Source organism: Schistocerca piceifrons, chromosome 7, assembly GCF_021461385.2.
Source record: "Schistocerca piceifrons isolate TAMUIC-IGC-003096 chromosome 7, iqSchPice1.1, whole genome shotgun sequence".
Lineage (NCBI taxonomy): Eukaryota > Metazoa > Arthropoda > Insecta > Orthoptera > Acrididae > Schistocerca > Schistocerca piceifrons.
The window spans coordinates 189,578,807-189,638,674 of record NC_060144.1 but is presented as its reverse complement, the minus strand read 5'-3'; the positions used below and the strand labels follow the sequence as shown (position 1 = coordinate 189,638,674).

The following is a 59,868-nucleotide window of genomic DNA, read 5'->3' as shown; positions in this document are numbered from 1 at the left end:
CATCTTCAAGGGGGTCCGTAGCTCGATGGAAGATCCAACACACCCACTGGCTCGCTACTGACTGCTGCTAAATTCCGTGTCCGCGCGCTCCCACGCCGCGACGTAACGTCACGTGTTTTGAAAACGTCAGTGCAATTGGCCGCTGTCCGTCGCCGTCGATCGCCGCTGCCATCACCCAGTAGTGGACGGGTGGTACACATCTTCTTTAACACCGGCATCCATATACCGTTTAATTTCACGCCCTCCTCCTTTCGGTTGAAATTATTTGGGTGTTTAGCGATTTCGATTGCCTCCCTGTAGAGCCTTTCGTAATATCCGCTTGTGGCCGCTAGTACTTGCGTCTCCTCAAAACGAATATTGTGGTTCCCTGGCTGGAAAGCATGCTCCGCAACAGCTGATCGTTCCGTTTCTCCTCTTCTACAATTTCCCTTGTGCTCTTCCAAACGTTTATAAACCGTTCTTTTAGTGGTACCCACATAAACATCACCACAGCTGCATGGAATCCTATACACTCCAGCTTTTTCCAATGGTTTGCGAGCGACCTTGGCAGGCTTAGGCTATTCCTGTATCTTCCTAGCACCTAGCAACAAAAAATCAACGTCATATTACGGCCCCTGTTGCCTCATGCAACATTTGTCCCACAAACTTTTCAGCTACTGTCACACTTTCGGAGTTATTCTAGATGGCAATAGTTAGTGACCCACTCTGTGTAACAAGAATACAGTGAGACAAAACTACATGTAAAACTAACTAAATGTCAGTATCTAGTTTTGTGACCCATAAAAGGGCTGTATTGTCAGCCTTCAAGAGTTTGCTCCAACTCCCCTGACAGGAACCCAAGGGGCATTTATCTCTAATGTGCTTGATTGCCTGGTTCAGAGCCCCAATCACAAACTGAAGACTCTGTAGCACACCATTTGTAAAGTGAATGTGGGCATCAACCGTGCCCAGTGCGAACTCCCCTCCACAGTAGAATACTACATGTGCATTCCAGGTAATGCTAAATGAGCTAGAACGAATGGGATCCAGACCAATTGTTGGATTTGCTGGCTACAAACATGCAGACAAAACAAAATAATGGTCATGACTGAGGTAAAATGATGACTATGGTTATGAGATGCTGTGGAACCACAGGTAGTGACTAAATGTCAGTGAGATGGTGAAGGAGAGAGGGGGGAGAAAAAGGAAGGATGCTTTGTGATGGAGCATTGTGGGTGGTTGGGAAAGAGGGGTATGTTTCAGGATGGGTTTCATCAGTGAGTACTGGGAGTTGATTTAAGTTCTACTGGGAGACAATGGAAAACGCATAAAGGTGCTTAGAAGGTGGAATATGTTTGTAGTGGTGGAGCAGAGTATCTGGAGTGATGATCAGTGGGTGGGTTATCAGGTACTGGCACTGGGTTTAGCGATTAATTTTTTGGATCTGATGGTGCTTTAGGAAGGAAAGAAGGAGTGAGAATTATACGAGTCTGTATATGATGTGGGTTTGCGAAGGTAACAGAGGTAGAAGGCATGGATATGTTTTCATTTCTTCTAGGATTTCAAGGAACTAATAGAGGTGGAGATCCAGGCAGTGTTGGCGTAAGTTGGGGCTGGGGGGACGAAGGATTTCTAGGTGACGATAATGATAGAAGGATGTTGAGTCCCAGTGGTAGTCTGCTGTAACAGTGAGAACTATCGAGTATTAGACACGAATTTAAGGTATTGTAGGTGAAAATAATTGTAGCAGTCTGCTTAATGACATTCCAGTCGCTATGTTGTTCCTGTGCATTATGCCAAATATGATGACTGTAATAAGCCAAACGTAAATAAAGCCCATTTGTTCCCAGAGATTTGTCTGCACACATCATATCTGCACAGACAGACCATAGTCCATGGACTGCAAATTTGTGCAGATATGATTTTTGTACAAACTTGGAAGTTGGAGATGATGGCACAGAGAATGAGCACTGTGACTCATATCACAGCCGTGTATACCTCCCATCAGTTCACCAGCGGAGCCACCTACAGGTATAGCAAAACCAAGATCGATAACAAGAAGGAAGGGTCGTATAAGACTGCGCCCAGAGGATGACAAATCTGTCATCAGGACCACCTGATGCTGGCATCGAGTCAGCTTGCGTGAATATCACATTGTTTGGATGACGCCATGCCCAAGAACATTTCTAAACCTTGAACCTTACGTGTTATTGTTTATTCACAAAGTCTATTTTTCTTTCAATACCTATCTCTCTCAACCAATAACAAGTAGTTTTCCTATAAATGAATTCCTATAACTGAATTTACCATTAGGATGGTGGTGGTGGTGGTTAGTGTTTAACGTCCCGTCGACAACGAGGTCATTAGAGACGGAGCGCAAGCTCGGGTTAGGGAAGGATTGGGAAGGAAATCGGCCGTGCCCTTTCAAAGGAACCATCCCGGCATTTGCCTGAAACGATTTAGAGAAATCACGGAAAACCTAAATCAGGATGGCCGGAGACGGGATTGAACCGTCGTCCTCCCGAATGCGAGTCCAGTGTGCTAACCACTGCGCCACCTCGCTCGGTTTACCATTAGGAGCTATGGTGGGAAGGTCATCGAGAGCTATATGAAAAACAATAGTATATTTCGTCACCAGTTGCTGTAGTCGAACAAAAAAGCTCTAACTTCTGCCAGATGCGTTCTAGGAAAGCAACCAGGCTTTTCAACGTGGGAAACGGGGGTTCCAGACGTTTTAATTTCTTGCAATTCCTTCAGATTCACACTAAGATCTACCAAGATGTATGACAGTAGTAGCTTGTACAGTGGAATGTCAGCCTGCATGATCTCAGCCACATCGTTTTTCTCTTTAGCTGTTTTATTGACACCATTAGAACCTTAGTCGATTTGAGTCAGGCCTTGGACAAAATCAAAAATCCTTTTGCATGTGAACTCTGGTCTTTAAAATTATCATTATGTCTAGTAAAAGCTTGGATATGTAAATAAATAGCATTTCAACACAACCACACAAAACACACGGCCCATTCACGTTAATGTGTCCACCGCCTATGTTCGATGTCAATGTGCAATAACCATTCATATGTGGCAGGTGGCAGTACTGGTAATAGAGGATATATAAAGCATTTTTTTGGGAGGGGGGGGGGGGGGGAGCGTGGAAGGCAGTGCAGTCGTTGTTGTACTGTTCAAATGGAACGATATACCTCACATCGAAAAAGGCATGATCATTGGTTTTGGGGTGCAGTCATGTGCAAGTTGTGGCTGACATTGGCACCATGACTCCTGTCACATGGGTTCTGAGGCCAGTCATGCGCAAGTTGTGGCTCATATTGGCACCATGACGCCTGTCACATGGGTTCTGAGGCCATCCTCAGTTCATATGGGCAGCTGATTGAGGTGCTGGCCTCATCTACAGAGTGCAAGGAGAGCTCACAATTTGCAGCATTGTTCCCAGAATTGAATGGAGGCCTTTGGTTTGGCGCCGTGTGGAGGGTCCCAACCAAAGGCTTCGTCGACTCTGTGACAGTCTTCACTAGGGTTACAACTACACTACTGGTCATTAAAATTGCTACACCACGAAGGTGATGTGCTACAGACGCAAAATTTAACCGACATGAAGAAGACGCTATGATATGCAAATGATTAGCTTTTCAGAGCATTCACACAAGGTTGGCGCCGGTGGCGACACCTACAACGTGCTGACATGAGGAAAGTTTACAACCGATTTCTCATACACAAACAGCAGTTGTTCGGCGTTGCCTGGTGAAACGTTGTTGTGATGCCTCGTGTAAGGAGGAGAAATGCGTACCATCACGTTTCCGACTTTGATAAAGGTCGGATTGTAGCCTATCGCGATTGCGGTTTATCATATCGCGACATTGCTGCTCGCATTGGTCGAGATCCAATGACTGTTAGCGGAATATGGAATTGGTGGGTTCAGGAGGGTAATACGGAACGCCGTGCTGGATCCCAACGGCCTCATATCACTAGCAGTGGAGATGACAGGCATCTTATCCCCATGGCTGTAACGGATGGTGCAGCCACGTCTCGATCCCTGAGTCAACGGATGGGGACGTTTGCAAGACAACAACCATCTCCACGAACAGTTCGACGACGTTTGCAGCAACATGGACTATCAGCTCAGAAACCATGGCTGCGGTTACCCTTGACGCTGCATCACAGACAGGAGCGCCTGCAATTGTGTACTCAACAACGAACCTGGGTGCACGAATGGCAAAACGTCATTTTTTCGGATGAATCCAGGTTCTGTTTACAGCATGATGATGATCGCATCCGTGTTTGGCGACATAGCGGTGAACGCACATTGGAAGCGTGTATACGTCGTTGCCGTACTGGCGTATCACCCGGCATGATTGTATGGGGTGCCATTGGTTACACGTCTCTGTCACCTCTTGTTCGCGTTGACGGGACTTTGAACAGTGGACGTTACATTTCAGATGTGTTACGACCCGTGGCTCTATGCTTCATTTGATCCCTGTGAAACCCTACATTTCAGCAGGATAATGCACGAACGCATTTTACAGGTCATGTATGGGCCTTTCTGAATACAGAAAATGTTCGACTGCTGCCCTGGCCAGCACATTCTCCAGATCTCTCACCAATTGAAAACGTCTCGTCAATGGTGGCCGAGCAACTAGCTCGTCACAATACGCCAGTCACTACTCTTGATGAACTGTGGTATCATGTTGAAGCTGCATGGGCAGCTGTACCTGTACACGCCATCCAAGCTCTGTTTGACTCAATGCCCAGGCGTATCAAGGCCGTTATTGAGGCCAGAGGTGGTTGTTCTGGGTACTGATATCTCAGGATCTACGCACCCAAATTGCGTGAAAATGTAATCACATGTCAGTTCTAGAATAATATATTTGTCCAATGAATACCCGTTTATTAAGTGCATTTCTTCTTGGTGTAGCAATTTTAATGGCCAGTAGTGTATTACTCGTGGATATGCAGTAAATCATAAATTTATATGTGGGACTTTGCAAACAAAAGTGGGACTTGCCTCCAAATGTACAGAAACGAGAGAAAAACAATTACAATACTCTTTTATCAGATTTCTTTAAAATTTGACACAAAATTAAGAAAATAATCTCTTCACTATTACAAAGTAATTATCACAAAAATGTTTAACAGAAATTAGTAAATAAATTAGTTATAATTTTTGAAGGAGTACTTGCCTTGTGTTTTGGCACATTTGAGGAATTTTTTGTTCTTCCTAACGTAATTATAAAAGTCTTTACAATTGTACTAAATCCTAATTTTTCTTGTAGTTCCGTCTTTACATGTTCAACACTCAGTATAGAGAAAATTCCCTCTCAGCATTAGAACATGGAAATGACACGATGAACTGGAAAATGTTTAATAAGTTTGATATATTCGAGTGATGAAATAGTTCACGCCATGATTTCATAGAGAGATTTTTTATTATTTGATGGAGGTGTTTGTTCATGCTCCTCAGTAATTTTATTTACATTTCCTTAACACTGCAGAACTCATAAAGTTCGTCTACATTTATGAAACTGGTGAGTGATAATTTTTTGCAGTACATAGAGAGACCTTAAAATAAATGTATTATCAAAACAAATATTCGCATTATTGCCAAATTATTATCTTCCAAAAAGTCAAAGTGATCGTCTAGGTATTTCAATGCATTTTTGTACCATGTAATCAAAACGATTCTGATAGACTCTCATTCATCAATTGTGAAACTAGAGAGGGCATTCAAGCAAATAAATCCAAAACTTTTGTTATTAACTCTTTGAGCTATGTTTTGGGCATAAATCTGTTAGGATGTTGTACGCTTCAAAAGATAGAACATTATTTTTCGAAAAACATGATGAGGTTTTGAAATATTTTAAAGCATTATCAAGAAATCTAAAAAGCATTATATTTTCTTTGCGCAGCTGTCATCAAAATATTTTCATGATACAACTGGACAGTTGTCTCCAAGAGTTATAAAATATGACTTCAATGCTGGAAATCCATGCAGAATTGTCCCTCTAGCAGGCTGCAATGATGGCCACCTTGTTTGATATGTCTTATAATATTTTGGCATTCTCTTACAGCATCAGCAAAGTTTCCTTTTAAGGTTTAGACTCTCTGTGCATGATAAGATAAGCGCCCATATACTTTAAGCACCAAATTTCTCATTTCAAACTCGCACCTCTTCATTGCGTGGCAGACAACATGGTGTACCACATGTGCTGAACACCCTGCAGGCAAGATGTTGGCATTATTTTGAGAAAGTAGTTTTGAAACTGAACTATTTTCGCCAAAATTTTTTATATAATGAGGATTATTCAATAATTAAAGAGACAGATTCGTCTGGAGATAAAAGCGTTTATTTTTACAAAACAATACTTTTTCTACTTTTCAACATAATCCCCTTGAACATTTATGCACTTGTTCCAATGGGATAAAAGCTTTTTTATTCCTACTGCAAAGTACTCTTTATCTTGATGTTTGAACCAGTTTTCCACAAACTTTTTCACGTCCTCGTTGTCCGGGACCCTCTTCCCATGTAATGCCTCCTTCAGTGCACCAAACAAATGGAAATCACTAGGTGCGAAGTCAAGGCCATAAGGGGGATGAGGCAGTACTTCCCAACCCATTTTGTTGAGCAATATTGGGATGTACATTGTCTTGCTGGAGAATCACACCTCTCCTCTGAGATCCACAACGTCTGTATCTTCATTATGTTTAAAAGCATATCCGAGTAGTATTGGATGTTCATTGTACGCTGCTCTGCGAGATAATCACAAAAAACTGGACCTTCAGCATCACAAAACACCGTCAACATGACTTTTCCTACTGATGCTTGGTTTTTGAATTTTTTCTTGACAGGTGCGTTGGTGTGCTTCCACTCCACACTTTGTCGTTTTGATTCTGGCTCATAATAGTGAACTCAAGTTTCATCACAAGTGAAAATTTTTTTGAGGAAGTGCTCAAATTCTCTTTTTAACGTTCCTTTAGCTCTGTGCACAATCTCAACCTTGTTTCCTTGTGTAGCCATATCAACTCCTTTGGGACCCATTTTGCACATGTTTTGCGGTACTTTAGCTTGTTACAGGTAGTGTTATGAACTTGACCTTTATCAACTATCATTTCCACAGTCACACCGCGGTCGGCATGAATAATGTGATCAATTCGACTTTCAAGTGAGGGAGTTGAAACTGCAACTAGTCGGCCAGAACGATATTCTTCAGTCTCTGAGTCGCGACCGTTTGTGAACTACTCTACCCACTTGTAAAAATTTGCACGATTCATAGCATCTTCACCATAAACTTTAGACATTCTACAGTATATATTCACCAGTTTCTCGCCTTCAGCAAGTAAAAGACGAATAACAGAACGTTTTTCAACTAATGTGGACGTTTCAAGTGGACTCGCCATCTTGAAATGTATAACGTGCTACGGATCATCAACAGAGATGCCTAGCGCAGCTGGCCATGGCACTGGAGTTGGGATGGCTCCAGATTCCTAAAGATACCTTCCAGAACCTAATTGAGCCTCGTCCTGCATGTTTCACAATGATCCACGCTGCAGAAGGTGGTTATTCAGGCTTTTTACAGGTAGACACATTAATGACGGGACAATGTACATAGGAGTAACGTCATCTACATTTTGCATGCAAGGAATGATTATGCAGTGGGTTTCTCATTCCAAAATCGCATTCGAATTTTTGGTTGTTTGTGAAAAGATCATGTTATGCCTCGTGTAAGGGCAGAAACATTTACAACATGGCGGAATTTGATTGAATTCTGGCATATTGAGACTGTAGTTCATTGTTCCAGAAAATAGCTACTATTTTTTTGGGTATGCCACAGTTATTATGCTAATAAGAAATCCATGGTTTCAGGATGGCCATACTCAGTGTTATATAGCATCTCAACACCCCATGTGACTAGCGTCTCAGAGGAGAGACACTGTTCACTCACCCTCGCAGGATCATACAGTCAGGTCAGATATCTTCAGTAAGGAAATTGAATTGTTGAGTGTAAGGCAGGAATCCACATGGGCAGTAAGATGACATTGAGAGCACCACCACTTGTCCGTGCTACAACCATTGTTGTGGCTTTCCTTGATGCAGCAGCACAGGGAGGTGTGCAAAAAGTGGTGCACCCGGAAGCAACACTGGACACAGAAATGGCACATCATCATCTTTTATGATGAGTTTCGGTCCTGCTTAGAGCAAGCATCATGATCAATGTATCTTTCTGAGGAGACTCCAAGAAGGATGCATGTTGTCAGGCAGCATTTGTCATCGTTATACATACCCACCACCTGATTGATATAATATGAGGCGTCATTGTGTACCCAATGCAGTCACCTCTGGTTCGCATAGACGGTAATTTGGACGACAGTTGTGTTAAGGCCAGAGGTTGTGCCCTATCTTTGAGGTCTCCATGATATTTTCTTTCAACAATGTCACCCAAGACCACACATTCCCCATGCTGCCCTGACCCTCTGTTTTCGCATCATCACGTATATTCTGCAAACCACTGTGAAGAGCATGGCAGAGGGTATGCAGCAGTGTATTAGTTATTAGGGCTTTTACCTGTTCCATTCATGTATGGAACAGAGGAAGAATGACTGTTTAAATGCCTCCATGTATGCTTTAATTAATCTAATATTGTCCTCACGATCGCTACAGGAGCAATATGTAGTGGGTTGTAGTATGTTCCTAAAGTCATTGTTTAAAGCTGGTACTGAAATCCTCGTACATAGGGTTTCTTGGGATAGCGTCTGCTTTACGTGTCTGCTGGCTCAGTTTTTTCAGCACCTATAAGACGCTCTCCAATGGATCAAACGAACTTGTGACCATTCATGCTGCCCTTCTCTGTAATCGTTCAGTACCCTTGTTAGTCCTATTTGGTGCACGATCCACATACTTGAGCAATAATTTAGGATGAATCCTAAAAGTGATTTGTAAGCAATCTCCTTTTTAGGCTGATTGGGCTTCCCCAGTATTCTACCAATAAACTGAAGGCCGCCACCTGCTTTACCCACGACTGAGCCCATGCCATTAATCCATTTCATATCCTTACAGAGTGTTACATCCAGGTATTTGTATGAGTTGACCAATACCAGCTGTGACTCACAGGGCGCTGAAGACCTTGCTGTCGTGCGCCCACAAACCCCTCTACTACTACTACTACTACTACTACTACTACTGTGACTCACTGGTATTATAGTCGTAGAATACTATGTTTTCTCATTTCGTGAAGTCTACTATTTTACATTTCAGAACATTTAAAGCAAGTTGCCAGTCATTGCACCACTTTGATATCTTATCAAGATCTGACTGAATATTTATGCAGCTTCTTTCAGACAGTGCTTTATTATAGATACCTGCATCACCCGCATAACATCTGAGATTACTATTAATATTGTCCACAAGAGCATTAACATACATATGAACAGCAAGTGTCTCAACACACTTCCCTCGGCAGATCCGAACTTATTTCTACATCTGCCAATCACTCACGATCCAAGATAACCAGCTGCATTCGCCCTAACAAAAGGTCCTCAATTGAATCATAAATTTCGCTTGATACTCTACACAATGCAACTTGATGATAAGTGTAGATAAGCGTAGGTGTGGCACTGATCAGGAACCCCTTGAGTGTGAGGTCACAAGTTCAATCTTTCGTAAGGCCCATTTGAAATTGATGACAGGAAAAATATTAGCTGCTGATGACTGACCATGTGCATCAGGAGGGTGACAGGAACAGAATGTCTGGGAGGTGCAGAGATCAACTTCACAAAAATGGACATTGTTGACATTCAAGAAATGTTCAAAACATTATTAACTCGCATCATGAACACCGAATGAAAAATGGCCTGTACAGTGACCACAAAGGTGTGCAACATCAAGATCAAAGGGGAACTCCTTGGGAGTTAACAAACCATGCAGGACATTCAGCTAGACATCCACTCTTAAAGAATGCATATACACTGATCAAACAGAACATTATGACCACCTACCTAATTACCAGTATGTATGTCCACCTTTGGCACAGTTAACAGCGGCAACATATTGTGGCATAAAAGCAGTGAGGCATTGGTAGGTCGCTGGAGGGGACTAGCATCACTTCTGCACACAAAAGTCATCTAATTCCTGTAAATTCCAGGGAGGATGGCAATGAGCTCTAACGCCACATTCAATCACATTCCAGATATGTTTAATTGGGTTCAGATTTGGAGTGTTGGGGACTCAGCACATCACTTGGAACCACTCCATCACACTCCTGGCCTTGTGACTTGGCGCATTATCTTCTTGAAAAATGCAAATGCCACTGCCACCGGAAAACGTGATTGTTGTGAAGGGCTGTACATGGCTTGCAACCAATGTTTGACCCTCTGGCCGTCATAGTAACTTGTACGAGTTCCACTGGATCCATGGATGCTCGCATGAATGTTCCCCAGAGCATAATGGAGCTGCTGCCAGCTTCCCTCTGTCCCACAGTACAGGTGTCAAGCAGCTGTGCCCCTGGAAGACGATGGATTCACACCTACCCCCCTTTCAGTATGATGAAGAAGGTATCAGGCAGGATTCATCAGACCATACAACGCCCTGCCACTGTGCTGACATCCAGTGCCGACAGTCATGTGTCCATTTCAGTCGTAGTTGCTGATCTTGTGGTGTTAACATTGGCACTACCCTGGGTCGTCGGCCGCGGAGGCCCATCGTTAGGAGTGTTCGGTGCACTATGTGTTCAGACACTTGTACTGTGCCCAGCATTAAACTCTGATGTTAGTTTTGCCGCAGTTCACTGCCTGTCCTGTTTTGTCCGTCTACCCGGCTTACGATGTTCGATATCTGTAATGAGGGTGGCCGTCCAACCCCACAATGTCTGGATTTGGTTTCACTTTGGTTTCGTCATGTGTTGCTATCACTCATCAAAGCACTCCTTGAACACCCAACGAGTCGTGCAGTTTCCGAAACGCTTGTGCTGAGCCTCCAGCCCATCAACATCTGCTCTCATTCACACTCAGATAGATTGCATGCCTTCTCCAGTCTATACACAAACAGCATGCTCACTGATTCTTCACACAACGTGCATGTGTCTGACTAACAGTCATTCCTTGCCAGGTGGTGTTGCTACCATCTGGAAGCATTTACATTTATAGTAGGTAGGTGATCATAATGTTCTTGCTGATCGGTGTAAAGTCATGTTGGCGTAACGGGGTGATGAGAACTGATACATTGTGATGGCTTGCAAGTGAATGCGAAACAGCCTGTTTTGGAGCTTATGGCAAAACTGGCTATAGTTGGAAATATTGCAATAATACGAGTTTTATAGGCATGGAAAAAACATTGCAGTGTCACACACCTTTCAGTAGGGATAATTAGCTCTAAAGAAACATGATTTTATATGCAGACCAACAATGAAACAAAAGCAAGTTATTTTGACTAACTACTGGTAGAAATCAGTGCTCATACCATAGTTGTAGTTATCTTTCGCCCATTTTCTCACTCCTGCTTGCTGTGATGTAAATATTCCTTATTGCCCTTGCAAGATCACACACATGAGAAAGAATCATAGGGAGCAGAGCATCTCCAGCTTCTCACAGCACAGTAAGTAACTTTCCGGCCAACTTACCATCCAGATTAACAGTCGGCATAATTGTATACGAATGTCTTAAGGCACTGATGTTAATTGATCTTGTTACAATTATCTTGGCAGCTGTAATTTCTTGAGTTCATTTCATATGCATTTTCTCTTCAAATCCCGGTTGGTCGGACTTGAACACAAATTCCTTACTGAACGATGTGATAGGTTTATTTATTTCATCTAAAAATTCTGAGAGCGATTCCGCAGTTTGCTGTGCATCTATGTTTGAAATTTTGCTATGTTACGTCGTCTAGTTCTGTAGCACTGTTTAAAGTTATGCAACCATCCACTGCTTCCCTTGAAGTCATTGTAATCTATGTCACACGAAATCTGATGTGTGTAACGTAGTAAGTCACTATCACGCACATCCTGTAAACTGTATCGAGCATCCTTGAAATGTGCAAACACTAGTTCCTGTAACAAGTGCGTCTTGTCCTCCCATGAACGTCGATAGTTTTTGTTATGAATTACAGTTATATTGCGGCGGAATTATTCGAAATCTGCTCATAATTGCTTTTTTTTACTATGCTGTAGATGGTCTTCCATGCACATTGTTGTGACTTGGCAAGACAGCCAAGTCACTATGAGATAGCCGAAGGGCACGCGTTTAAGCTCACGCAGGCTGGCGTGAGCTCTGGAACAGTTAAAGGAGTTGAGTCTAGTAAAAAAAGTACGTACCTTCTGGAATACTTAACTTTAATCCATAATTGGTGAACATCGGTCTGACGGTACATGCATCACAAGATAAATAACAAATGATAATGTCGCCTTGCTAGGTCGTAGCAAATGACGTAGCTGAAAGCTATGCTAACTATCGTCTCAGCAAATGAGAGCGTAATTTGTCAGTGAACCATCGCTAGCAAAGTCGGCTGTACAACTGGGACGAGTGCTAGGAAGTCTCTCTAGACCTGCCGTGTGGCGGCGCTCGGTCTGCAATCACTGATAGTTGCGACACGCGGGTCCGACGTATACTAACGGACCGCGGCCGATTTAAAGGCTACCACCTAGCAAGTGTGGTGTCTGGCGGTGACACCACACACATAATTACGTTTAGTATCCTCTTTTTGGACAATAATTGTCCTTTACTACATTTTACATTTCTGACAAGGGTGATGAGCTGCTTGGCTTGACACCTGTTTCAGTACCACTTCCACTTCTTAAGAACATATCGTCGTCATCGTACTCCTTACGTACATTGTCCACACACTCGAGCATATATGACACCACACATTCCACTGGCTCATCTTGCAGACACTCTAATATTTCATCTGCCACTTCTTTCTCACTCTGTGAAATTCCTTGAGTTCCTTTCTGACGAAATGTCAACTTCGCAACTGTTGTTGTAGATTTAATTCAGTGTTTGCTCTGTTTATCGTTGCCATTGTTCTGTTTTGTACCAAAAAAGCCTCATGTTATGGTCATCATTGGGTACCTCCAGTCCCGCCCTCTGTTGCCATTAGCAGCCAATATTGTGGTTGCATGGTAGACAATATGTGGGGCACCGAATGCCGTAAACATTAGAGGCCTTTTGTGACCTCACAGTCTAGACATTCCTTGTGAGTCAAATGTTTATTGGAAATCGAGAACTACTGCATCTTTTTGATCTATGGGTTTCGGCATGTAATGTGATAAAAGTGTGAGTTGGGTTTCACGTGATCAGTGTTTTCGGAATCCATGCTGGTTGGCATGGAAGAGGCCATTCTGTCAAAAATACCTCATTGTGTTTGAGCTCAGGATATATTCTAAGGTTGCACAACAAATCGATGTCAAGGATAATGGATTTATTTATTTATCTGTTTATTATGGCTCCTTGCATACATACTTTTTACCATTACAAATTTAACAAGAATTGAGAAATATAGCAAGGTAGCATGTGACATTCATCACACATGTATTTTAGGCAATACATTCGTAAATTTGTGTTCTGCCTGAAAACGTTATATGTATTCACTTTACTAGATACAGTTGATAGCTTACCATCTGTGTGTATTACAGCGGCTACTCCAGTTCGAGAACTAAGTTCAGTGGCCACCATTCGTTCTAGGTTTTGATGTCTTCTTGTGTTAAAAATATGGCCATGGCATCATATGCACTTCTGGTTGAGTCTTCAAGAACTGGAATAGCGGTTTTTCCGGTTTGGTTCATTTGGAAGGGTACGGCCGTCATCAGTCCCCACTCGTCCACCATATGCCTGTTCAGACTATTGAGGATACGATAACGGTCGAATAATCCATGAACATTACAGTTAAATAACGTAAAATATAGAAAGAATAGTGAATGCCAATTTGGATGATGGTTTCAGAGTATCTCCCTTCTGCTTGGCACCCAATACGGAATTCGAGAAGGAAGAGGCACCACTGGGAGACTAACTCTGTTACCTGTGGACACAGAACGTATTTAAGCTTCTAATGGCTACTTGATAATATCGCCTATAAGAAGTTGAAAAAAGATCGTACAATGAAAGTGTTAACAGTTACCAATCAATTAACAAAAAAGTTCTTCCACTCCTAAAGAGGATATAAAGTATCTTTGTAAAATAGAAGCTTACCCTTGTAGATTATATGGCCTACCTAAGGTTCATAAGCCTAATGTGCTACTGAGATCGACAGTGAGTGCTACTCAAGAGCTGGCTAGACATCCCGCCTCCTTGTTACAACCTCATATCAGGAAAACTGCTCATCATATTAAAAATTCTATGCATTTTATCAAAAAATTGAAGGAAATTACTATCAGACCAAGGGATACCCTTGTCAGTTTTGAAATGGTGTCCCTGTTCACCATGGTTCTGATTAACGAAGGTCTTTCTTACGTAGCTGGTATGTTTCCCACTGATATAGTAACTTTGTTTCGACATTGCCTATCCATGACTTATTTTCAGTATAATAAATAATTCTATGAACAAATTGAAGGAGTGGCAATGCTGTAGCTATTTTTTATAGATTTTTTTGAACAGCTGACGTTGCAGTCAGCCAATAAAAGTCCTTTTTTAAGTGGTGTCGCTATGTTGATGACATTTTTGTGATATGGAACATGGGGAAGAGGAATTGAATGGTTTCTTGGTGCATTTAAACAGTATCAATCCAAACGTACCATTTGCTATGTAGGCAGAGAGTAATGGACATCTCAGTTTCTTGGATATTCCAGTAATTAAATGGGCAGATGGGACTTTAGGTCATAAGGTATACAGGAAAGATACTCATAGTGGCTGTTACCTCAAAAAGGATTCGAGCCATCATTTCAGGCAGAAGACAAGTGTCATTAAAATATTGGTTGACAGGGCTAATAAAATCCGTGAGCTAGTTTATTTGCAAGAGGAACTAAATTATCTGTGAACAGCGTTTAAGAAAAATGGATATGCTAATAATAAGGTAGCTCAAGCACTCCATCCTAGAAGAAAATTATCCAAAAACATGCAACAACAACAGCCATCATCTGAGCAGTTAATATTGAGGAATATTACGGGCCGTACTGGGAAAGTTCTAGCCAAGTTTTGAGTTGAAACAATCTTTAGACTCACCAAGAAGATTAGTGAATGTTTAAGACTGGTAAAAGACTCACGACACCCTTCTGGAAACCCTGGGGTGCTTAAGATTGTGTGTAATTGTGGCATGGTTTATGTTTGAACAACGAAAAGAAAGATTAATTATCCGCCTAACTGAACACAAAAGGAGCTGTCATCTGGGACACACTGACAAATCGGCTCTCGCAGAACACTTTTCTGAAGATGGCGGTCATGAAATAAAATTTAGTATGACGAGCGTGCTAGCTAAAACATGTTTTTTTACGCAGATAGGCACAGAGAAGAGATAGAGATTTATAAACACCACAATAATTTTAACTGAAAAGAAGAAAGCTTCAAGTTAAATAAGATATGCTGATTGATTTTGTACCAACATGTGACAACCGATTACCTCTGGTCGAGAGTAATGACGTTGGTCAGAGATACACTGAAGTGCCAAAGAAAATGATATAGGCTTGCATATTCATATACAGTGTTATGTAAACAGGCAGAATATGGCGCTGCAGTCAGCGACGTCTATATAAGACAACACGTGTCTGGTGCATTTGTTAGATCGGTTACTGCTGCTACAATGCCAGGTTATCAAGATTTAAATGAGTTTGAACGTAGTCTTATAGTCAGCACATGAGCAATTGGACACAGCATCTCCGAGGTGGTGATGAAGCGGGGATTTTCACGTATGGCTCCAATGAATTTTCTGAAGCATATTATATAGATAGATCATACATATGCTACCAAAAATTCAGGCAAGTGTCCAAAAAGTAACTTTTACCAAAGGTTTAAAAAGAGTTTATTCAAAAGACAAATATTTTTTTCCAGGACTTCAGTACCCATATAGGCTAAACTAAACTTCTGTGTGTATTTTCAAGTATTGCACGTAAACACATATCAGTGTCAACTTTTAACTGGAAGATCCAAACTTTCCACAGTTTTCACTTGTACATCATCAACCTTAAAACACACAACCTTCCAACCTAACTTAGATCTTGGGTTCACTATATGTAATTACCAGAGACCGGAATATAAGCATTTGCATGTTGCATATGCATTTGAATATTTGGCTCCTCCTTTTCACCGGTTATTGGACGTTTTAACTAAAAACTAGTGACAATGCATATTTTCGCTCTGTGTTTACAATATTTTAAAAATTCAGATGGGCGGTTTCTAGCTCGATCTAGTTTGGATGTCTCATAGATTGACTGCGACCCAGAACTGCGTGCAATCGCTAATTGAGAGGCCACTGCCTAGCGAAATCATTGCACAAGTGGAACAGGAACAGGCAGACAGAGTCAATGCTCCTGCCCCCACGCCGCGGTTTAATCCCCTCCGCTGTCGTACCGTATGCGTTGGCAACAATTAAACTACCGAAGCTTTTAGTCGCACGTCCATTGTTTCAGTTTAGCTTTCTATTTACTTGGACGCAGTTGAACGTGTTTAAGACGTGTTGTGTGCCATGCCGCCCAAAAAAAGAAACATCGTTTCGTGGTTAGCTGACCATTCTGGAAAATTTACAAATTACGGAATTGTTTCATATTGTCGAGTTTGCAAGAGAAACGTTTTGTGAAAAAAAATATTTTCAATTAGACCAGCATGTCATGACAAGTCTTCATATCACAGGAATGCAGAAGCAATGACCACTACAACACCTTCTGACAACAGCAAGTTGCAGTAGCAGGGATTTGTCCAAAAGGTAACCAAAAATGTCAGTTTAACATGGATCTTTGTGAAGCATTCATTGCAAGCAATGTTCCTTTTCTCAGACTTACAAAATCCTATCCTCAAAGGCTACCTGCACAATTATTGCTTAAATAAAAATATACCATATAAATCAATATTGAGTAAAAATTACATACCAACAATTCACGTACATGTTCTGGAAGAAATATGCAGTGGACTCAAGGACAGCTTTATCTGGATTTCAGTTGACGAAACTTCAGACATTTGTGGCCTTCATATTTTAAATTTTATTGTTGGTGCTTTGAAAGAAGAGCCTTCTTCTTCCTATTTAGCGGCGTGCAAGGAACTTGGAAAAGTAAATCATTCTACAGTCGCGAGATTTGTGAATGAGGGTATTAGAAAAATATTTCCAGAATCTTCTGCAGATGAAAGGGAGTTTGTGTTTATTTCAGATACTGCTCCCTAAATGATCAAAGCAGGACAAGCCCTCAGAGTATTTTATCCCAGTTTGATTCATGTTATGTGCTTTGCTCATGGAGTACATCGCCTTGCTGAAGAAGTATGTTCCACCTTTGTGAATGTAAATAAACTGGTTTAATCCACAAAGAAAGTGTTTCAAAAAGCTCCTACTTGCATCAAGGCTAACAAAGAAAATCTGCCCAATGTGCCCTTGTCTCTCGAACCAGTGGTATCCCGTGGGGGTACATGGGTCGAAACCATGTTGTTTTACAATGAACATTTCGAGGCCATTAGAGGGATAGTAAACGAATTCGATAGTTCAGAGTCTTCAGCAATTTGCCAGTGGAAGGAAGTTTTTAATGATTCCGGCATTAAAAAAGCCATTGCTATGATAAGCACTCATTTCTCCCACATATTTGCAAGCATTGAAAAGCTTGAAACTCAAGGTTTGGTGTTGAATGGATCTATTCAGTTAATGAATAAAATTATTCTAGTGAACTACTCATTGCCGGAGGTATTCCTAAGAAAACTTAAAGAAAAGTTTGAAAACATTTTAAACAATAACCCAGGCTTTGAACCTTTGTACCAAATTGATAGTTTTATTAATGAGACAGGTGAACTAATGCTAGAAAAAAGATGTACCGGCGTAGCACCCAAATTCAAATACTCCCCAGTTACCTCAGTTGATGTAGAACGGTCCTTTTCAGCTTATAAAAATGTTTTGAGTGATTGAAGACATGATCTTACCACCGATTATTGGGATTAGTACTTGGTCGTTTGTATTTACAATAGTAGAAAAATGTAAAACAAATTGTAAATGATACTTTGGTTCTATAGTATTAATTAAGAGTTAATTCTGTTCAAAAAATCGTGATTGTATGTTTTTTTTAAATAAAATATTACTGAATTTTTGAGCGTGTCCCTCTGCCTGTGATATATGTCCAAGTTGGTCCTGTACATACCGGTTGTTCACTGCGACTTGGTGGTGGACTCACTCGCATCGCATCCGCTTGTTACCGACAAGGGTAGCATTCATCTCACGCTAGGTTTGGAGAGCTCTACGTCATAGTTACTTAAATAAACCTACATCGACTTCATGAGTACATATATCGATCTTTGCTGTTGTATCACGGAAGTTACACGGTAACGTGAAGGCTAAATGTAAATATATGTCTAGAAACGAAGTTACAGCTGTTGTGTGGTATGCTCATCCCAGTTGAATTACTTATTAAGCTTTAATCTCAACAATTTTGGATGTTATTGTGTGTTTCTTGATGTAATGAATGTCTGAGCGAAGGAACCATAACAATAACGAAAGTCAAAAATAGCATCTAGTCATTTTTTTAAAAAATCCAATCAATTTGCATAAGTCATGTGGATAGAAACGTGAAATATAGAGAAATTAAAGTGTTTCGTATTTTTATAAAAGCCAATGCATTGTACATAATTCTTCTGGGCGTAAACGTTAAACTGAGAAATTAATGTGGTTCCAATGATAATTCCGAATGTTGCTGGAATTTTAATTTTGCCTTCATACTGTAGATCCGCACAGAAACTTTTGCTCTTCCGAAATAAATTATTGCTGATTATTATAATGTACCGGCCTGTTATAACACGTCATTATTTTTCTTCTTACGTTGACATGCAAGTCACATTTACCAGCATTGGAAGCAACTGAAAGCAGTGAGTGCTGTTGCCATTTTCAGCTACTTTTTGTGTGACTCTTAGGCAATATTGAAATAGCTGTAGTAATCATGCCAAACACCCCCAAAATTTATACCATGTCTGTTGAGGGAATAAACAAACACAGTAGTCCACCATCGCATATGAAACATCACTTCATGCTGCTGAGGTTATTTTGTCAAGTAGCTCACCTATTGTGACAGTCAGTGTTCAACATCATTTGGCAACTACTAGGAAACTTACTTTTTTATAGCTGATACTGCTTAAATAGTAAAATTTGAGTAACAATTGTACACGAAATATCATTGTTTTTTCACAGTATACAGCGTATAAAGACAAATAATGACGTTTTATAAACAGGTTACACTATAATCACCAGCAATAATTTATTTCTGAAGAGCAAAATTTTCTGAGTTGATCTGCAACATGAAGGCAAAGTTAAAATTCCACCAACATTCGGAATTATCTTTGGAACCACATTAATTTGGCTAGCATTCATCTCACGCTAGGTGAGGAGAACCCTACGTCATAATGACGTAACGCTACGTCATCGTGACGTTAATAACCTAAATCGACTAAATGAGTACGTATATCGATCTTTGCAGTTGTACCGATAACGTCAAAGCTAAATGTAAATACATGTGTACAAACCATGGTACAAACGAAGTGGTAGGAGTTGTGTGATATGCTCATCCCAGCTGAATGAATTGTTAAATCCCAACAATTTGCGATGTTACTGTGTATTTCATGAACATAATTAATGTCTGAGCGAAGGAGCCATAACGAAATAAAAAAAAAGCTTGTCATTCTTTTTAAATCCGATGAATCGTGCATAAATCGTGTGGACAGAAAAGTTAAGTAATTAATTACTAAGCTGCAATCCAAAGAATGTGGGATGTTATTGTGTGTTTCGTGAACGTAACGAATATCTGAGTGAAGGAATCATAACCATAACGAAAGTTTAGAAAGTGTCTAGTCATGTTTTCAATCCGATTAATATTGAATAAATCATGTGGATAAAAACGTGAAATAGGAAGAAATTAAAGTGTTTCGTATTTTTATGAAATCCAATGAATTGTTCATAATTCATGTGGGCAGACACGTTAGCTGAGAAATTGAAGTGGTTCTGAAGATAATTCCGAATGTTGCTAGAAACATTAAACCATCCAGTTCCATTTAATTTTGCCTTCGTGTTGTAAATCAACTAAGAAAGATAGTGAAATCTTTCAGACTATCTTCATGGATCTGCTCGAAAGTTCTCTCATCTCCGTTAGAGCCCATGTTCAGAACGACGTACACGCTAGCAACACCGGGCATAGGACAATGAAAGCACATAAACAAATAACAATGCAGATTCAAGACGCACACAACAGTCGATAGGACAACTCGTGAAACTCATGATGACGCGTGGCTACGTCACTATGACGTAGGGCTCTCCTCACCTAGCGTGAGATGAATGCTACCCCATTAATTTCTCGGTTTAGCGTTTCTGCCCAAAAAAAATTATGTACAATCCATTGCCTTTATAAAAATACGAAACACTTTAATTTCTCCCTGTATCACGTTTCTGTTCACATGATTTATGCGCAATTAATCGGATTTCTTAAAGAAATGACTACTCGCTTTGACTTTCGTTGTGGTTATGGTCCCTTCGCTCAGATATTCGTCATGCTCATGAAACACACAATAACACCCCATATTCTGGAGATTAGAGCTTAATAATTAATTGGTTTACATTTCTGTCGACACAATCATGCACGACTTGCGGGATTTTTTAAAAGTGACTACAAGTTATTTTTGACTTTCGTTATGTTCATGAAATACCCAATAACATCTCAAATTCTTTGGATTACAGCTTAATAATTAATTATTTCACGTTTCTGTCCACATGATTTATGGACGATTCATCGGATTTTAAAAAAATTACTGCACGAGGTTTTGTTTTTTCGTTATGGTTCCTTCGTTCAGACATTCATTATGTTCAAGTAACACACAATAACATCCAAAATTGTTGGGATTCCAGCTTAATAACTAATTCAGCCGGGCTGAACATACCACACAACTGCTGTAACTGCGTTTCTACACATGTATTTACATTTAGCTTTCACGTCAACGTGCAATCTCTGAGGTACAACTGCAAAGATCGATATAGGTATTCATGAAGTCGATTTAGGTTTATTTACGTCACGATGACGTAATGTTACGTCACTATGACGTAGGTCTCTCCTCACCTAGCGTGAGACGAATGCAATCTTACCAACAACACGAGCAAAGATGGAACAATTCTAGAAATACGGTATGCGTCCCCATTTTACAAATTTTTTGAAAACAATCCCAGAAGGGCCTCCTTCCTGACCTCTGACAGAAAGTATTCAGAAAATTATATTAGCGTTCTAAATGTACCGGAATTTTCATTATTCACTCACAGAGTATTTCATATTTATTCATCATCCCTTTCAAATCGCATAAATAACTTCAATGACACACTGTTCCAATACTCATCTTGCACACTTGTGTTAAAAGTTATGGCTGTTTTAAGCTTGCGAGTTCTTCAAGAGTTGTCTTGAATGCTCACCATTATTTCTGCTACCTTTTCTGAACCAAAGAGCCCTGCAATAGGATGTTCCTATAGTATTTATTTCTGACAGTTTGATTTTGTGTCGTTTAATAACTACCCACATTTTCCCAGGAATTTCGTATTTGAAAGCTTGTTCAGTTGTATAGCCATTCTTCACATGGTATTGCGGATAAGCACAAAGAAAGAAACTTTGCCAAGACAACATTAAACCACCTCTTCTTCAAAAGTTTTACTCAGAAGTGTAGGTCTGGCTCTTTTTGTTTCTGTTGCTCCTTGAAGTGCACTGTACTTCTTGTTGGACAAGTTCGCAATCGTTATTTTTGGAACATTAAACTGCTCATTGGCCTTCTTCCAACTCACCTGTCTGTGAACTACATCAATAACTTTAGTCTTTTTAGACAGACCACTTTTTTTGATCAACCCTTCGTATTACGCTCTTGGAATCAGCACGAGAGTAAGAGACTGTACTAATACTGGAAGAATTTTTAACGTAAAAAAAATTATGGGGGTTCAGTTTAAGCAACTTTAGGAAGTCGAGATTACGTGACTAAAGCCTACATTTGGTAGAATAATTTTGAACCAAAGATCTAAATCAAAACGTAAAAAGGTCTGATACAACAAATGCGTCGGAGTACAACGGACATGCCGTACGTGAATACAGTATCAAACATTAAGACGAAAAATACCAATTTTCCACATAGTGCTATGCATTCACACTCTGTGTAAAATAACTGCACTTCATATAATTTATTTGGCGCCCATTTGATAGCATTCACTATACGGGGCTTGTTTCTACCACTGCACTGTAAAATACACCAAACATTTCTGATAGAAAACTCGAAATTATTCTAGGAGCTTCAGATTTCACTTTGTTCACGCAGAGGTTATCTGTTTCCACTGGATAAAACGGTAATACGAAAGAAAGACACTACAAATAATTTTCACAAACAAGTACAACTATCACAAATACATATAATTTTCAGAGGAAACATTTCCACACATCAGTAGGCAAATTTTCAAAGAAGCAGCAGTCGAAGACAATGGATATTCTGTGTGTGAATACCGGATCAAACATTACGACGACAAAAAAATACCACGTCTCCACATAGTGCTATGCGTTTACGCTCTGTATAAAATAACGGCACTTCATATAATTTATTTGGCGCCCATTTGATAGCATTCACGATATACGGCTTGTTTTTACTACCGGTACTACACTGTGAAGTACACCGAACATTTCTGGTAGAAAAACCAGCAACTATTCTAGAAGCTTCAGACTTCACTTCATACGCGCATACATTTGATTTCACTGTACAAAACAGCAATACGAAAAAGACGCTACACATAATTTTTCACAAGCAAGTTAAATTGTCGCCAATACACAAAATTTTCACAGGAAACATTTTTCAAACATCAGTAGGCATATTTTCAAAGAAGCAGCAGTGCTTTAGACTGTAAACAAGAATCAGCTGCTACCGATTTTCCAGTTCTGAGTTTTCATTGGTCGCTTGGTCGGAGCTGGGACGACGTGGTGGGGATAGTATCGTTTTGTTCTCGCGTCGACGGGTCCATTCCAGAGATCTCTGGAATCGAAACGCTCCTGTATATATACGGTGCGCCGGTGTTTCCCGCCACTGAGATTTCGCACTCGCTGGTATTGGTTGTAGAGATTAGCGTCGTCTACACTTTTCGAACCTGTGAGGGTAAGTAAAAGTTTACGTGCAAGTGAGGAGTTAATCAATTTAGCGAAGTCAAAATGTAATTAATTTCTTGTTCTGTGTTTGCAGATGGATTTTTGCCCACTTCGAGCTCTGGTGGAGGAGCACTTGCCGATAGCAGATCATGGATCGAGAATTTTTTCCGATGATATGTTTATTCCAAGAAGTATTACTATGCCTTTACGGTCGGGATACCTGCGTTCGTGGCGTCATCAGCCAATTCGTCGTAGCGGAAAATCACACATAAGAAAGTGGAAAGGAGGATTCGAGGTAAAGACTTAATCGGGAAACTTATATTTGCATGTTGGTGCAGCGAAATAGGGCGGCGTCTGTTGCTGTTTGAAACTATTGTAACTTTCGCATGTTCGTCTGCCTTTTGTACTATATATTCTCAATTTCAATTTGACAGTCTTGACAGCTTTTAGCATTGTTTAACGTTGACACGCGTATTGCAACGCGTTCATCTAGTACAACAATAGAACACTTCTCGATGCCAAATTGCCAAAACAACCTTCGTGTGTTCGGTACTAAGAAATAAGTCTCTGTTGCTGATATAACCCCGTTTCATTACTGTTAAAGGACAGTTAGGTGATTGGTGTTACACTTCGACACACGCTCCAACATAATGTGCCACACCTCCCATAACAAGAATAATCAAGGTGATGCAGTAAAAGTTTAACTGTGTTTCCTATATCTGCCGTTGTGCAACCTGAAAAACAGCAAGGATCATGAACACTTTCGGTTCATCGCCTATCTGAGACTTTGAAATCTATCGTTTTCAGTGGAACTCTCTCTGATGAGAATGTAGAAACCTACCACCCTATGTCAGCAACAGGAAAAACTGTGGTAACTAGCTGTTTGCTCTGCCCTCATACATTACAATGTAGTTCTCAGTGAAGAATCATCTTCCACTACAGTGGTCACTTAACCATGTGATTGTAGGTGACAGGTACCGCTATGGTAGTGTCTAAAAAGAATATGTAAACATTTGCTGCACTGTAGTTGACCAGCATTCACATATCTTCAGCAGACTTGCATCTAAGTCTGTTGCAGGGATGTGAGCCATGAGTGGGGGTGGGGGGGGGGGGAATGGATAGTGGGCAGGACATTTCTCATTTCAGAGCATGACGAGAAGTAGTTCAAACCCTTGCGGAGAATGTAATTCAGTTGCTCCTGTCCTCGGTGGTACTGAGTTACGAGGGGAATGCTACTCTGTGGCCAGATGGTGTGACTTTAGGACATGATGGGTGACTAGAAAGGTGAAGCACGGGAGATTTGTTTTTGTAGAAGTTGGGGAAGATAATTACGATCTGTGAAGGCCTCGCTGAGATTCTTGGTATATTTTGAGAAGTGCTGCTCGTCACTGGATGTGACGGTCATGGTGGATAGGTGCTACGGAAGGAGCTTCTTGGTATGGAACAGTTGGCAGCTATTGGAGATATTGTTGGTGTTTGGTAGGTTTGATCTGCAGAGATATACTGGTGTAACCATCTTTGAGATGGAGGTCAACAAGTACGAAGGTGGCTTGTTGGGTTGGGTAGGATCAGATAAAGTGAATGGGGGAGAAGGTGTTGAGGTTCTGGAGGAACGTGGGTGGGGTGCCCTCACCCTCGATCCAGATCACGAAGATGTCCTCAATGCCTCTGCACCAGGTGAGGGGTTTAGGATTCTGGTCACTTAGGATGATTCCTCTAGATGGCACATGAATAGGTTGTCATAGGATGGTGCTATGCGGGTGCCCATAATCGTCCACCAGATTTGTTCATAGGTAATGCCTTCAAAGGAGAAGTAATTGTGGGTAACAGGAACTGTGGAGAGTCAGTGGAAGAAGTGGTTGATATCTTTTGTATAGCAGGATAGGTTGTGGGTAGTAGGCTGAGGGTGTTGGTCCACGAGAGCTGAGATTCTCTCAATGGGGGTATAGTAACTGGCCACAATGGGGCATTTGGGGTGGTTGGGTTTATGGACTTCAGGAAGCACATAGAAGCTAGGTGTTTGGGGTGTGGTAGGGGTGAGAAGAGAATATGGGGAGAGGTTCTGAGATGGGCCTAATGATTTGAGAAGAGACTGGAGATCCTGCTGGATTTCTAGAGTGGGTCAATGTGGCAGGGTTTGTAGGTGGACGTATCTGACAGCTTGCGAAGTCTTTGTGCCAGGTAATCATTGTGGTTCAAAGCAACAGTGGTGGAGCCTTGCCTCACCATCATTCCCCAAATAACTCAAAATGCAAACTAACCTTAGATCCGCTTAAAAAACCTCAGTACATCAAGTACATCACCTAACAACTGATCCTGACCTTATAATCCTAACTGCTGACAAAGGGTCCACCACTATTTTTTTGAACTGCAAACGTTACCTGGCAGAAGAACTCCGCCAGCGGTCTGATGCATCCACCTACAAACCCTGCCATTGTGACCCCATTCCAGAAATCCAGCAGGATCTCCAGTGTCTCCTCAAATCCTCAGGTCCATCCCAGAACCTCTCTCTGGAATCCATCCCTCCCCTCACCCCTACCACTCCCTGCACTTGTATCTTCTGCATGCTTCCTAAAGTCCATAAACCCAACCACTCAGGACATCCCATTGTGGCTGGTTGCTGTGTCCCCACTGAGAGAATGTCTGCTCTTGTAGACCAACAGCCTATAACCCGCAACCCATCCTCCTATATAAAAGGTACCAACCATTTCCTCCACTGACTCTCAACGTTCCTGCTGCCTAACCACACGGTGCCACCTTCCTTCAACTAACATACCTAATGAACATGGCCTTACCTTTTACAGTGCCCAGTGGATCCCAAACTGCCAGCCTCCTTCCTAGTCGCCACCACCAACCATATCCTCACCCATAATTATTCCTCCTTTGAAGGCATTACGTACAAACAAATCCGGGATACTGCTACCCGCATGGCATCATCCTGTGCCAACCTATTCGTGGGCCATTGAGAGGAATGCTTCCTAAACACCCAGAATCCTAAACCCCTCACCTGGTGCAGATTCATTGATGACATCTTTATGATCTGGATCTAGGGTGAGGACACACTACTCACGTTCCAGAGAACCTCCACACCTTCTCCGCCATTCACTTCACCTGGTCCTACTCAACCCAACGAGCCACCTTCCTAGATGCTGACGTCCACCTCAAAGGTGCTACATCAGTACCTCTGTTCATATCAAAGCTACCAGCAATACCTCCACTTCGACAGCTTCCACGCGCCCCATACTAAATTTCATACAGCCTATCCACCTGTGGCCATCACCTCCGCAGTGATGAGCGGTCCCTCTTGAAATACATCGCGGGTCACACTGAGGCCTTTACAGTCCATAAATTCCCTTCCAACCTTGTACAAAAACAAATATCTCATGCCTTATCTTTTCAGTCATCCACCACCTCCCAAAGCCCCACTGTCCGGCCACAAAGGAAGATTCCCTTTGTAACACAGTATCACCCAGAACTGGCGCAACTGAATTACTTTCTCCACCGGGGTTTCGACTACATCTCGTCATGTCCGAGCCTACACAATATCCTCATCCATCACTGCAAAACACCTGCTCCCAACCCCTTGCCTCGTGGCTCATATCCCTGCAGAAGACCTAAATGCAAGACCTTTCCCATACATCCTCCCACCACCACCTACTCCAGTCCGGTCACAAACATCAACTATCCCATCAAAGGCAAAGTTACCCGTAAAATCAGTCATGTGATGTACAAGCTAAGCGGCAACCACTGTGCTGCATTCTATGTAGGCATGACAACCAACAAGCTGTCTGTGCGCAAGAATGGCAACCGACAAACTGTGGCCAAGAAACAACTGGACTGCCCTGTTGCTGAATGCCACCCAACGTGACATTCTTCATTTCAATAACTGCTTCACAGCCTGTGACATATGGAGCCTTCCCACAGCCAGCTTTTCTGAATTCTGCAGGTTGGAACTTTCCGTGCAAAAAAAATCCTACATTTCCTTGTTCCTGTTCCAACAGTACACAGCCCTCTATTCCACCAACCCACCCAGTCTTTTTACATCTATCCATTTCTGCTACCTCCCCCCCCCCCCCTCCCCTGCCCTCTGTATAACCTCCCAATAGCATCTAGCTACCCTACCCTCTCTCCACTGTGTCCCTGCATGCTCCCCAGCAGCACATTACCATCCCCCACCCCTAACCTTGTATCCCTCCCCACCCCAGCCTCCTACTCACCCTCACCCAGTTGCCTCTCCCATCATTTGTTGTTGCTGCTGCTGTTGCTCATAGTCTGGCTTCAGCTGCCAGAGACTGTGGTCATGTGTGTGTGACCCCAGCACTTTGTGTTCACTGCCCTCAACCTTTGATGGTTCGCCATTTCCTGACGGAATGCCCTTTTTTAATCACTTATGTTCTCTTTAAGTTTGCCTCTCCCTCCCCAGTTCTGACATTGGCATGTTTGTATGCCCTAAAACAAAACAAATCGAAACAATGTGTGTGCGCACACGGGCTCGTCATCTATTTTTGACAAAGGCTTTGTTGGCCAAGAGCATAATTTATGGTGAGTAGCAACTATTCTTTTCTTTTCAAAAATACCATAACCATCCACAGTTATGCACACACACACACACACACACACACACACACACACACACACACACACATACACATCATTTATCGGAGCCATTCTCAAGCGATGATCTTTCACAACTGATTTTTATTTTCCAAAAATTCTCTGTCATACTAACCTAGTCCTGGCAGTTACTAACATAACAAAGTCAAAATCAACCAAGTCTGTCAGGTCTTTCTTAACGGATGATATTTCGTATATGCGGCAGTTTATGTTAATTTCTGACTTTTCCATTGGGTTTTCCAAAACTTTTTGTTTATACGAACCTAGTCATCAGAATAACAAACACAGCAAAAAAGAAAAAATCAACCAAATTGGTCAAGATGTTCTCAGGTGGTGATCTTGCATACATGTGGCAGTTAAATTTTATTTATAATGGCATCAGTTTTTGAGGGTTCATTATGGCCTCATTCCATGGTCAAATAGTCATGGTTCACATGCTCTTACAGAACCTAGTAGATTACATTAAATAGCTAAACATTAAGTTTATTATCAGTTGAGTTTGTGAATGAGAACGGCTCAGTGAAGTATCTGAAGTGGAACAGTTCTCACCATATCTCTCATTGTTATTGTATCTACATAATGTAGTACCATCTGAATAGCGGAAAGTGTTAGTTTGAAATTATTTTTTGATGTGTGTGCATGTGCCAACTACAGTTCGTTGTTCATTTGCTAGAGCTGTGTATTGGGATTCATACTTCACTTATCCCTACTTCATCCAGCTCCTTCACTAGGAATACATAAAGGTTACCTTGTGAACATCTGAGTATCCAATTACTGAGTGCTTGCTATGCAATGTGGACCACTTGGAACCTCTCTCCTTTTTAAAGTAGCTGCATGTTTTAAATATTTTATGATTTTTTTATGAATCATTCCTAAGATTTTTTAAAATATCATGTTTGCTTTTAGGTGTAACTGTTTTATTGCAGTACTGTAGTTTCATCTTTTGTGCCATTTTTAAGGGTAAGGATTATGTTATCTTTCTGCATAAAATAGGGTAATAATAACAGTATTGTACAGCTGTGTTGCTCGTGGTGGTAATAAAGCCTGTTATTGTTGTTGTTTGTAGCATGAGTAGTTTTGTTAGTTGCATGCAGGTTGAAGTCTGTCATCGTGATCATGTAAATAAAAAACATACTCTTGTCATTGATAACAAACAGCGACACTATTACTCTCAAGAATGATACTTGTTATAATAACATTATTTTAACCTGTTCCTATGATATAATATAACCACACATATTATGCTTCAAAATAACAACTTTTGAGTTGAAACTGCAATTGTACAATAAAACATTTAACGCTGAAAATAAATGTGATGTTATTTTTAAAATGTATAAAAGCTGTGGACCTGTATTACAAGAAGTAAATGGACATTGCTAAACAGATACAGAGTATAACTTACTGTCGTTGGCAAGCTAGTTTGTAGCCAGCCCACGCTTACTTTCCATATTAAAGCCATTCTTTTGTCAATGTGGGGGCGTGTTGTATGCCCCATCAAAGGTAAAATATCTACATGGAAGAATGATTTCTGTATTTCTTGAACACTTTCTTCTATGAAAAAATATCAGTAACTGAATTCGGCCAAGTAATGCAAATTTGACTGACAGTCTGCAGTTAAATAATAATATGAGGAGGAAAAAAAATTAAGCCATTTGCAGATGTAAACCCTCCGTACAAAACAATGTACTGTATGCAATTTTTGTTAGGATTTTATGTTGACAGTTGTTTCTTTTGTAGGTAAATCTTGATGTCCAGCATTTCAAACCTGATGAAGTATCAGTGAAGATTAGAGATGATTTTATTGTAATTGAGGGTAATCATGAGGAACGTCAAGACCAACATGGTTTCATATCAAGACAGTTTACCCGTCGTTATAAATTGCCTGAAAATACTGACATAGATGCTGTAACATCAAAGTTATCATCAGACGGTGTTCTCACCATTAAAGCACCCAAAAAGGTATGTATGTACCTCAGTGTACATTCTTTTGGCATAAAATTCATAGGGCAAGCATTGTGATTAAAGCAAAATTGATTTTTTATTTCACTTCTAATTTATTGATCATCTGTTTACAAGCGGAGTTCGTGGTTACATTTTGCACAGATATCTGCTTTAGGTCCTCAGAACAGTGCTATGAAATTGGACAGACATTGTTACCTTTTCTGCCAGTTGCTAAACTAGGAGTGCCTGGGGAGACAGAAGCACATAATGAAGTTGTTGAGACTTCCTTCATTGATAGTGAACAAGATAAGGGTTCTTGGAGACAAGTTATGTTGTTAGTTACACAGTCCCTCTTACAACTGCTGTGGTGTAGATACCCTCTTGTTCAAAATTTGGTGTCATTTTCAAAATTTTACATGTGTTGAAATGCAAGAAAGGCAATGTTTAGAAGTGTCTGTAGCAGAAATGTTGCAGGGATGGGACAACTTCAATCAAGACACAGATGACAGAAAGGGTGGCATTTGCACTGAGGAGGAATACACACTAAAAAGTGGTAGTAATAGTATTAGAGCAAGTGGCAGTGATGTAACTGTTCCAGAAACTGGACATATTGAAATGGCTATATCAACAGGGAATGAGAAGCTTTTAGCTTTATATATCGATCTGTGGAGAGGAAAAAAGTACTTCAGTAGCTTAGAGATAGAAGAATCTGTTAGGCACAAGCCCCAGTGAGTCGACATGAAAGGAGCACTATTCACCAAACATTTGACTTAGACTGGCACAAATTAGAAAATAGTTGTTCAGCCGTAGAAAATCTTTTGGACCAAAACATTGTACAGAAAAGGAGTATTATATTGAAGTACTGTATCACGTAATCAAAGTGAGTCTTTTCTCGTGGAAAGAGGATTAGCTTTGAGTGGTGATTGTGACCTAGAGATCGTCAATGTGGAAATTTTTTTTTTTTTTTTTTTTTTTTGGTATCTCATAGAGTTTTTGGCGAAGTTCTGTCCACTTGCGATAGAGAATTTAAGTACAATTGAAATGTCTCAACAAGGAGGAAACCACATAGTTCATGATCTGTTACATGATGTTCAGAACGAGTAAGTTGAAATAGAACCTAACCTAACCTAACCTAACTGGATACTTTATTTGCTGAATTATTTTAACAGAAGTAAAACATAGTAAATGCTTTTGTTATGGTTGATTTGACTCCCAGTGAAGTGTGAAGAGAGCAAAATGTGTTTATACTGAGCTACATTGCCCACAGTGAAAAGTGATCTGGCCTTGCTTGGTGGTGAATCCTCCATCACTATGCATGCATCAGTCAACACATTAAAGCTTCATGGCATGCATGCTGTGGAAATGAGTGTGGATTTGCTTCAAAAATAAATAACTTTCTTCATTCTAGTCCCAAAAGATAGAAACTTTGGAAAGAAAATATCCATGGGCTGTCGGAAATGAAGATAGTCTGTGTGGATACCTGATGTGGGTCCATGTGCTAAGCATTTGGCAGGATTACAAAGGGCGATTGAATGTTCTTTTAATTTTAATTTGATTACAGAGCTATGTATATATCCAAAGGGCATTCAGAAGTATTTGAAATCATTTCAGAGTGTGTCATTGTCTTAAGTATGGTACAAAGTACTAACTTCGCTAAACATGTGTGTCATTGTGTTTCCAGCAAGGGTAGTTTTAAGCGCAAGAATCAAATGAATTGAGAAATAGTTGGGATAATATTTATGCAGAAAGTTGCAAGGTGGCATAAAATTTTGAAATAACTCCTGACTTGATTGTTACAATCATGCAACAGAAACACAGAAGGGCAAAAGAAAGCTCTTTGTAGATGAAACACCAGAAGAAGGTTTAAACCTCAGCTCAGAGGAAAATTTTAAACTAAATGTTATCAGTGTTATTCTAGATACAGTTGCAGGAAACCAAATTACAAAGTATGCTGAATAGGTAACGTGATGGACACATTTGATTCCTTATGGAACTACATAAGCCTAAATGATTCTACACTATCACAGCACATAGAGAACATGGCATCTTTGAGCAGCGTTTAGACTGGATCAGATGTACTTTCCGTTCCAATTGAACCATAGTGAGGAGGTCCTCCAGGATGTAGCACATGTCAGAAGAACAAGAATATACAATAAATATTTAAAATAGGAGCAAATTTGCTAATGTACCTTCCACACACCCCAAGTGGAATGATCGTCATAGATGTGAAAAGAGTCAAAAAAGTTTTTAAACATATTTTTATCCAACACACACACACACACACACACACACACAAACACACACACCCCAATTGTTTCTACTAAGAAATTCATCAATGGAGTAGAAAGAGTTGACCACAAATAAATCCTTTAGGCTCCTCTTAAACTGAAGTTTATGGCTACTGGCAAATTATTGAAAATTTGTGTTCCTGAATAATGGACACCTTTCTGGACCATTTAAGTGACATTAAATCTTTGTGAAGGTTACATGTAGTATTGATCCCATGAACTGAGCTGTTGGTTTGAAAAAGAGATATATTTTTAACAATATACAGGGTGAAAGTTTTTTTTTACAAACATTTGATATGCAAACCATGAGTGACCCGGCAGACATCAATACGGTAATTGAATTCTTGCCATACCTGTCCCAGCATCGCATTGTCGACTGTGGCAGTCTCTTCCTGTATTCTCTCCCAGAGCTCTGCTACATCACGTGGTAGAGGCAGCACATACACCAGATCTTTAATGAGTCCCTACAGATTAAAGTCACATGGAGTGAGATCTAGTAATCGAGGAGGCCATTTCATGAAACAGTGATTCCTCTTCTGTAGCATGGGCAATCCATCGATGCGGAAGCTCCGTGTTCAGGTACTCACGAACTTCGCGATGAAAATGGGGTGGAGTACCATCCTGCTAGAAGGTGAATGGAGAGTCTGTTTGCATTCGAGGCATCAGTCATTGCTGCAACTTGTCCAATTAGGTATATCCAGTGATAGTGCGCTCGGCGAAGAAGAATGGCCCGTACAGTTTTAGACGTGACAAAGCACAAAGAACATTTACTTTTGAGGAATCACGCTCGAATTCAATGCATTCCTGTGGATGCTTTGTACTCCAGATTCGACAGTTACGCTTGTTCATTTTCCCATTAGTGTGAAAAGTGGCTTCATCACTAAAATTTAACCGATCAGTAATGCCTTCCTCATTCAGTTGTTGCAACTGTGAACAAAACTCAAAATGCTTGCCTTTGTCGTCATCATTGAGCTTCTGCACTAGCTCCAATTTGAATGGTTTCATAAACAGCTTCTGTCGCAGGGCTTTCCACACTGTTATTGGAGCCATCTCGATTTCACGGGATCCGCAACACTCCAATTTCTTTGGACTCCTTATGAATGTCCCTCATACGTGCTCCAAATTCACTTCACTCATACTGGGACGTCAGCTTCTCTTTACCAGGCACAAGCAACCCGTCATAACGAATTTGTTGTGCCAGTGGTAAATGGCCTTCCTTGTTGGTGGCTTCTTACCATACTTGGTACTAAACATTCTGTGAACAGCTGTAGCACACTTGTTTTTGTTTTCCAATCTCCAACACACAGAAAGCTCACTCTGCTCTTGAACTTGCCACGTTTGCAACTAGCACTGACTATCAGCAAATTACCAAACTACACTGTGGCAGTATAAATGAAAAAAAACTTTCAGGGTTTCTCTTCAAAATGACATATGTATGATATCTGTACAACGTTTGGTTCTTGTGGAATAAATAATTGAAAGTGTTCCCAGACTTTATGTACAGCCCATATATTGGGAAGAAGCAGTAATATTCCTAGTTCCCTAAACAGAGTGTGAAAGAAGAGACTTTGCAGTTAAAAAAAAAAGATTCATGCCGCTAGTTTTGGGTCTGGCTTGTTTAGCCACTTCCCTCTATGTGCCCTCTCAATGCTCTTCATAACTGCAGTTTTAATAACGTGTTTCCAGATGTAATGGTAGCCTTATGGATTTTCTGCTTTTCGCCTGTTACTGTTGTACAAGCACAGCGGTCACGGGACATTCTTTGATAACTACTACGGGGCAAGAGCAGCTTGTTGAATTAACTATGATCACAATAGTCAGAATGAGGCTGCTCATTAGATTACACTGGGAAAAAAAGGACACATCTGAAGAAGCTAGAAAGAAAGTATAGATTTGTAAAGTATAGACTTTATGTAAAGTGTGAGCATTGATATATTGATTATTTTGTGCATTAAAATTTTTCAGGCTTTATCTAAACATCAAATGTTAAAAAGTAAAAAAAAAATTGGGAAGGGGCCTAAGAACACTTAACTGGGGCCTGAAAATCCAGTGCCGGCCCTGCTCGCTGCCTGGACTACAATTGAGTTCTCCTGGAATCAAGGCAATACTTGTACACATGACAACACTGTACAAAAACACCTGAAGAGTAGATCAGCCAACAAAATATTGTTTGCTAAAGGAAACTGTCGACCCTTCCAAGGAACTTCAAAACATACCATGAATTAATTACAGTATGAGAACCTCAGAAATAATTAATGTCTCATGGTTAGGGTTCACAGTTGTGTAGAATTTTTTGAAAGACATTGTGTTCGACATTGACTGTAGAAAATTATTTATATCACTTCACTACTACTATTTCGGCCTTTGGGCCACTATTCAGTCGTACTGCAAATGCTAGGACATATACAAAACATAAATCTCAGGGCCTATATATATATATAGTCACACAGACACACCGTCACTTACATTTTACTTCAACACATTTCAGATTTTTAAAATACTGAGACATGTATACATGTCATCGTCAGAGTTGAGCAGTAACATCAAATGATGCAAAGCTCTGTTAATTGTGAAATGATGTAAATTATGTAACCTTTTGCCAGTGTTACCATACTTAACACAAATCACTATAAATTGATATTCTAAGACACTATTTACACGTGAACAGAGGCCATTGGTGTAAAAATAAATTCTTCAGTCATATTTTCTGTGCTTATCAGAGATGGCATATTACAGAGATAACACTTGTAAGCTTAATATCAATGTCGTTTTACATCTCTTGACAATATACAGTTTCTATGTGATAATCTACATCTACATCCATACTCCGCAAGCCACCTGACGGTGTGTGGCGGAGGGTACCCTGAGTACCTCTATCGGTTCTCCCTTCTATTCCAGTCTCGTATTGTTCGTGGAAAGAAGGATTTCGGTATGCTTCTGTGTGGGCTCTATTCTCTCTCTAATTTTATCCTCATGGTCTCTTCGCGAGATAAACGTAGGAGGGAGCAATATACTGCTTGACTCCTCGGTGAAGGTATGTTCTCGAAACTTCGACAAAAGCCCGTACCGAGCTACTGAGTGTCTCTCCTGCAGAGTCTTCCACTGGAGTTTATCTATATCATCTCAGTAACGCTTTCGCGATTACTAAATGATCCTGTAACGAAGCGCGCTGCTCTCCGTTGGCTCTTCTCTCTCTCTTCTATCAACCCTATCTGGTACGGATCCCACACTGCTGAGCAGTATTCAAGCAGTGGGCAAACAAGCGTACTGTAACCTACTTCCTTTGTTTTTGGATTGCATTTCCTTAGGATTCTTCCAGTGAATCTCAGTCTGGCATCTGCTCTACCGACGATCAACTTTATATGATCATTCCATTTTAAATCACTCCTAATGCGTACTCCCAGATAATTTATGGAATTAACTGCTTCCAGTTGCTGACCTGCTATTTTGTAGCTAAATCATATGGGATCTATCTTTCTATATTACACTTGTCTACGTTGGGATTCCCTGCACCATGCGTCAATTCGCTGCAGATCCTCCTGCATTTCAGTACAATTTTCCATTGTTACAACCTCTCGATACACCACAGCATCATCTGCAAAAAGCCTCAGTGAACTTTCGATGTCATCCACAAGGTCATTTATGTATATTGTGAATAGCAACGGTCCTACAACACTCCCCTGCAGCACACCTGAAATCACTCTTACTTCGGAAGACTTCTCTCCATTGAGAATAACATGCTGCATTCTGTTGTCTAGGAACTCTTCAATCTAATCACACAATTGGTCTGATAGTCCATATGCCCTTACTTTGTTCATTAAACAACTGTGGGGAACTGTATTGAACGCCTTGCGGAAGTCAAGAAACACGGCATCTACCTGTGAACCCGTGTCTATGGCCCTCTGAGTCTCGTGGACGAATAGCGCGAGCTGGGTTTCACAGGACCGTCTTTTTCAAAACTCATGCTGATTCCTACAGAGTAGATTTCTAGTCTCCAGAAAAGTCATTATACTCGAACATAATACGTGTTCCAAAATTCTACAACTGATCGACGTTAGAGATATAGGTCTATAGTTCTGCACATCTGTTCGACGTCCCTTCTTGAAAACGGGGATGACCTGTGCCCTTTTCCAATCCTTTGGAATACAGTCATAAGATACAATGGAGGCAGGATATGAAAATTTATTTATAACAGAGGACTGTGAATATACATATACTTGTTTAATGAACAAACTGATTTAAGAAATAGAAGATTTTTATGTGACTTCCAGTCCTTTTATGTGCAAATGATAAAAGTAACATTGCATAAGGGCAAATGACCTTTTCCTATTTAATGTAGGTATACTGCCCTAACATTTTGTAGATATGTCTGTTTCTTTATTGTACAATATGTTTGATGCTTAGGATGTAATTATTAAATAACATCAGAGACTGATACGTGCTACCACTTTTATTTTCATCTTTATCTTATATTTAGAATTTCTTATCTTACGTGATATATTAGCTCTTCATAAATTCTGTGTATCAAGTTTTGTAAGTGTTTCTAAAGTTTTCTCCTGCCTTGCAATTTGTATACACTGTAACGAGGAATAATCAAGTGCTCTTCGATGCATTTTATTTCTGTAATTTAATTTTATCTTTGGACCAGATTTTGTCTAATCTATTTTAGTAGTGCATCATAATATGGTTCAATAACTTCTTACATTGTTGTTACTAATATTTTAAGTACATTGGTTTTGTGTTATTACATTTACATGTGGTTCCTATGTAATTACATTATTTTTCTGATGTTAGAGATCAGTAAAAAGACATACCCTGTTTTTATGAGGGTGACATTTTGTTACATGAATTCTCAATTTGTTGTCCCGCACTCTAGGCTGTTTTCACAGGCAAGCATTTTGTGCCTTCTGTACTTTTCCATCTGTGATGTTTAAGATTACTATTCCCAGGTTCTGCATGAGCACCCAAGTCACTGTGAGACCTTTGCAACTTGTGACTATATCATCACATAGAAAGCTTTATACTGTCAAAAGATGTAAAAGGATGTTACGATATGAAGCTTGTAGTTGTTATCACTGGAATGTACTATTTATGATAAGTGCACAAAAAGATATTACATGTGAATGTATTTAGATGCCAACAGCCTCGGTTTACATCTAAACAGTGTGTTAGGACATTGGTTTATAATGTTTGTGTTAAGGATGTTCACACTGGCAACTGTTTGCGTAATTTACATTATTGCGCTATGACCAGAACATCGCTCTTATTTGGTGTTACTATATCCCTACAGTGAAAAGACTTAGCTTTGACGATGACGTGTACACAGGTCTGAGGATTTTAAAAGTCTGACATTTACTGAAGCAGAATGGGATACTGTTTTCACTTTTTTTTTAAATGTACTACTGTCTGATGGCCTGTTTGTACGACTCCTCATTTTTTTTAAACATACTACTGTCTGATGGCCTGTTTGTGCAACTTCATATATAAGCCCTGTGCTTAATGTTTAGGGCATCTTTTAGCTTCTGCAGTACCATTTGATAATAGGCCAAATGCCAAAATTGCAATAGTGAAGTGAAATAAATAATTTTATGCAGTAAATGGCAAATGTGATGTGCTAAAAAAAAATCTTAAATAATGTTGCTGCTCATTGGTTTGTTACAGGCACCCTTAAAAGACTCAACTGAGCGTGTAGTGCCTATTGTCCAGACAAATAAACCAGCTGTCACAAAAGCAGGACATGAGAATCCAGATGATAAGCAGGTCCCGACAAATAAACCAGCTGTCACAAAAGCAGGACATGAGAATCCAGATGATAAGCAGGAGAAAATGGAAGCATAAATAATTAACTTTATGTGAAGTATTACTCCATTTGAAAGATTCCATTTTCTGGAATAAAAAGACTGATTGTACTTTTCGTTATTTACCTTTTTATGTATTTCTTCTACTTCAACTGTAAGACTGGCTTCACCAGATTTGAGTAATGTACTTTTTTAAGGACATTTTATGAATAAAGCACAGAGAATTAAAGAGAGTGTTATTTTTTATTTTCTCTGTTACACTTATTGGGCATATTAAAAGCAGGAAGAGAGAACTTCAAAACTGAAACCTGTTCATGACATTTTACTTGTAACAAAAGTATTTAAGAAGAAATTTTCAGTGACTTGCTGGAAATAATTGACACACAAATATTTCTGAAAGGAATTTACACACAAAAGAAACATTTTTGTACTATCAAATATCTTCAGTTGTATCAGTACAGGACATTACTTTAGAGTACAAAGTAGGTAGGAAATAACAGGAAGATTTCTTAAAATTTTCTTTGGTTTAGTGTGACACTGAACTGAACTGTCTGAAGAGAGCAATTTCCAAAATGCATAGACTTTTGTTTTGTCAGAATTCATGGTAGACATCTTAACTGAATCTAATGTGAAAATAAACATTTTCTCTATTTAGAAATACTACTTTTTGGCAATTCTGAATGTGAATGTTGTTTTCTATCCAACTACTGATGTTCTCAAGATTGATTTTTTTTTAAAAATTTTTATGAGGTAAATCTTTTATTCGTGTAAATGACGTAAAAAGTCCTATATGCCTAGGTCTTATGCACGTAATGCATTGTCCCTTCACAACGAAAACTAAAGCCATAAGAAAAATTAATCTATTATGCTTACCTATTATAGACTCATAAGTAAAACATAACAAGTGGTGAAACTGCATTGAAACTCAACACCTGAGGAACCTGGGGTGAAGTTCTTTCGTGAACAAACATTTGTAAAGGCAGCAAGAATGTGACTGAACAAATACAGCAACACTGTGACACAGTCAATGCAGCAACAATTATGTATAACAGTCTAGTATTGGTATGAAGAAATGATTGCAGTGTCTGTATGTTAACTTACGAATTAGTCCTGGAGGCCACAAATGTTGAGGGGAAAGTTCCCGTAGATTAAATACAGGGTTAAAGGAAACCACTCATCGAAAAGCAGCAAGGTCCTTGATAGGCACCCTCTGGATCATCAAATGATAACTCCGAAAGTAGCAAAGTTTCTTTTGTGTTTGCCAAACGGCAGCTCAATGCTTCTGCTTTTTGAGGACTTGTATCCTGTACTCCTCATGTAGGCAACAGTTCTTTTTGTTGCATCAGACACTTGAAATCATTACAGTTGTTACTGCGAAAATGTTGCACATTTACACTGGGTGAATTGAAGAAATTTAGCTTGGATGTTTTAGGAATGTATCTCAGAAATTTTAAGTGGAAAAATAATCATTGCCAAGGTTAGCGGAGTTCATAAAATTCTGAAAGGACATCTGATAAACAGTATTTGTGGTCACCATGATAAGACACAAGGTGGTTAGCCAGTTCTTGCTATTAAAGAAGAAGAGGCTTTACTGATGGGACTTCTCAGTTGTGAAAACTGGGAATTTTTGCTTTCTGCGATGGATGTATTCTTTCCAGATCCAAACTCCAAATCAGTATGAATGGGTGCTAGTTCAGTACTGCTCCAAGAAAACAATTAAACACAACATCAGAAAAGTTCTTACAAAATACCAAGGACAACTTACATTCCTGCACAGAAATGAGTCTTTTTTGGTGTCACCAGTAATTAATGATGATGACACAATTGAAACCTGACAATGCCAGTAATTGCTGGAAAGGGTAATTTTTCTTTTGGTGTTGACATTTCAGGGTTCATTGTTCAGTGATAATGTTTTTTGTGTGTTTCTTTGGAATTTCATAACAACTTCAGGTGAAACACCCTTAGTCGAATAATATAGTTAATCGAGCTAGATAGTCAACAACTTGCAAACAGTTAGGGATGGGTTTAACACATTTTGAAACTAATGAAAAAAAGAGTACTATTGTCGAGAATCAGGGTTTTCACCCTGACTAGAACCGCACCTGAGTGACACAGCTCGTAATGGTTGCTTAAGTGTGTTGTTAGAGCGGATTGTGAGTCTTGAATGAAGCCAATGGTGACATCAGCACCCAAAGTGAGCTAGGTATGGTCAAACTGAATGTTATAAAGATGGTCTAGTGTAGTCTGTTGTTGCCCCTGGGGGTAGTGAACGTTGGCTGAGTAATGATGTACAAAGAATAACGTGGGAGTGCATGTGAGAACAGAGTATGGATAAACGTACAGAAACATCAAACACATCACACATTATTACTCATAATACCATGCGGGAAAACCGTTGGCGTTCTTAACAGCGTCTCAGAATGGATAAATACAGATCATGTATGATTTTTAAGAGAATCTTACACCATTCTTCCTGCAAAATAATGGCAAGTTATCCTAATGTTGATGGAGGTGGATAGCAATCACACACCACAAAGGATCAATAATATTGAGATCTGATGACAGGGGTGGGCAGGTGAGATGCGACACTTCATCCAAGTGCTTACAAAAACCAGTTCTGGACGATGTGAACTTTGTTAACAGGAGCCCTGTCATCTTGGAACACTGCATCTCCAATGGGGAACCAATATTGTTCCACTCGATGGAGCTGATCAGCCACAATGGTCACATAATCCTTGGCTGTAATGCAGCCTTTCAGAGTAACCACTGGGTCCATGGAACATCTCAATATGGTTGCCAAAATCATCATCGAACCCACATCATGTTTCACTCTTGGATCGTCACATGAGATGATGTACACCAGTCGTAAACTCTGTCAGAAGTTGGAAACAGTGCAAAACAAGACTCAAACGACGAATTGATGTCCTTCTATTGCTCCGTAGCCTAAGTTTCCTGACACTGGCATGAGGTTATTCTGTTACAGTAATTTGCATTACTGCAAATGAGTGGTTTTGAAATTCCAGCTCGCCATGCAGTTTGCAGCTTATGGAGCTTCCTTCGTGTTATTTTCGTGTTGACAGAGTTCGCAAATGTGAATTCAGTTCTGCAGTGACTTTTGCAATTGTTACCTTCTTACTTATCGTCACATCCTCTCAATGTTCTTCTGTCACGATCACTAAAACGTACACTGGTATCCAAAATTAAAGTAGCAAGTTTTTGCGAGGTTGCGTTTATTTTGCAACAAAACAGTAGTAACAGGTGATAGTAAAGTAGAAACGATGTAAAGAATACAGAACATAAACAACTGCAACATGTGTAACGATAGACGAAAATGTTCTTCATTTTTCCAACTTAACGGATTTGCACACACATTTCGACAACTGATTAATGTGTTCAGTATGGGGTATGACCACCTCTGACAACAATACAAGCATGACAACGATGGAGAATGCTATGAATGATATTACCAGTCTCATGTTGGGGCAGTAACTCGCATTCTTTCTCCAGAGCTGCTCACAAATGTTGGAGAGTGATTGGTGGATGCTGACGTGATGCAACCTGTCTCCCTAGTGCATCCCTGACGTGCTCTATGGAATTCAAATCAGGAGAGCGAGCAGGCCACGCCATGCATGCAATATCTTCTGTTTCAAGAAAACGTCAATCTTCTGTGCTAGGAGGTCGAGCATAATCGTCCATAGTTACGAAGTCTGGGTCCACTGCACCTTGCAACAACCACACATGATTTTCCAAGATCTCTTCACTATACCTGTCAGCATTTAAACCTTGCTGATTCACCCACACAATTTCATGAAAGGGGATTCGAGTGGTCCTTGCCCACACCATTATAGATCCTCTTCGTTATCAGTTCTTTCTACAATGTTTGGGACCCGAAATCCTGTTCCACATTCCCTCCAGATGTGAATCCGTCTAGAATCACTCACCAGACCAAATCGGGACTCATCCGTGAAAAGAATATTGGCCCACTGTTCGACCGTCCAGGTAGCATGTTGACGACTCCACTCTAGACGTTCCCTCCTGTGAAGAAGCGTCAGAGATACACATACAGCAGTCTCCAACACCAAAGGCCACTCTGCCGAAGCCTTCTGTACACAGTTTGTGTTCAATGATGGCGCAAGGTCAGATGCCAGTTGCCGTCCAGTGCTGAGACGGTACCGTCGTGCCCTTACAACCAAATGACGACCCTGTCTTTCGGATGTCGAACATGTTCAGCCCTGCACTGGCCTTTAGGATACAGTTTCAGTCTGTATAAACTGTCGCCACATACGATAAGCAACAGAACGATTCACATTAAGCTATCGAGCCACAGAAGTTTGCAGCTTTCCTGCTTCCATTCTTCCTATGGCCCCCACTGCACTTCTCTGTGCCATACTGCACCGTCTGTGACTGTGTACACAGTGATTGTGGATGTGGGACTAGGTGGCAAACCCTGCCCCCTTTGATATGTGTGCTGACGTCATCGATGCCGTGGTTGTTCGTTGACCGTAATGCCATCTTCCGTGTAGAACATCTACTGACAGTGTGTATGATTACATCGTGGATTAGACACAGGACGTGGATAAAACGGTTTGTTACTTTAATTTTGGACACCAGTGTACTTTCGTCCGCGTTGTGACTTAGTGATGGATGTTTTTTCACTTTCTCTGTATGTGGTTTAAATCTTCTATCAGGTGTCTCTTGGAGCAACAAACACTTCGGCTGCCTTGGTTATGCAAGCACCCACTACACGAGCACCAACAATTTGCTCGTGTAATGTGTTCACAGTTTTTCGAACACTTGCAACATACTGAGCACATGCAACAGGTGCCACTTGTGGTCAAATACAACAGAGAAATCTAGAGCTATAATCTACGTTTATGTTCAGGCATGCATTTCTCGTAGTGTTGCCACATTTTTGAGCAACCCCTGTATAATGAGGCAAGATATCAATGATGAAAGCACGTCGTGGACGGTAGAAGGACGGAATCATCGGCAAGTCGAAGGATAGATTGTCAGTGAGCGAGGAGTCAGTGGAAACGATGTAGGTTGTATATAGGAGGCCAGCCTCGTGACTGAAGCCTAATTAGGTGACGAATATTTTAACACATCACCGTGCCAGGCATGACCGACACTTACAGGAATCAGTGCTACAAGATTTTTTTTTTTCTTTTAGCCACTCACGGTACAGAATCAACGCAATGCGTGTTCTGCTGGACAGTCCTAGGTTCGGGACTGACGGGCGCGGACCGCAGAGGGAACATCTAGAACTGCAGCGGACCGAAAATGGAACGGCAACGCTCCAGCAGATCACAATGAGCGGGAGAGGACCACAGGGGGAATGCCAAGTACCACAGACGGGATTCCAAACGCTCCAGACCGAAGATGGAACATCCAGGAGTGTGTCTGGCGGCCGCGGACTGCAAAGAGAACACCCAGGACTGCAGTGGACGGAAAAGGGAACGGCAATGCTCCACAAGATCGTGGCCAGCGGGCGCGGACAACAGAGGGAGCGCCTGGTGAAAGGGGAAGGCCACAGGCATAAATACTGGACCAGGTCCACTCGATGAGTTCATTCCCGCTCAGGCTGCGGACAGTTACGCATCGCTGTTGTCGCTGTTACCACTCGAGATGTCGGGTCGTGGAAGGGGACGCAAAGCTGCTGCCTTGGCGGAGTTACTGCTCACGCTAGCAGGAACATCCGGCAAGAAGAAGAGGAAGACTGCAGCGCAGTGCTTTCGCTGCCAAAAGCTTGACCACTTCGCCAAGCACTGCAGCGGCACAGTTGCGTGCTTGAAGTGTGCGCAAGCACATGACACACGCGACTGCAAGAAGCAGGACACCCCCTGTACCTGCGTCAACTGCGGCGGCGCACACGCGGCCAACGCCCGTTCCTGCGCCTACAGGAGAAATTGGCGCGGACCGGAGAAGAAGAAGACGCAGAAGCAAGTGACCACCACACACGAAGAGGTAGTCTCTTGCACAAAAGACGTCGTCCACAGGCGTCTAAATGACGGTGTACAAGAAGCCATGTCCGCCTTCAAATCCGCCATGGCGGAAGAGAGGGCAGCCATGTTGGCGGAACTGGGCGAGAGGCTCGGCGTCAGATTGCTGTGCCGACGCAGGAACTTCGCTCAGCCAAAGAAGACTCCGCCACAAGAGAAGACACCGCCACCCAGACGACTCCTGCACGAGAGAAGGAATTCGCAACGGCGGCCATGCAGACCGACCAGCCTGCCGAAGGGGAGGCGACACAGCACAAGAACAAGGACACCGAAGCAGCTGCACAAGGAGAAGAAGAGTGGGAAGAAGTCCCATTCCTCCCGCTTCCAGACACGTACAGTGCAAGTGCTGTAACGAAGAAGATCACTGGCCCGCTTCGAGATGGCACATACCCCCACCACAAGAACCCCTATCCTTTCGTTCCACCAAACCATCCTAAACCTCCACTTCCACATCAACCACTTGGCTATCCAGAAGGCCTTATTGGTCTTTCCTGGGAGGATTTAAATCTGATTGATTCCTACCTTATCTTCACAGAATTGCAGATGCGCTGTATAATCATTTCTCTGGTTAACGGAGAATATGATAAAGCAGGATACGTTACGCACGACATCCCCCTCAGCAACGAGTAAGAATAAAAAGAAAAATCGTCACATCGACAAGCACAAGAAATATATCATTGGCACACCTTGCCAGTCCAGATATAACCAACAGTCCAGAAAGAAGATTCAACAAGATTCTCAGGGGAGTAAAGGCCAACAGGCCACAAACTTCCTCACAGTGAGGAAAGTCATAAAGGAGCAGCGACTCGATGAGTAGGTTCCAGCTGAGCAGCGGAGGCGCGCGCATATCTGGTGAAGCGCGCTACCTGCTCTAGGCGTGAAGAAGAGCTGCGAAGCCGTGTTCTGACTGTGACGCAACGCTAGTACAAATTGTCGTGTGTTGTTATTACGACTCTGCAAATTTGTCGTGTTCTCTAGCGTCACAGTATGGGCAGAAACGCACAGAAGAAGAAGACAGTCGTTGAGAAGAAGCCGCTGACGCCGCAACCCAGTAGGATTGCGGACGGAAGCGTGAAGAACATCATGTAGCTGTCCCCCCTCTGTACATCCAGTGCAGTAGAGGGTCGTGGACAGAGATATATGAAGTTATAGGCAGCTGCTGCAGCGAAGAGGTTGGCGTCGAGTCACTTGACTCAGGCCCTATCATTCAACTGCAGGCAGCGAGTGCGGCTGACCACCTCGCACTGATAGGCGCTGTGGCCGCCCACATTGTGGATCCACCCAGCGTGGAGAAGACGACCGCGCCAAGACAGCGCGAGAAGCAATCCGAGGCCCTGATCAGGGGGCTGCCTTGGATTTTCGACGAGGAGACAGTCCAGGAAGGGCTGACGCGACCAGGATTCCGGGGTGCAACTATCAAGCTGCACAACCGGACGAACAGGAGGAGGCCGCCGTTGTTCAACGTCGTAGTAGGTACTGCGACGGACGGCGGCGACATCTTCGGGTTAAGGAAGCTTCTACGCTTCCCCGTGACAGCAGAAGCTCTCCCCCTGGGCATGGACCCTAAGCCACAGTGCTTCAGGTGCCAAGCCGAGGGACATGTGGCCAAATGCTGCCGCAACTCACCACGGTGCGTGAAGTGCGTTGCCGCGCACGACACCCGCGCCTGTGACAGAAGAAGAGAAGCAGCGTCGACCTGTGCTCGCTGTGGCGGGTCATACGTGGCCAACTGGCGTGGTTGCCCGGCTTTCACCGGTGGTGGCTGCGCTGGCGAAGCATGGAATAGCACGCTCGCGAGTCTTTCCGAACGTGCAGAGCAATATCTGGCATGTCAGATATTCTGAGCGCGCGTCTGAGCGTCGACCAATGACATGGCACAACGCCACCTATGTCACAAGCACGCCGTCTCCCTTCAGTACAGAGTTGTGGGCGCCATATTGGCATTCATTGCAAGTCTATATGTATATATGTCGTTTCGAGCACCAACAAATTCAGAATCACTGCAAAACCCGTTGTTAACTGTGTGATTCGTTCCAATAAAATAATGAGAAACATCATACATCATATTCGTGGCAAGAGAATTATTATAACTTTCGTATAATGAGAGTAGGCTATTTGAAGGCAGCGACACGCTGAAGATCCACACAAAACGCAGTATTCTTGGTACAATTTGTTATAATTATATTGCAATTAGTAAAATATCTACGATTAAGGTTTCTAGCGAGAGGCAAGACACTATGATTAGAGGACAAACGTGTGATTTTTGTTTAGCGTAATGAATAGCGTCACTGTCTATCAGACTGCCGGCACGGTAGCTCAGCATGTTCGGTCAGAGGGTTAGCTGCCCTCTGTAATAAAAAAAAACTGTGTTAATCGATCAACAACGAACTGAAACGGATGTCTTATGACGTCCGCCCCGAGCAGATGCAACGAACCAAACCGAACAAAATGAGATTTAACAAAAAAAAAATCAGTGCGTAATTCCGTAGAGGCGGTGGTTCGCATCCTAACACAATCAATTTTTTTCCCTAACATTCGCGTTTTTATTAGGTTCTGATACTTTATTATTAGTTTAATATAAGTATAGACTATAATATTTGATGTTATGTAAATACAAGTTCACCTTTTTTTTTTGAGGAGTGACTGTTCGATTGACTTAATCTAAAGGAGAGCTTACGCTACTTGTATAAAGATATTTTGCTCCTTCTTCTTTTACGCTTCGTAATTCACATGTTGCAAAGATTCTGCTACTGGGTAGAACAGTGATCAAGTAAGACTGACCTTGGGGTTTTACTAAAATGTGGGAATGATGAAATAATGTTTATCTTATGCGGAGAGGCATTCCAAATTTGTAACGCACTGTTTGTAACGGAACTTTTCTATGCCTGTGCCCTTATTGATTGGACATGGTACTTTCCTTTTCATGGACGATGGAAGAAATGTGCATTTTAATAGAGCTAACGTGGGAATTTTACGCCCTCCTGTTGAGTAAACAGTGTGATTAACGAACTAGAAACATCCCTCAGCTGTCGCTGGAGTGCGTTGCGATCACGTGTACCACGTTGGGGTCCACGTACCTAGAGATGGGTCGAACTCGTTCATTCCCGTGAACTACTTCATTCATTTCACTCTTTGCCGTGAAGCGTTCAAATGAAGTAGTTCATTCATGAAGTACGGAAGCCTGGCGAAGTTGCCCAGTTCGCCGCTCAGCTGCGGCTACTTTCGTTTCGCCTCGCTCGTACAATAAAGCTTCATAATACTTCATAATTTTACCAACAGATGGCCGAACTATGCAGTAACGTGCACGCAACGTTTTGTGCTCTTATAGCGTCTGAGTAAAATAGAGCATGGTCGAAGGGGACAAAGGAAAGATAAACAGAGAAGCCTGTCACGTATAAGGAAGGTATTACATCTAATCTTGCTCTACATTTTCTCATGGAGCGCCCAAAAAAGTCTTTATCTGCCAAATGAAACATTATTTGTTGTATTCATGGACTGAAAACTAGGGCTACCAACGAAATGCACCCCAATTTTATGTTCCTTTTAAAATTTAATCCAAAATAGAATGAGTATGTTTACCACTGTCACAAAGTCTATATACCTACATTAAGTAATTATTCAGAAGTTTTCCTGTAGATTTTATTTTTGTTGAGGATAATAACCCTCCAGATTCAAAACGTTAACTGTCACCTGTCATCATTGGTATGATTTCAGGTAAAATCCCTCTTTCAGTGTTATTAACAAACATTTATTTTGATGTCGGCTGTGCATGCTCACACAGCCAGCCTCTTTGTTTGTACCTTTAATATTCATTTGTCTGCAAGCGCTGCCAACGGTAGGCTACCTGTAGACGTGAAGTTTAACTGCAGAAATAGTCACGGGTAATGATGTCAGCACTGCAGGAAGCAACTGACGCTGCTTTCCCCTCGCCCCTCACTGCCACAACCCCTCGTAAAATTATTATCGTTCCCAACAAACACCGCTCGATTCGTCGACAGGCAGTAGAGGGAGGACTAAAGTGAAGTGACGTAGCGCCGATGTAGTGGGAGAGGGGAAAAGAGTTAGTGAACTAGAAAGAAGTGTGGAGTGTGCTATCTGTGAAGAGTTTGAAGTACCAGTTCATTGAAATTGAGTGGTTAGTTCACACTTCATTGGAGTGAATCGTTCATTTGAATGACTCATTCACAAGCTGCCCATCACTACACGTACCGTATGCACGACTCGTATCATTCCTGAGCGTTCAGCAGCACGTTGAACTTGGCATGCTCAACGTTAACGTTCGGCAGCACGGTCCGTGTGCCGACGGCTTTAGAGACGACGACGGAGGCGCCGCAAGTGCCACCGTAAAAAGACGGAGCCGGAAGGTGAGAAGACAGCTACCACTGCCAACAGGCGCTCCAGTGAGAGTGGGGCGGGGGACCGGCCGCCGACGGCGGCTGAGCAGGCGCTGCAGGTACAGGAGATGCGCGCCATGCTGGCCGCCGCGGCGGAGGAGGCGATTGCGGCCTTCAAAGCCGCCACGGAAGAGCCTTCAGGGCCACCCTCACCTCAGAGATGACAGAGGCATGCAACCTGCTGCGGCAGCTGCGCTCTCAGATGGTCCGAGACATCCGGGCAGGTGCAGCAGGTGGAGAAGAGACGTCAGCCGCCGCTCCCCCGGCGGAGCAGCCGGCGGCAGGACACACCGAAGAGGAAGAAGACGGAACGCGCCGCACCGACACCAAAGCCCACCGGCTCCGAGCAGCTCTGCTCCGACGAGTGCCCCGAGCAGCTCTGCTCCGACAAGTGGGCAAGCGTTGCGATAAGGACGCTCGAGGACTTGGGCTACGTCATCCACAACACGGGGATGACGCAGCCACGGCCTTCATTGGGCCTCTCTGCACGGCCGACAAGCGAGGAGTGGTGCCGCTACGCGGCCACTCATCTCCGAGCACTTGGCTACGACGCACGCCCACCGGACGCCGATGGATGACCTGGACCCTAGCCCGCGCGATGTCATCACTGACAGCGTGGTAGGGGCTCTCACAACTCAAATTACAGCACTCTGTGCTGCAGCACCGTCTAGGACTGATCTCTTATGACGAAACTTGGCATGACACAGTATCCGATTGCACGATACCCGCTTCTAACATAACCTACCCTTGCATGACCTATTGCAGACATCCGCTACTGCTCTTACTACCCGACCTAACTATCGCAGAGGTTTTTTTCCCTTGGCGCTTACCTTGGCACTTTTTCCCCTCTGCCATTAAAACCGCTACCCTTCGTTCGATTTTCGACCCAATCTATCACCAAATGGCTAAACTTAGCCAGAGGTATGCAAACATCGCAGTACCCACATCCTGCGACACCTCACTTAAGTGAAAACTAACCCTCATGCAGAGATGGCAGTAGACCTACGAGGTCCATTCAAGTTCTAAGGCCTCCGATTTTCTTTCGCTGGACTGGAAAGAGATAGAAACATGCGCATTGTTTTAAAATGAGGCCGCGTTCATTGTCAATACGTCCCAGAGATGGCAGCACCGTACGGCAGATGGAATTTTACCGCCAGCGGCGAGAATGAGAACTGTTTTAAATACTTAAAATGGCGACGTTTTCCTTACTTTAACAGTGTGCAATCATTCGTTTTCTGAATTTGCGTGGTGTGAAACCAATTTAAATTCATCGACAGTTGAAGGAGACATGTGGTGATGGAGTTACGGATGTGTCGAAAGTGCGTTCATGGGTGCGACAGTTTAATGAAGGCAGAACATCGTGTGACAACAAACCGAAACAACCTCGGGCTCGCACAAGCTGGTCTGATGACATGATCGAGAAAGTGGAGAGAATTGTTTTTGGGGGATGGCCGAATGACTGTTGAACAGATCGCCTCCAGAGTTGGCATTTCTGTGGGTTCTGTGCACACAATCCTGCATGACGACCTGAAAATGCGAAAAGTGTCATCTAGGTGGGTGCCACAAATGCTGACGGATGACTACACGGCTGCCCGTGTGGCATGTTGCCGAGCAATGTTGACGCGCAACGACAGCATGAATGTGACTTTCTTTTCGTCGGTTGTCACAATGGATGAGACGTGGATGCCATTTTTCAATCCAGAAACAAAGCGCCAGTCAGCTCAATGGAAGCACACAGATTCACCGCCACCAAAAAATTTCGGGTAACTGCCAGTGCTGAAAAAATGATGGTGCCCTTGTTCTGTGCAACAAAATCGTTCGGGAAGGGCTGCGCGTGTGCTGTTTCACCAAGACAACGCACCCGCACATCGAGCTAACGTTACGCAACAGTTTCTTCGTGATAACAACTTTGAAGTGATTCCTCATGCTCCCTACTCACCTGACCTGGCTCCTAGTGACTTTTGGCTCTCCGTGGCCGCACATTCACCAGCCGTGCTGCTATTGCCTCAGCGATTTTCCAGTGGTGAAAACAGACTCCTAAAGAAGCCTTCGCCGCTGCCATGGAATCATGGCGTCAGCGTTGTGAAAAATGTGTACTTCTGCAGGGCGATTACGTCGAGAAGTAACGCCAGTTTCATCGATTTCGGGTGAGTAGTTAATTAGAAAAAAAATCGGAGGCCTTAGAACTTGAATGCACCTCGTATTAAGTTGGCCATCATGCCGGTGTGGGCAAGGAGGGGCTCCACCTCTTTAAAAAGAACTCGATGAGTAGTCTCAGGTCGCACCTGATGAAGGTAACGAGTTACGCTACCGAAATATCGTGCAAGTACGACGCTGATATCCGGCAGAACACCCGACAACCCAAGATGTCCTCAAATACTTCGCAAAAACGGCTTCATTGCTAAGTGCCTCAGACAAAGGAATTCTTGGGAGCAGGTTCCTCTCACGTACGTCGATGTACGCGTAATTACATATTTAATCATATTTTAGTTTGCTCTATATCCTTTCTGTGAAATAATAGCTGCCAATAAAGACAAAATGTGATGAGTCAAAACCAAACTAATGCACTGATTTTTGGAGAGTGCGCTGTTCGTCTTTATGCCGGTGAATGCTCGCTAGTTCACGGACGAGTGATTTGCCTTGCACTAAATGGAGTAGATGGCAGGAGGGTGTGACATTACTTAAGGGTCTCACACGTTCAATAATATTGTCAAATCATTAATTTATTGACCGTCTGAGGAAGCGTGTTGCTGTACTTTTAATACTAGAAATACTGACGAGTATTGCTGGTCTTCACACTGTTCTCAGTATTGTCAATACATTACGAACGTGTGAGGTCACATATTGACGGTTTGACGATATTCTCCGCTCAGATGTTGACAGAGCTTCATGAACCAATCACACGGTGTCGGTGTGCACTATTTATGTTGTCAATTTACCTTCGAGCATATCATACCTCGGATGCAATTTTTGAAATACTGGTAGTAGTCTTTTAAAACAAAACTACTGTCATGGGTCTATGCAAGGGTAACAATTGTATACACCACTTTAGAGCGGCCAACGGAGGATTCTCTATGAGACTGCATGCTATATAAATTTGAAAGTATAATCTTCATGAGGAAAAGTGAAAACGAGTCAAATGAGTTGCAGCAGTAAAAAAGTTTATTAAAGCCTCTTGAAGTGAGTTTAGACGTCTTTGAAAACGTCACAGGTTTCCATACAGTTTTACTAATTCTGTTTGTTGATATTAGAGGACTAACCTTCAAGCATTCGACTGACCTGCCTGCCGCCAAGAATCGCGAAGTCACTCCTAACCTCTCGTCGACAGCTATTGATACCTCTTTAACGTACTTCCTTTTCTATTTTATTATGTATGGACATTAATAATTCGTCGTACGGTGCAGGACTGGTCCAAAAATGATTTATGAAATCTTTTGGGAATCTGATACTGGTTTCAGTCAGTAAATTAACATGCAACAAGTCGCTCCTATATTTCAGCCATTTTCGGTCCAATTTCCTCCTTTCGTCGTTTTCTGTTGTTACAGTTAATGTAAATGCGGCACACGCTTTCTTTTGGTCGTTCGAGAGCTTAACCCCGTAAAACCACGTTGTCAGTTGCCAATACTAACAACTATTTTGGTGGTATGTGTATTGTTCAATACATTAAAAGTCTGACAAACTAGTATTGTCAATAAATATTGAACGAGTGCAGGCCTCTCTAAAGTCTGCCTCATCTGTAAGCTGGACTCCTTTCTGTGCTGCTCTCCTTGTTTAGAAAACGTCAAAGTGAATTATGTGGGGTGGCGTATCCGGTAAGTACAATTATGGAGACACTTAAGTTACGGAGAACAAAGCATACCAGAAACAGGCTCAGACTTGGACGGTGATAATAACAAATGGTCCCTTAATGCAACGACACATTGATTCAGATTATGCTGACACAATAGCGCCTTTCTTAGCACTCATATACAACCGCTCACTTGACGAAAGGTCTGTTCCTAAAGACTGGAAAGTAGTGCAGGTCCCACCAATATTCAAGAAAGGAAATAGGAGTAACCTATTGAATTACAGGCCCATATCACTGACCTCAATTTGCAGTAGAATTTTGGAGCATGTACTGTACTCGAACTTATGAATCACCTTGAAGAAAATGACTTATTGATAGATAACCAACGCGGATTCAGAAAATATCGTTCTTGTACAACAGGTTCGAATCCTGCCTCGCGCATGGATGTGTGTGATGTCCTTAGGTTAGTTAGGTTTAATTAGTTCTAAGTTCTAGGCGACAGATGACCTCAGAAGTTAAGTCACATAGTGCTCAGAGCCATTTGAACCATTTTTTTCTTGTGCAACACAGCTAGCTCTTGATTCCCATGAAGTAATGAGTGCTGTCGACAAGGGATCGCAGATCGATTCCATATTCCTAGATTTCCAGAAGGATTTTGATACCGTTCCTCACAAGCGACTATTAATCAAATTGCGTGCATCTGAAGTATCATCTCAGTTGTGTGACTGGATTCGTGATTTCCTCTCAGAGAGGTCACAGTTCATAGTAATAGACGGTAAATCATCGACTAGAACAGAAGTCATATCTGGCGTTCTGCAAGGTAGTGTCATAGGCCCTCTGCTGTTCTGATTTATATAAATGATCTAGGTGATAATCTGAGCAGCCTCTCAGATTGTTTGCAGATGACGCTGTAATTTACCGTCTAGTAAAATCATCAGACGATCAATTCCAATTAGAAAATGATCTAGAGAGAATTTCTGTATGGTGCGAAAAGTGGCAATTGGCACTAAACAAAGAAAAGTGCGAGGCCATCCACATGGGTACTAAAAGAAATCCTATAAATTTTGGGTATACGATAAATCGCACAAATCTAAGGTCTGACAATTCGACTAAATACCTAGGAATTACAATTACGAGCAACTTAAATTGGAAAGACCACATAGATAATATTGTGGGAAGGCGAAACAAAGACTGCAGTTTGTTGGCAGAACACTTAGAACATGCGACAAACCCACTAAACAAAGAGACAGCCTACATTACACTTGTCCGTCCTCTGCTGGAATATTGCTGCGCAGTATGGTTTCCTTACCTGGTAGGATTGTCGGAGGACATCTAAAAGGTGCAAAGAAGGGCAGCTCGTTTCGTGTTATCGCGCAATAGGGGTGAGAGTGTCACTAATATGATAGGCGAGTTGGGGTGGCAATCACTGAAACAAAGGCGGCTTTCTTTGCGGCGAGATCTATTTACTAAATCACCAACTTTCTCTTCCGAGTGCCAAAATATTTTGTTGACACCCACATGCGTACGGAGAAATGATCATCATAATAAAATAAGAGAAATCAAATGTCGAACGGAAAGATTTAGGATTTCCTTTTTCCCACGCCCCGTTCGAGAGTGGAATGGTGAAGAAGTAGTATGAAAATGGTTCGATGGACCCTCTGCCAGGCACTTAAGTGTGAATTGCAGAGTAACCATGTAGATGTAGATGTTTAAAGGATGAGGTGTCGTGTGGATACACCCAACCAAGATGTTGCCTGCGTTCTCTAGGGATGACAGTTGACTTCGCCTGTGTCTCGGAGGGTGCATGGACACAACCCAACGAATTAAAATATCATAGAGTGGCTAACACAAAAGTTTCAGCTCTCCTTGCGGCAACTAAAGCTAACTCAGCCACCATTTCCACATTGAGAGGTGCCCGAGTTAAAATAAAGTTAGTCCATTCCCGATTTTGATTAAGTCTGGAGATACTGACGGATCCGAATAGTTTCTATTTTTATGCAGTAAAATTATTGTTATAACCTTATAGCCGAATTTCCCTCTTTTAGTGCATAGTACATCAGTTTACGATCACACTTACTGTCTTCCATGTCCAAAAAAGCTGAAAGTACAATAAGACAGACTAAATGCAGAGAATGTGCCACTCGATAAGCATATAAAGCAACTTATTGTGGAACATACAGAAGAATAGTACAGCTAGAATCTTTAGTTGCTGGTTTGGTAAAAAAAAAGTCTATCTAATTCATTTTATGATATGTTCAGTAGTGAAACGTAATGGGTCTGTTGAAGGAGCTTTAGGAACTTCAAGCTACTGGTAAAGTATTATAGTATTCTCAGCAAATAATTAAATTGGGTCTGACCCTACATTTTTATTCCGCTAAGGCATATAGCTATTTATGAAAGTCTGTGAAATTATCTCATCCAATAAAATTACTGATAATTTCTTTATATATAAAAAGTGACCATCTTTTTTACAGCAACTAAATTTAGAGAAGAAGTGCATTATGTGAAACATAAATCTGCATCCCAATTATTGTTTTATCTTCAGAATCGATCATTTATGTACGTAATTCTAAATCGTTTGAACGTACAATTAAAGTTGCAAGACAAGTAACTACACTCTGAGGTGACAAAAGTCATGGGCTATCAATATGCGCATATACATATGGCGATATTATCGCTTACACAGGTATGAAAGGGTAGTGTATTGGTGGAGCGTCATTTATACTCAGGTGATCCACGTGAAAAGGTTTCCACCGTGATTATGGCTGCCCGACAGACATTAACTTTGAACTCGGAATGGTAGTTGGAGCTAGACGCATGGGACATTCCATTTCGGATATCGTTAGGGAATTCAATTTTGCGAGATCCACAATGTCAAAGTGTACCGAGAATACCAAATTTCAATCATTACCTCTCACCACGGATAACAGAGTGGCCACGGTCTTCACTTAACGACCGAGAGCAGCGACGTTTGCGTAGAATTGTCAGTACTAACAGACAAGCAACACTGCATGAAATAGCCACAGAAATCAACTTGGGACTATGACAAACGTATCCATTGGAACAGTGCCATGATATTTGCCATTAATGGGCTATGGCAGCAGACGACCGACGCGAGTGCCTTTGCTAACAACATGACATCGCCTACATCATCTCTCCTGAGCTCGCAATCACTTCGGCTGGACACTAGACGAGCTCGCAATCACTTCGGTTGGACGCTAGACGACCGGAAACCCGTGACTTTGTCAGATGAGTCCTGGTTTCAGTTGGTAAGAGCTGATGGTGGGGTTCGAGTGTGGCGCAGATCTCACGAAGCCATAGACCCAAGCTGCCAACAAAGCAGTGCGCTAGCTAGTGGTGGCTCCATAATGGTGTGGGCTGTATTTACATGGAATGGACTGGGTCTTCTGACTGCCCGGCTACTTTGCAACCATCCATGGACGTCATGTTCCCAAACAACGACTAAATTTCTATGGGTGACAGTGCGTCATGTCATCGGCCCACAATTGTTTGCAAGTTAAGCGAGCTAACATGTTTTGTCTGGAGACGAGGCAGTTGGCTACCTTAAGAGAGCGGATTTGGCGTGCCGCGTCGCGGCGCCACTAGTTTTTACTTGGCGCCGCGCGCGCTGAAAATGCCAGACCGGAAGTTGATAAGCAGGCTGCAGCTGGCAGACCGGAAGAACATTTTGGACAATACGAGCGAGTGATTTGGCCACCCAGATCGCCCAGTATGCATCCCATCGAGCATTTATTGTACATAATCGATAGGCCAGTTCGTGCACAAAATCCTGCACCGGTAATACTTTCGTAATTATTGAAGGCTATGGAGGCAGATTCAGAAGGATGTAGGTTGCAGTAGGTACTGGGAGATGAAAAGGCTTGCACAGGATAGAGTAGCATGGAGAGCTGCATCAAACCAGTTTCAGGACTGAAGACCACAACAACAACAACAAATGGAGGCAGCGTGGCTCAATATTTCTGCAGGGGATTTCTAACAACTTGTGAAGTCCATGCCGTATTAAGTTACTACATTTCGTCGGGCAAAAGCAGGTCCCAGACGAAATTAGAGGTAATCTTATGATTTTTGTGACCTCAGTGTATGTCAAACTTATTTTATTTAAAGTTCACTGGTAACATTATAAAAACAGAATTTCAACGACTACAGTGCAAAAATGAAATGGCAATGAAAACATTTGTAGAAATGAAAAGTTGGTGGAACCGTATAAAAACGAAAAAGTAATAAATTATTCTATCGTCTTGTAAGTCGTCATTATTATTGAACTACCAGGACTTGTGTTAATTACTTGTATCACGCATCTTTTTAAAACATTCTGTCCATATTTGACTGGTTTTTGAGACTGTGACTATGCGCTTAAATTACAGACAAAAATACTGAATTTCTGCGCCGTTCACCATTTCTATTAGAGACCCATAAAACTCCATAATCTTCAGTTGGTACATGCTGACATTGTGTTCATTTACATTCAGTTTGCGAGCAACAACACGTTATCGTGGGTAGACGAACATTGTTTGAGCCGCCTTGCAATTTTACCTGCATCGGAAAGCGTATCCATATTTAGATTAAAACTGTCCTTGTTGCTGCCACTGTACACAGAAATCAACGATGTTTACCTTTTTTTGAAAAAATAAATAAAACTAGCCTGAGCTGTTTTAAGTTAGTTACAGGTAGTTTTAAGGGAGCGTGACAAAAGCAGATGACGCCCTTGACTACAGAAAAAAGGCGAGCCGGAATTCAATTTGCTTCAGACACGGCGGACGTATAGCCACTTGAAATTTAAGCTCGTTGGCCACATGGACATTCCAACGGCCATAGGTTTTGTCACTGATATTTTGTTATCAGTGACAACACCTATGGCCGTTGGACACAAACAGAATATATATATAACTCTCCCTGAACAGTCTTAGAAGATCCTTGCAGTATGATTTTAATATCATAGACGTGAAGTGGGGAGAAGGGGTGTCGGCTCTTCTAAAACTAATACAGCAGCTGAACAATTTATGTTCAGGTGCGAGGAAGGGTGTCTTTAGGTCGGCAGAGCAATAGCGAAGATGGTCCCAGTTAGAATAAAAGAACGTCAACGAAGACATCGACTTCAATACGAAGAACTTTATTTAGAATGTTACTTTCGACTTCTTCTGACAGGCAAACGCGCTTTTCTTGTACACATAAAATCAAGGTATTTTGCTATACATTGGACTGTATCATTAGCTTTTGGTTCTGTGCCTGACACATGAACGCCACAGTAAAACGGATTGTTACCCTGAAATCCTTGAGTAACAGAAGAAATATTGAATTTAATTGATGAAAGGAGAAAATATAAAAATGCAGTAAATGAAGCAGGCAAAAAGGAATACAAACGTCTCAAAAATGAGATCGACAGGAAGTGCAAACTGGCTAAGCAAGGATGGTTAGAGGACAAATGTAAGGATGTAGAGGCTTGTCTCACTAGGGGTAAGATAGATACTGCCTACAGGAAAATTAAAGAGACTTTTGGAGAGAAGAGAACCACTTGTATGAATATCAAGATCTCAGATGGCAACGCAGTTCTAAGCAAAGAAGTGAAGGCAGAAAGGTGGAAGGAGTATATAGAGGGTTTATACAAGGGCGATGTACTTGAGGACAATATTATGGAAATGGAAGAGGATGTAGATGAAGACGAAATGGGAGATAAGATACTGCGTGAAGAGTTTGACAGAGCACTGAAAGACCTGAGTCGAAACAAGGCCCCGGGTGTAGACAACATTCCATCAGAACTACTGATGGCCTTGGGAGAGCCAGTCATGACAAAACTCTACCATCTGGTGAGCAAGATGTATGAGACAGGCGAAATACCCTTAGACTTCAAGAAGAATATAATAATTCCAATCCCAAAGAAAGCAGGTGTTGACAGATGTGAAAATTACCGAACTATCAGTTTAATAAGTCACAGCTGCAAAATACTAACGCGAGTTCTTTACAGACGAATGGAAAAACTGGTAGAAACGGACCTCGGGGAAGATTAGTTTGGATTCCGTAGAAATGTTGGGACACGTGAGGCAATACTAACCCTACGACTTATCTTAGAAGAAAGATTAAGAAAACGCAAACCTACGTTTCTAGTATTTGTAGACTTAAGGAAAGTTTTTGACAATGTTAACTGGAATACTCTCTTTCAAATTCTGAAGGTATAAAATACAGGGAGCGAAAGGCTCTTTACAATTTGTACAGAAATCAGATGGCAGTTATAAGAGTCGAGGGGCATGAAAGAGAAGCAGTGGTTGGGAAATGAGTGAGACAGGGTTGTAGCCTCTCCCCGATGTTATTCAATGTGTATATTGAGCAAGCAGTAAAGGAAACAAAAGAAAAATTCGGAGTAGGTATTAAAATTCATGGAGAAGAAGTAAAAACTTTGAGGTTCGCCGATGACATTGTAATTCTGTCGTAGACAGCAAATGACTTGGAAGAGCAGTTGAACGGAATGGACAGTGTCTTGAAAGGAGGGTATAAGATGAACATCAGCAAAAGCTAAACAAGGATAATGGAATGTAGTCGAATTAAGTTGGGTGATGCTGAGGGAATTAGATTAGGAAATGAGACACTTAAAGTAGTAAAGGAGTTTTGCTATTTGGGGAGCAAAATAACTGATGATGGTCGAAGTAGAGAGGATATAAAATGTAGACTGGCAATGGCAAGGAAAGCGTTTCTGAAGAAGAGAAATTTGTTAACATCGAGTATAGATTTAAGTATCAGGAAGTCGTTTCTGAAAGTATTTGTATGGAGTGTAGCCATGTATGGAAGTGAAATATGAATGATAAATAGTTTGGACAAGAAGAGAATAGAAGCTTTCGAAATGTGGTGCTACAGAAGAATGCTGAAGATTAGATGGGTACATCATATAACTAATGAGGAGGTATTGAACAGGATTGGGGAGAAGAGAAGTTTGTGGCACAACTTGACTAGAAGAAGGGATCGGTTGGTAGGACATGTTTTGAGGCATCAAGGGATCACAAATTTAGCATTGGAGGGCAGCATGGAGGGTAAAAATCGTAGAGGGAGACCAAGAGATGAATACACTATGCAGATTCAGAAGGATGTAGGTTGCAGTAGGTACTGGGAGATGAAGAAGCTTGCACAGGATAGAGTAGCATGGAGAGCTGCATCAAACCAGTCTCAGGACTGAAGACCACAACAACAACCCTGAAATATACAGTTTTTTGGTTCACACTGTTTTTCTAAGTCAGGTCAGTTTGTCATATCACTTGCTTTTATAGAATTCTTCGGTTTGGAATATATTGTAAATACATACCGATTCTTACCTTTATATATTCGCCAAGGCACAGCTGTTAAATGAAACCCATGCAGTGTTAACTGCACCCAGTTTACTACTAAAAGCACTAGTTTTTTCAAGGGAACCTTGTTTCTCAAAAACCTTTTTATGTGCAGTGATATCAATAGTAATCCTTAAAATACGTAACCGTATTCCGTACATACATTTTAATTTTGTTCATAATTACATTATCATATATGTTCCTAAAGAACTAATTTTCATCGTTTACCTCATTATGCGAAAATGCTGGATAATTCTTAGTGTAAAATCACATTTATTCTTGTCACCATATTCAGATGTAAAATTAAATGTATTACTTAACTTTGTAATCCAACGTTTCATAGGTCCGAAACGTGGTGCAGATGAAACAATACGCTTCCGCGTAGCGACTTCCACCTCACAAGGAAACCTCCCCATCGCACGCTCCTCAGCTTTAGTTATAAGTTGGCACTGGATAGGCCTTGATAAACTGAACGCAGATCAATCGAGAAA

The 59,868-nt window shown here is 41.7% G+C and overlaps 2 protein-coding genes across 2 annotated transcripts; both read left to right on the top strand.

Annotated features, from left to right (window-relative positions):
* Positions 1-23,075: 23,075 nt before the first annotated feature.
* Positions 23,076-38,095, top strand: LOC124805248 (alpha-crystallin A chain-like). The gene is made up of 4 exons (XM_047265759.1): positions 23,076-23,235; positions 23,320-23,520; positions 29,577-29,798; positions 37,730-38,095. Exons 2-4 carry the CDS (start codon positions 23,320-23,322, stop codon positions 37,904-37,906), a joined length of 600 nt encoding a protein of 199 aa, XP_047121715.1. The 5' UTR covers positions 23,076-23,235; the 3' UTR covers positions 37,907-38,095.
* Positions 38,096-43,491: 5,396 nt separating this feature from the next.
* Positions 43,492-48,423, top strand: LOC124805543. The gene is made up of 2 exons (XM_047266111.1): positions 43,492-44,208; positions 48,178-48,423. Exons 1-2 carry the CDS (start codon positions 43,492-43,494, stop codon positions 48,421-48,423), a joined length of 963 nt encoding a protein of 320 aa, XP_047122067.1.
* The last annotated feature ends 11,445 nt before the right edge of the window (positions 48,424-59,868 follow it).

Bases quoted from the DNA above. Each gene is read 5' to 3' on its own strand.
- LOC124805248 (XM_047265759.1), top strand. From the start codon at position 23,320: ATGGATTTTTGCCCACTTCGAGCTCTGGTGGAGGAGCACTTGCCGATA. The intron at 23,521-29,576 runs GTAAAGACTTAA...TTTCTTTTGTAG, and splicing joins AGTGGAAAGGAGGATTCGAG to GTAAATCTTGATGTCCAGCA. The intron at 29,799-37,729 runs GTATGTATGTAC...GGTTTGTTACAG, and splicing joins CCATTAAAGCACCCAAAAAG to GCACCCTTAAAAGACTCAAC.
- LOC124805543 (XM_047266111.1), top strand. From the start codon at position 43,492: ATGTCGGGTCGTGGAAGGGGACGCAAAGCTGCTGCCTTGGCGGAGTTA. The intron at 44,209-48,177 runs GTGCTGTAACGA...CGACGGCTTTAG, and splicing joins TCCAGACACGTACAGTGCAA to AGACGACGACGGAGGCGCCG.